At 37.2% G+C, this 72,089-nt stretch overlaps 1 protein-coding gene across 4 annotated transcripts; it reads left to right on the top strand.

Moving 5' to 3' along the window:
* The first annotated feature begins 18,821 nt into the window (after nucleotides 1-18,821).
* Nucleotides 18,822-55,446, top strand: SLC6A15 (solute carrier family 6 member 15). 4 transcript variants are annotated; one of them, XM_015628938.3, is made up of 14 exons: nucleotides 29,591-29,671; nucleotides 31,427-31,643; nucleotides 33,366-34,620; nucleotides 35,786-35,868; nucleotides 38,498-38,655; nucleotides 39,128-39,254; nucleotides 40,835-41,016; nucleotides 42,246-42,356; nucleotides 45,813-46,054; nucleotides 46,160-46,352; nucleotides 47,533-47,725; nucleotides 50,176-50,335; nucleotides 52,448-52,610; nucleotides 54,040-54,463. In XM_015628938.3, the coding sequence occupies exons 3-14, from the start codon at nucleotides 34,538-34,540 to the stop codon at nucleotides 54,409-54,411; spliced, it is 2,067 nt and encodes a 688-aa protein (XP_015484424.1). In that variant the 5' UTR covers nucleotides 29,591-29,671; nucleotides 31,427-31,643; nucleotides 33,366-34,537; the 3' UTR covers nucleotides 54,412-54,463. The 4 variants fall into 4 exon arrangements, with proteins under 4 accessions (XP_015484422.1, XP_033370450.1, XP_015484424.1 ...); XM_033514560.1 differs by having other exon boundaries at nucleotides 31,427-33,575; nucleotides 34,421-34,620; XM_015628936.3 differs by lacking the exons at nucleotides 31,427-31,643; nucleotides 33,366-34,620; nucleotides 35,786-35,868 and adding an exon at nucleotides 18,822-18,988 and having other exon boundaries at nucleotides 29,202-29,671; nucleotides 54,040-55,446.
* The last annotated feature ends 16,643 nt before the right edge of the window (nucleotides 55,447-72,089 follow it).

The raw sequence follows: 72,089 nt of genomic DNA, 5'->3' as shown, positions 1-72,089 counted from the left end.
AAACAGCAGTTGCCCCAGATGTGTCTGCCTCTGCCTGAAGTTCTCACATCCATAACCCAGCATGAAGTGTTTGCTTCCTAATTAAGTTTTTGAAAAGTCAGGTGGCCAAATCGAAGAGCTGACAGACAATCTTCAGTAGAGCAAATCAATCAATAAGCTGCATGGCAGAAGAATAAATCAATGAAGAATCAGTTTGATAAATACAACTGAACCTTTAAATATTGCTTATGAAGCTAAACAAGACTCAATAAATTCTCCACATCCCAGCCTTTACATTGGAATATAAACCTAAAATTTATCTTAAAAAGAAAATTGTCTAGATGTCATTACCATATTAAAATTAATCTTTTTTCTAGGGTGAATAAATATAGAAATATTGCCTTTAAGTTTCCTATTAGCTTTCTATCCTTTGCAAATTTTGCCAAAATTCTTTAAGACAACAAATTACCATGAATCATAATTGTAATGGACATAAATTGCTGACTTCCACTGATGAAAAAATTATGGCAATATGTTAAAAGTCTGGTAAAAGGGTTTCAAATATAACATGCATTTAGCTATTTTAAGCAGAAGTTGCTTAGATTTATGGTAGATGGATGGTACCTTTTAAAATACTTTTTCCTTCCTCTGAAAAGTTAAAGGAAAAAGAAATCTCGCCCTTCTTTACACTTTGATTTGGTTTATATACATCTGTTTCCTGAACTGAAACTAATTTTCAACCTCCTATGGCTGAATCCTGTCCTGTACAGCTCTTGAGTTTGGTGGGATTACACACAGAAAGGCTGTAAGACTGGGAAGTACTTGCTCCTTTGACTTGCCTGTTATTAGAACTACCAGTTTTGTGGACAGTATAGGGCAGCAAAGAGTCACAATGATGTTTACTGCATTTAATTTCCTTTGGAATAATTGGGAGGCCAAAACCTCTTAAGCTTTGTATTCACTTGTATTCATTTCACTAATGTCCCTCAGAGAAGCAACATCTTTTTAACATAATGTTTTACTAAAGTAAGCAGTAACAGGGGAAATGGAATCTCTCAGTCTGTTATCAGTCAGAAACAGATGGGAGAATTGTGGCTGTGATGCAGAATGCATTAAACTGTGGATTGTTGGGAGTTTTTTTTAATACGTTTTCCCTCAGTTTTGTCCAGTTGATTTGATTGTTTCATCTGCTATTTATGTCCTATCCTTCAGACTGAAAGATTTTAGGGACACAGACTTTCTCATCAGTTATGTTCATGCAATGTTTCACACAATGAGACCAAGACTTGATTTTAAGTAGTAACAAAGTCAAAATGACTGGATGATGATGATGATAATAATAATAATAATAATAGTAGTAGTAGTAGTAGTAGCAGTAGTAGTAGTAGTGAAAAACATTGGCTTCTCTGTCTTGAAGAGGCCTTATTTATAGCTGACAAGATGAGATCAGGTGACGTTGCATCCTTCCTATGGAAACCACAGAGGGGAAATGGCAACAGTAAGAGCTGCTCAGTCTCACTTAGACACTAAAGAAAGTGCAGTGGGCAGCAAGGACAGACAGACTTCAACCTTGCCAGATTGTGCTTCAATCTTTGGGACCAGCCAGAGGTGGTGCCACTGAGAAAGTCGCTAACATTCAATAAAAAACTGAGGGACCGAGAGCAAGGTCTGACCTTCAAAACACGGATGGCAGAAAGGGTGTGAAAGCCCCTAATTTCTATTTTCTCCAGTTGAAAGCTGCACATCTAGTTTCACAATGGAATTTCTATTGTGACTTTAACCAAATAAAACTGATCTCAGAAATTCTTAGGTTCTTGTTGATAAAATTAAGTACCTCTAAATTTAGCTTTATGAGCCTATAGGAAAATATATAAATTTTTTAAAGATATGAATCTGTTATTAAGACTATGTGAAATGATAAATAACAAATTTAAAATGTTAAAGTACAAATTTCTTAGAGAGAAAACCACAGAGACATAGTCAAATCTTTACTCTGTCTTGCACCTTAAATATCATCAAGACTACAGCTTGCACTTACTTGGTTTAAGAAATACAAGCTGGCTCATGTGCACTCTGGCTGTGAAATAGTCCAAGAACGAACAGAGAAACCATTGTCTTCCCCTTAGAACATAAGTAATTAGTAGTAATAAAAATATTTTAACAGGACAAGAACCTGCATGATACTGTTATTAAAATAACCCATCTTCTCTTTGCTTGAATGCTTTGAAAGATAGCCCTTTTTCTTCAACCCTGTGTGGAAGGTCACATTAATTTGTACAATTTGATGTCACATTCTGCTGATTAGTATTAATTTTATATGGCTAGAAAGCCATATTTTTTATATGGAAAAAGCCACCTTAGTCTGTGTAGTGAAGATAAACATCTGCTGCCTTTTTATAAAATGTCCTGCAATCTGAGCTCATGCTGCTTCATGCTGTGGAAGAGCATACTGGAAAGGACATATCATGGTCCTTTCCCCACCATGTGTCCCCAGATTTCCATTCCCATTTTATGCAGATGCCACCTTTGCAGCAAACTGGAGAGGAAGCTGTGAACTGAAAAGCACTTTGATAAAAGGATAGCAGGGCTGCTGAGCAAACACATGGATTGTGTTGACTGCCCTTTGTAGTAATGGCTATGAACAAAGGAGAGAAAATACAGGTTAGCCTTCTTCAGATGCCAATGTGGATGTTGTCCTGGACTTTGCAAGATTCAGTACTTTTGCATTCCTGTGGTCCAGATGGACCTGATCAGTAGCATCCTGAAGGAGGTCAAAGACGTGTTTGGAGCTACGTATGGTGCTGTCCTCCCAGCTGCACAGGATCCCCTGTTTGCCAAGCAAACAACATGTAGCAGTGATTTAGTAAAGGAGAAAGTCAAGGAGCATGGACTACACTGAAGAAATCTGCATTAAAAGGTGCTTATTTATCATATCCTGATGTTTGATCAGAAGAATACTAAATCCTGACACAAAATGTGTCTTACTCTAATGTTATTGTAATGCTCAGGCCAGAGTAAGTTTTGGCAGTCACATAAGGAAGCCAAATGAGATTGGAGGAGTGAACAAAGAGGAGGATGACATTAACTTTTAAACAAAGTCAGCACTAGCATAGCTGCTGATCTTCACAGAGGAAAAAAGTGTAAGTTCATCTGTAAGTTACAGACGAATATTTATCTGCATTCAACTGTGGAATAGTTTTAACAATTCAAAAAACAGTCTGCAGTCTTATATGCATATTGAAATAGGCCTCTTTAACCTGTCAGCAAGATTCAGAAATCTCTGTAGCTGACAAGATAAAACACTGAAATATTGAAAGATTCTTCTGTTTCTGTGAGCTTGCCATTTTTTCTGAACACTTACCTTGTTCCACAATCTTTTGTGTTTCCCCTCACAAAAGAAGCTGTAGCAAGCTGCTTCATTAAAAGAGAAGTTTGGATGGTGGATCTGGAGATGAGTTCATGAGCAACAGAGCACAGGGGCACAAAGTTAGTGTCATTGTTTCTGACAAAATTTCTGTCTCAGACTTAAGGTTTTCAGCATGAAATCAAAACTACATTGAAGAGGTAATACTGTCTATGTTTGTATTGAGCTCATTCCTTTCTCTTAGCAACTTTTACCTTGAAAAGCAGAGTTCCAAAAATAAGAATTTCTCAAATCAGGATTTATCTCTGCCTTTCTTGCTATAGTTATTAGGGCACGTGACATAAGCCGTAGCTGCACAACAGAAAAATAGATTCTTTGGAATGTGTCAAACTATTCTCTGAAATCAATGTTGATTTTGACATTTCTACACCCCTTCAAATGATTTTTTTTAATTTAGCTTTTAATTTTTTGGCATGATCAATATCTGTTCACATTTTTCATTTTAGTAATAGGATGCTAATGGAATATTAAATGTTCCAGAAATCACATGATAAAGCCATCTATAATACTCATAGTAGAAAAACTATGGAATTAATTTGAGTTTCTGACTATGTACAGTGAAATACTTCCTTATTTGCATTTTCAGCACAGGAATTTAGAATAGATTATGCTTTGGACAGTGAAACCTTTAGCTCTGATTCTCACACCTAAATTTAGATAAATCTCTCTGATTGTTAGAAACTCATATTTAATTGTTGGAACAATGAAAGAGGTTAACATTGTTGTGACTAAACAAAATAAAACTGTAGAAATGCTTAACATATTTCATGATCAAAATTAGATTACAATTTAGATATTGTATTTAAAATGCTTGACATGCATCTACAGTATAAGTGAGAATGATTTTCCTGTTTAATATACAAGAAAATGTGTGCTTTATTAGTAATTTTTCATCCTTTGTGATCTTTCAGAGCTGCAACTGCATCTACCTTTGATTTGTTCACTTGTTTCTATTGCATCTCTAACACAGGATTGGATAATGAGCAATAATATAAACTTTGTAATCCTACATTCAAAGAAAAGATTAGAAATGATAGTGCTCGTATCAGAAATATAAAAGTAACTTTGAAGACAAGATATTTCAGTTTAAAAGGGTGTTTTTTTTGATGTAGAATTTTATTCATCTTATTCAGGTTAAACCCCCCCAAATCTATGGCTTATATTAATTTAAACTATTAAAGCTGGTGAAGCTTTCAGGGCCTAGCCTTTAATCGCTTTCCAACATTTCCCTAGTCTGAAGAGCTCTTAAATTGAAGGTAAGTTACATTTTCTCACTTAATACTCTTCTAACACCTAACTAATAAGAAGAGAATAAGGCCCTATTAATCTTATATTTCACATGTACCTGAAACTCATAAAATGCTAATTAATTCAAAGGTTTTATTTTTTAGCCTGTATAAAACTTATAATCCTTTCATTCTATGATCTGATGATTATAGCTCCATGACTTCATTTTTTTACCTGCAAGGTAAAGGTTGTATTATAAAGAAAAAATAAATAAATAAATAAATGCACTGTTCCAGGTTCAGAGCCACAAAGTAAAATTTAATTAATGTTGAATGAAGTCTTGTTAAGAAAATATGTCAAGGAAAGCAAAAGAAAAAGCTATGTTATTTCTTAATTTTCCTCTGAGGTTATACTTCAATCGTTTCTCTTCACTGCTAAGCAATATCACTCAGAGTGAGTACTGGCATGTCGTAAATGAGCTAGAAGTAGCAGACTTTAGGTTGTACATTGAGGTTTTTCATATTTACTCTCACCACCTTGGTAGGGAAAGCTCTCTGAGTAAGGAAAGGGGTGCACAAGGGCGTGTGTGTACGAACGTGTGTGCAGAGGAACAGAGCACAGCAGCAAGCTCACTGCTGGAGGCAGGGGAGTCACAGCAGCTGCTCCACCTGCTCTATGTCCATCTGTCTGTCTGCAGACACCGTGCCACAGGTGGCCATGGCCAGGCTGGAGTCACACAGGCGGTGCCCTGAGTGCAACAGCAGAGCAGAGTCACACAGAATGGCAGTGTGCTGACTCTCCACGCTCTCCACGTGCTCTTGTCCACACAAAAGGCAATTTAGGCTATGAGTTTAGCCATACTTTGACCTTACATATCCATCTCCCTTGACAAAAACCTTACAATTCATGAAATTCTGTTAAATGGCAGCAATATTTGAATGTCCTTCAGTGCTTGAAACAGCTTGAAGTAGATGTCTGAACAACATTTTTCTTGATCCCAAAATTCTTTTACTAATGTGAAACTCTAGTTTTCTAGGAGTACTCTATACCTGTGTGTATGTAGCAACTGTTTAGCCAGTTGCTCTCTTTGGTCTCTTATAATGTTTTTTAAAGTGAAATGTAAAAAGTAGAATTTCTATACTGTAAAAGCAGTGTCCAAAATTCAGGGTGACATGGCTTGGTTTTATTTCTAGACCTCAGATCTCTCCCTCTCTATAAATCCCCTAAGCTTACAAAATTTTATTCTAGTAACATTTTGGGAATCATTTCTCAATACACACTTAGTATCACACAGTGAAAGTGCTGTAAGCACTCATTTTGATTTGAACATCAGAGGTTGAACATGAAGATAGGTCTTCAAAAAACAAATTGAGCAATAAGCAGAGAAAAGAGAATGAAAGAGAGGAGGATGAGACGGGAGGAATACACATCCATCTGGTACTGTACCACTACTAATGGAGCTGTAAAACAAACCAGTTTACTCCTGCTACCAAAATGCATAGCACCAGCCAAACATAAACAAACTTTCAATTATGGAAAAGAGGAGCAAGGGCAATTTCCCTTAGCTGGGAGGGAAAAAATGTAGACAGAAAGCTCTTTCAGCCAGGCTAAGACATGCAGAGTAACATGTGATATTGCCCAGAGCTTTGAACATGATGAAATATTCTTAACAAGATGTTAAAGCAGGAAAAAAACCCCAACCAACTAAAACACAAAGCACTTGTGAATTTTCCCATTCTTAACTGATTGTTAAAGACCTGTGATGAGCCAGTGGTGGGTGAGCAAACAGGTGAGGAAGGTGACTACCTTCTTTAGTACCACAAAGGGAGTCCTGTTCTTGCTATTACTGCAAAATGGGTGTAGCCTGCCAGGGTCCTTGCTCAGGATCTTGAACCTGGCAGCTCAAAATTAAGTTCTGGACCTCCTTTCTGGTTATCTTATGTCTAAAGGATGACATCCTTTTTATCCACAAAGTATCCACTTTGTTGGTGCTTTTATATTCCCCCAATACTGTCACTTACAGAAGAAAAACTGGGCTCTGAGTAACTGTTTTAGTGTAGAGTATATGTGAAATCATCAAACTGCTTTGACTATTCTATGCTTCCAAGGTTTCCCAACCTGTTGTGGATTGCCTTATTCATCCCACAGAGTTGTAACCCTAAGACAGTCCCTCACTGCCCATTTTTTCAGCTTGTATTTGTAATATTTTCCATTTCATAGCCCAGTGGTCAACTTAAAAGCAAGAGAGAAGGAAAAAGATTGAATGATATAAAAATAAAATATAGTATATTCAAGCTGACATAAAAAATGTTTCCTACTCCCCATACCCTGAACGCTGAATTAATTTTGGAATTGAATATTACAATAAAAGCAACTTTAGAAGTTTCTGCGGTCAGAAACCTATGTCTGTTTTAAATTATATATGGAACTTGCTTTTAGGTTATTGGACAATTCAGTCATGTAAACAAGATGTTGAGTAATTTCATTTTACTGTTATCAGTGTTTTATCTGAGATGCGACAAAAAGTATATTTTATCCTATGGGTGAGTTGGAATATTCTCTATGCTATCATCTAAATGAAATACCACCCAAAAATGTTGTTTCTCAGATAATAAAGCAAGGAATATGTAGTACCAAAACAAACAAACAAAAAAGACAGGATATAATTTCTTATATGAAGAAATGGTAAAAAGCTAAAAAGCAGTCTGTGTCCATATACTAGGGAGTCTAAGTACATGTCACTAAGGTGAAAGGAAATAAATTTTAAAGTGTAGATATAATTCAGAAGCATGCTTCCATTTTAGGCTGATAAATGTAAAAGTTACTTTGAAGTAACTTACTTATGATTTTAGAAATCATAGCCAGAAGCAAATACCTACTGTCAGGAGAATAGGGTTATATCCTAAGGGAAAGGATTATTATCTTTATACCAAAATATGGCAGAGGAATGTACAACTTTGCTGCTTGTTTCAGATGATTTTATTTCAGATTTTATTTGGCTCTGATCTTCACCCCCAGTAGCTTTCAGAATGACTTCCTTCTACTCCTCAGGAAAAGAAATAGCTGGATAATGAACAATAAATGGTACAGTTTATATTTAGTCTAACAAGATGCAAAAAGTAAATAATTTCTGCATATTTGAAAGTTAGAGCAACATTTTAAATTTGAAATTTGTGTAGCCAGAGGACAAAATTTACAGCTTACAACTGGGAAGCTGGCAGGATATTGTTCTTTTGATGATATGCAACAGACATAATGTCATCCAATATATGGTCTAGAAACTGGTTAGCTTCTGAATTAAGTCAATCAAATAAAATAAGCAAATATATCAATTAAATAGATTTTCTGCATGCTGTTTTACCATCACCCTCCTTTAACCCATTTTAAAGTAATTCCCACAAGAGTTCACGTAAACAGATATGGAAAGCATACAGCATTTCTACCATGCACTACTTTATCCTGATGCCCTTTTTTGGAGGCACAGTCTCTCCAGGATCTCTGTGGATGGAAAGGTGTTCATCCAGAAGACACAGAATTCCAAATTTGATGCCACCTTTAGACTAACTCTCTCCACTGATCACACTTTCAGGCCTGGCTGGTCTCCTGTCACCACTGAGTATCAGCACGTAATTCCTGAAGCAAATGCATTCTGTGCTTACAAACAGTAGCTTGTCAGCGCCAGTGTTCACAAGCAAACAATACTGAGCTGTGGGAGTTGGTGGACCTAGCAGATGGATATGCATCTGTCTCTGCCTCCCCCCTACCCCCTTTCTCTCATTCTCTCTCTCTAATATATGATTTATCCATGGGTCAGTGTATGCATGTATACCCTCCCTCACCACAGATATCCATGTGTATATATCTGAAAATGCACATGTACAGGTGTATATGTGGGTGAACACATTATGAATACATTCTTACAGAGAGAGAATATATGTCAGCTCCAGTAAAAAAATGTGTATTTTTATAAGTACTATCTGATAAGAACACCTGTTGGTCAAAAAGAACTGCATTTTGAAGCTGTTTTCATGTTAGTCCATTATTTGTAGAATGATTGATCTTATACCTGCCAGACTTGTAATAAAAAAGCAAACGGTATGACGATGAGTAATATAAACAGTATCCATCTAAGTAGTGCTAATATAGAGTCACACTCTTCCTTCCTCCATGGTAAAACAAAGTCCTTTTGCTAAATTAAAACACTACACATTTACTAGTTCATTTGCTTTCCTTGAACTTGAATATGAGCCACAGGTGTTTTATTTTATACAGAAGCACTTAGTAGCAACACTTTCCTTCCATTTTTCCCTTTACCTGCTAATCTGTGTAAAAACTGTGGCTAACTTTCCCACCAAACATTCTGCACAAAATAGCTGTCCTCCTTTGGCTGGTGTGAGGTACTGAGACCTCTCTCCTTTTCCTTCCTACAACAAATGCTGTTTCAGTTTGGGTTTCACAGTGGTGTATCCAAATTAATTTACACAATTTTTCCAAGAGACTTAGCAGATTCTGCTTGCTGGGATTTTATGATTTATAATCCTTCTATTTCTCACATCAAAGGAGATGACATAGAAGAGATTCCAGTGTCTTGGCTCAGGTACAAGACAGAAAATTTTAAAGAAACGAAACATAAAATCTGCTAAATCACTGCAAAGCGAAAACAAGAATATCTGTTTATTTGTCTTTAGTTCTTTTAATAAATTAATATGCAAACAAATAAGCAAAGCTAAAATGTCTGAAGTCATCCATTCCCTCCTCCAACCCCAAGTTTCTAATGCCAATCCCTCAAGTATGTACTGTACTGCAACCCTAGCCAAATTCAAACCACATGAACAAGAGAGCTGGCTTAATGAAGTTAAACAACAGATAATTTACTCTTTTAAATACAACCTTAAATTGTCAAATACATATTCTCCTGGTTCAGAAAATAATTAGGCTGAAATAATAACAGCTTTAAATGATCTAAGATTTTTAAAGCTTTGTCTCTAAATTTTTGTTTTTAACAATTCTCTGTTTTCAAAAATGAGCATGCCATTTCTATTGAATAAAAACTGAGCATTTCCCCACTTTTAACTGATCACTAAAGACATGTTATGAGTCAGTAGTGAGGAAACAGGTGAGGAAGGTGACTACCTTCTTTGGTACCACAAAGGGAAACATTGTACTTGCTACCATGCCATGCAGAACGGGTGTACCCTGCCAGAGTCCTTGCTCAGGACCTTGAACCTGGCAGCTGAAAATTAAATTCTGGACCTCCTTTCTGGTCTAAAGGATGATGTATCCACTTTCTTGGTGTTTTTCCCCCAATATTGTCACAGAAGTGAATAAAAGTGGGGTCTGAGTAGTGATCTTATACTTACACAACAATGGAAACATGGAAACATATATTTGAAGAACTTTACTTGCTAATAAGTTTCTGACAACATTTTATATAATTAAAAGAGAATACTAGTTTATTCAATAGAAATATGAATCACCTTCTTCAACATACTCCACTCTTGACTCGTTCACTAAATTCCCAGCTGGACTCTTGTTGCTGCTGCTTCTCCAAATCCATGATTTGTGCTAATCCTCCAGCAAGCACCAGAGCTCTTATGCATATGTGAATCTGGCTGCCAAAATTACACAACACTCAAGTTTCCACCTTGATGTACCCAACCTCATCCTCTCAACTTTTGGCATATTAACGAGCTTATTTGTTTAGCAAGACACTCTGTCCTCTATTAATTTTTTTCCAGATTTTGACAGATTTCTGAAAAGCTTTTGAAAACACGTAATCCTCTGTAAAACAGCTAGAAAAATGCTACTTGAATTTAGTAGCATTTATCTGTTCTATTGGTTAGACATGATTGTAACTCTCTGCCCTCAATATGAATAAGCATTTCTCATAATTAAGATCTAAAGTTTAATTGTTTGTATTCAGTTTACTTTTACAGGTTAAATAATACTACCTGTATGCTTTTTCGCTGGGGTCCCTTAGGAAATCCATTATATATTTTCACCTTTTAAAACAAAATCCACCCTTTTCATTGATTAAACAATGATATCAGAACTATGGACTAGACAAGGCTTGTTTTGCAGGGTCTTGTCCTCATTCATCATGGTTAAATAGGGCCACTGCATTTTAAAGATAAGAGACCAGGAAAATCAGCTTTCTAACCGGTGCTTTCATGAAATGCATCCAGCATTAATTGTCTCTTTGTACATATTTGTAAGAGATTCATTACTTGGAACATACTATTTTTGTGAATAAAACGTGTAAATATGAGGAAGCTTTCTGTCTTTTTAATCATAAACTTCACCTAGTATATGATTATACAGACATCAATCTTGACAAACTTTCTCAAGCAGTTACCACTTGAAATGCTGGTTATGTGCTGACTTCCAAAGAGGTTTTGGCTTAAAGCAAGTCTGGTGCACAAAGCAGCAGAACTTACAAGTACTGTGTCTGTCTGCCCAGAGGCACTCATGGCTGTGGAGCACATTCCTGCCTACTTCTCTTACTCTGGGGAGTTATTTCTTGCTAGTTCATACCTGCAGCAAAGTAAAGCTTTTGTTCATGTGTATTTTAACACTGTCAGTGATTGGGAAACTCTAATTGTTACTCACCGTGGAAATTCTGCCTTTGACTTTACTAAGAATAGGATCAATCCCAGCTGTCATAGGCCTGAACAGTGTAAAACAGACAGTATCATAAGAAAAGCACATGTGCAGAGAATTAAGCTAACAGTTTACTCATCAGTTTGTGATTCCATTTCCACAGTAGAACACCCCATGCTGCTCTCAGGTGCAGAGTAGTGTCCAAGCTCAAGCAACAGCCTGGAAAAAAGAACTAACCTAACTAGGTCTCCACAGACTCCAAACCTTGGTCTGGCACCCCAGTCCCTAAAAATTTCACCATCGCCTCTGAAAATTGCATTTCAGGTTTTCTTTTGACTCACAAGCCCTGTAGAGCTGAATGTCTCTCATTTTGAAAGTTTAAACTACATTGCTAAAATGACCCTTCAAGGCCTAGGTATCATTTCAAAGAAAATTCTTAGCAAAACAACATAAATTCCTTGATACATCATTTGTCTAGCAGTAAGGGGAAACCAAATTTGATTATTCTGTAAAGAAACATCTTACAATATCATCAGTGTAAATATTGCTTATGTTGATTTCTGTGTACAGAAAACAGTGCTTATTTTCAGGAAAATAAGAATTAAAAATTTCCAGCATTTGTAAATGCATATTCAGAAAAATATAATTTGAGAAAGTTTTATGCCCAAATTGAATCATAACAGTCTCTTTCTAATATTCATATTAATATAATACATAGGATGCAAAATAATAGCTAGAATCCAAAGCAAATTTTTCCACAGCTTGTTATTTTTAAACTAGCATTTTTACATAGCCTAGAAGTAAATTGTCATTCAAACACTGTCATTTTCAAACCTTTCTTCATCACAAATTCTAATAATATGGATTCAGTCAAAGTGTACAACTAGTTAGCTTGAATCTTAAACTCATGTCAAAAGATTTCTGTCATAATGAGACCAATTTAACAACTTGGGATTTCATATCTCTACCTATGTAAAATGCCTGGGCGAGAAATGGAACTTTTTCACCTTTCTCAAAATTAGGAGTCTGGTCTAAACTAAGGTTCTTCTTTTCATATGCTGGACAGAACAGGTATTCACAAACTTATCACATCCTCCCAGAGGAAACTAAAGGTAAATAATGTCTGTGAAGTTATTGTGATACACCAATATGTACTTTTGCATTTAGTATAGTAAATCCAACCAACCAACCAGATCTCCTAAAACCAAACCTAACAAAAAACCCCCAAAACAACAGCAGAATTTCATGAGTGAGCTAGTTTGATATTTGAAGGAATTATTAATTTTTCTAGTCCAAACTAAAGACACCATTGCAAATTTGAACTTGGCCTACATAAGCATAGAGGTTAAGTAATTCTATAACTAACATTTTTGTTTTCAGAGAAGCCAAGAGTAAGAACTTAGGAAACTTATTACAGAAGTTTGGGACACACAGTGAGTACAGAGTGTCCTTAACTAAAATATGCAAAATTTTAGAGAGCTTGCTAGAATCTTCAAGCAAAATTGGTGGTGTAACTCCGCTAATGAGAATGATTAAAACTGAGCAATTCTCAACAATAAAACTTCCATTTCTGGAAGTACAGTCGGAGACATTCAAGGGAAGAAAAAGCCAAATGATTTCCATCCCAGAATACCAAGAAATACTACGCATGATAGATTCTAATACATGTTTCTAAGACTTTCCTTAGTAATTTTTGACAATGAAAAAGTTAAGAATTGTAAATATGTCTGGAAATAAGTATATTTAAGAAAAACAGACTACTCATTTGACTTCAATCATATGCTGATTTTTCAATCAAATTGAAAGAGAAGTAAAGAGAAATAAAAATTGGTAAGCCCTGTATGGATTTGCTAAGGATAACTCATGCATATTAGATTCATATTTCTATTGAATAAACTAGTATTCTCTTTTAATTATATAAAATGTTGTCAGAAACTTATTAAACATTTGCTATAATGTCAGAAGTCATACTTGCACTGTTCCTCATGCCTTTCTGTAAACACCTAGCATATCACACTGCTGAAGACAGACCAGGTGGACCTTTATTCTGGTCCCGTATGTAACTGGAAACAACTTGTACTACATGGGCACTGTACTGTGCTATGTTGTACTACACTTGTTGTTTCACACAGATGTAATAGATTAACTCACAAATAACACTTCTTGTCATGATATTGGAGTAAACTATCACACGCCTGCCCCTTTTTAAGACTCAACCTAGTGTCATTTCATGATATGCATGACTAATATGTGCGAGGTTAGTTTTGTATCATCTTTCATTGCTCTAAAAACCCTCAGTTTTATACCCTACTAAAACAAAGGGAGAGAACAACGGAGCTACCCTCCAAAAATGCATAATGATACATAAAATAGAAAGGCAGTAATAAGTTTAACACAAGCAAAAAAGAATGATGAATCGGCTGTGACTGTTCAAAGAGAGTTTCAAACAATCACAGGAGAGAAGTTCTATAGAAACTTCAGCAAGATGAAGTGGTGAAACCTAAGCAGTTTTAAGAATGAACATGTTACATATAGGGACAGGTTTATACAGGCAGGTTAACTTGGATATCACAGAAGTAGATTTGCTAATGCCAGTTGTCCCCTCCAGTCTTTTAGTCCCGTGAATGAAACGCACATCCTGATCCTCATTCTCTGGCCTTAACTGATAGCCAACAATTAAATTCTAATTCTATTAATGTACTATAATTTTATATAACTTATTACTTACATATCCTCACTGCTTTACGACTGCAATATATTAAAATAAAATTATTTCACATTAATTGCTTGTGTCTTTTGATACAAAGGTCAAGTTATGGTTGATTCATAAAGGCTTCAGCTTGATGCATATGGAAGTCCCTTGTACACAGATTTTAAAGAAAATTCCACGCAGGAGAAAAAGTTAATTTTTACCCTTGCCCATCAATAACTAAAAATGACACAGTGTGTGTAAGACATGGGCAGAATCTAACATAGATTTCATATTATTATAGACTAACCCAGTTATTAAGCTGCAAGTAGAGAACGATAGCTTCTGTGGGCAGTGATGACTCACAGGATTGCATACATTAGTGGAGCCTTGCATTTGCCCTTGCCAGTCCTGGGATTAAGAAATATGCTTGGATTTTCTCAGCCCAGAAGCCTGTCATCACAGGACATATGTTAAAATATACTGGCAAACTGGCTTGCTCTGAAATCTCATGAGACACCAGTCAGAGACATTTTGCTACTTTTCGTTAAAGCACTTTTCTTCATGCAATGTACAGATTATCACATCTCCTGTTATCCTAGATCCATGAATTTTAGAATTTATTTTGAGGAGACTAGGATTCCATTCTGGCTCACCTCTTCATGCAATGCTAAAAAAACCCCAAAGCATAGCAAAACTTTATATTAAAAAAAAAAATTACCTAGCTGAGGCATAAGGAACAATTCTGAGTATCATGTGCACTTTTAGGCAGGAACTTAACATGAAGGCCATTCTAAACTGAGACCTCAGTATAATATTTAAAATGTGACACAGTGTTCTACAATTGCCAAAATACACTTTTAGTATCTCCAATGGATGGCTTGCAATTGAACATCCTTTTTATTCCTTGCTGCAACAGTAATCATTAATTAAAGGTGTAAAAGTCTTTTGGGGATTTCTGAAAATAACTGCTCTTCTTTTGTCTTAATATTAGATTCTGTTATTTACATGGTATTCTGAATTGTAGTAATTGAAATAATAGCTCCTACTTGTTTCATCCTATCATAGAAGTATTAATTTATTTAAAAAATACATTCCCAACACTTATCTGGAAAATCATCATCTCAGATAGAACACATCATGAGAGGAAACTATTTTTAACTCATGCAGAGTTTTGAGTTGCTATAATATTTTTCTTCAGTGAATTTTGGGGTTTAGAACTTCCCCTGGGTATGATTTTATTGCTATGACTTTATGGTAAGCACTGGATTTCAAAGGAGAATATAGATTTTTAGGTGCTCAAAATAGATGAACATAACATGGAAGCATTCCTTAGTAAGCAATAGGTTCTGTATTACCTTCAAAACCAAAATTCATACATTTATGGCTACACTTACACTTTACATGATACTCTGTATCTCTGAATATTTTGAATGGTAATTCTTTCTTCTCTAAATAAAATAAGGTAGTTATTTAATTTATTCTGCTAAAGAAATTATGGTCACTATACTATTCCATTAATTACAACTAAACTTTCAATTTAGTGAAAATAAAATTTCAAACACATACCTCAAACCCTAACTAGCCATACCCACAATTGACACTGCTCCTGGAATTGAATATTTTAATATCTGTATTGGCCCAATGCTTGCAATGTACTCTGATTTGCCTCAGTCTATGAAAAATAAGGTGTTTTTCTCAGTGTTTCCAGAACACAAAAACAGGCACTGCAGTCAGGAAATCCATGCTTACTATGCTTGCTATGTCCAAAAGGATAATTTGTGTCTTGAGCAATGAGGCAAAATCTGCTTTAGAATCTTGACCAGATGCCATCTCCTAGAGAACTAAGAGCAGCCAGAATGATGCAGCAATAAGAAGTCACAGTGACTTGTCAGTGCAGACTTGTTCTGCTCAGCTGAAGTTCCTCAACATCTTCATTATAATAAAATCAGTGACAACAGGCAACTTTTATAAAACATCTTCATTCTGATTTTTTAATCAATCCTCGTGCTACTGTTGGAAACAAAGCATATTTTTGTTTTATTGAATAGATTACTACAGTTCTTAACCAAAGAGGCTATATTTCATAAAATAAAAATAAAAAGTTTGTGTTGAAAAGGATCATAAGTGACTTAAAATTACTAGATCATTAAGCTTTTTGAAAAATGTGGAAAAAATAGGAATGGCTGTTTCTTACATGAACTAGTATAGTTAGTAATTACTGATATCACTCAGTTTATATATTCTGGAGTGCAATATCTTAAGGTAAAATTCAATGATGAGCTAACATTAAGACAAAGAGAGAATATTAACAACAGTGACAGATTTAAAGGTGCAAAATGCAATACTAATTCCCCATTTACCCAGCATGTGAAAAAGTGTCACTTCTATGCACTGAGAATATTAATGATACTTGCACGCAAAAGGCCCAAGTGCCAGATTCTGCACCTGGGCTGGGACAACCTTGGATGTATGGACAGACTGGGAAATTAGATACTGGAAAGCAGCACCACAGAAAAGGACCTGGGGGTCCTGGTGGATGGCAAGCTGACCATGAGCCAGCAGTGCCCTGGCAGCCAGGAGGGCCAACCCTGTCCTGGGGACATCAGGCACAGCATGGCCAGCTGGGCAAGGGAGGGGATTGTCCTGCTCTGCTCTGAGGCACAGTGCTCTGTGCAGTTCTGGGCACCACAATATAGGAAAGACATTAAGCTCTCAGAGCAAGGACATGAGGATGGTGAAGGGCCTTGAGGTGAAGCCTTATGAGGAGCAGCTGAGGTCACTTGGTCTGTTCAGCCTGGAGGAGACTGAGGGGAAACCTCACTGCAGGCTGCAACTCCCTCATGAGGGCAAGAGGAGGGGCAGGCACTGTTCTCTGTGGTGCCCAGTGACAGGACCCGAGGGAATGGCCTGGAGCTGTGTCAGGGGAGGTTTAGGTTGGATACAGGAAAAGTTTTTCAGCCAGAGGGTGGCTGGGCACTGGAACAGACTCCCTGGGAAAGTGGTCACAGCACCAGGCTGACAGAGTTTGAGAAGTGTTCAAACAATGCCCTCAGGCACATGGTGTGTGAGGGGCTGTGCAGAGCCAGGACTTTGGACTTCGATGATCCTTGTGGGTCTCTTCCAACTCATGGTAGTTAAAATCTCTACACAAGTTACAAGATAGCAAAACCTAGAAGAAAAATAAAATTGGCATAACTGCTTTTCTTCCAGTCATTTTCTCTCCTTCTGCATTTTTCTCTAAAGGTTTGATGGTGTGGAGCTTTTACACATCAGCATTTGGGCTCTGCTTTTTAGGATAACGATTTTTGTCTTGCTGGTATTTCTTGCTTTCCACTTAGATTTTTTTTCTCTATCCTCAAATCTCCTGAATCACTAGCAGACACTTGGAGAGTCTGACCAGCAAACGAGGCTTTCTCTGTGTCTGTGTGGGTAGCTCCCTACCTCAGATCTAAAGTCATCATTAACGGTACACAGAATTTAAAGGGATCAAGAAATTACCTCTTCCTGTTTCAATTAACTATGCAATCATCTGATAACATTACTGGTTAATTTACTAAATAAAAGTATCACTCGTGATCTGGCAAATGAAAGCACAAATTCTTCCTCTTAGTACTTAGTATAAAAGAAACTGAATTCACAGTTAGAAACTTACTCAACACATTTCTCCCGAGTTGCGAACAATATTCGATCAGCGAGTACAAAATCTATTGTCTACAGGGCTGTTTTGATACATAATTGAAATACATTGTGGAAATTATTAGTTAAGTGAACTAGCACCATTAGCAAGAAATGCACAATGCTGTGATTAATTACTTTTAATAAGGAAGCTGAAACAAAAATAAGTTTGTATCACAGGCTTCCCAGTAAAAGATGAACGCAAATCGTCTAGGCAGACTATCTTCCCTACTCGGAAGAAAAATCTCACGAGGTGTAAAATAAGGTTATGCATGTTAAGTGAAGCTGTTGCAGTAATTATTCACACAGCGAACATCGAAACCATTCTCCATTCGGTCGTGCCTGTGCTCAGCAGAGCCAATGTGCCTCTCCCACCTGGCTGCCGCGCCTTTGAACAGCTCATTTCCTCCTCTTTGCTACAAGTCTTCCTCGCTAGGCAGGATCGGTCTGCTTTTTTCTCTTTTTTTTTTTCCCCAAAGAGAAATGCAAGCGGAGAAAAAACTGACGGAAGGGTAGGGAACACGGACTGACACTTTAGGGGAGGCGCTGAAGAAACATCACCTTCCTGCGACTTAAGCAGCTGTTGGAGTCAGGGCTACAAGACCCGTGCACCATCACTACGGGGCTGCTCGCTGCTGCCTTCCGCTCTTCTCACCGTCTCTCTCCATCCCTTGAGCGCCCGAGCTCTCTCCCAGCCGCTTGCCGGCCTCCAGCGCACAGGTGTACTCGCTGCGGCCGCCCCCCTGCCTCCGACCTCCTTCCTGGGTCCCACACCCCTCATTCCCACAAATCCTTCTTTTCAAAACCTTCGTGTTCCCCAAGGAAGCTCCCACTTGTGTGCCTGTTTCCCGCCTCCAGGCCGCCCCGGAGGTCACCCCCTCCCGCACGCCGCTACCCCGCGGCAGGAAGGCCAGGGCGGGCCGCTCGCAGCCGTGCCCCAGAGACCTGGGCACCGTCACCAGTCTAGGCAAAGAGGCGGCACGGCGTGAAGATGAAGATAGAAATGGTGCCCCCGCAGTGCTTAAGCGTGGCCGCGGGGATTTTGGCACGGTGGCGGGGACGAGGCCCCCTCCCTCCCTCCCTGTTCTCTCGCTGCCGAGTCTGCCTCCCCGCCCGCCTCCGGCAGAGAGATGCTGCTGCAGGCGGGTGGGTGGGCGCTCCCTCCCTGCGTCAGGAGGTGCGGCTCCCCCGGCCCGGCGCTGCCCTCCCCTTTCCTCTCCCCCCGCCGCTTTTATGTCTGTCTTTAAACGCCGCCGCAGTGAGGGTTGGGCACATGTGGCTGCCACCGCCTGCCCGCCGCTGAGCCCCGCGCCCGCACGGCCCCGCTCGCCATCCGCGCCCGCGGGGGCACCCGGCCCCCCCTCTCCGCAGCTGGCGCCCGGCGGGCGGAGGTAAGGCTCGGTACGGCATGGCTCGGCATGGCACGGCTCGGCATGGCATGGCACGGCATGGCTCGGCATGGCACGGTTCGGCTCGGCGCTGCGCCGAGCGTGGGTGCGCGGGGCGGCCCGCGCTTTCCCAGCCCTGCCGTGCGGCTGGGGCCGCGGGGGGAGCGTGGCCGCCTCGCGTGTGTCGCCGAGCGGGAGAGGGCAGCATGTGTTGGGGGTTCCTGTCCGCCCGGTGTCCGCCTTCCTGCGGGTCGGGGTCCCCCCAGCCCACCCTTTCGCCCTGCCGCCAGCCTCTGGCTGGCGGGGAGAGAGCCGGCCCCTCGGGAAACAATAGCGAGCGCCGGTTAGAAGCCGCCCGTGCCTTCTAACTCGGCCGTAGGTTAAAAGGATGTACGGGGCTGTTTTAATCAGCGTTTTAATTATTATTGCTCTTGGTAAGGGCGAGGAACTTAGATCTTTTTCCAAGTGAAAGAAATTTCATTCATCTCCCGCGTGTTGCGTAAAAAATGCCAGATGCATGTGTGGCGCGTGTTCCGGGAGGAGCGGGGGCGCGGGCTGCTTCCCCCCGGGAGCATCCCCGGTGATGTGCCTCGCCGCACGGCCGAGCCCGGGGAGAGCAGGGCGGGCCGGCTGCTGAGGGAGCCGGCTGCTGAGGGAGCCGGCCACCAGCGGCCCGCGGGCTCCATCCGCACCATGTGCCGCGGGGCCAGGGCCGGGCCCGGCCGCTGCATTGTTGCTGCGGAGCGTGGGCGTCGCCCGGCGGGGCCGCTCGGTGCTCCCAGCGCCGCTCGCGTCTTTCGCCCCGCCGGGGGCCGGGGGCTGGGGCGCCCCGGTGTCAGCCATGTTTGGGTGGGTATGGTAATGAGCACCTTCTCCCAACCTCTGTGCCACTTGGGTTTATTTTCTGTGCGGGGTTTTGATGGTTGCAGCCCGCCGTCTGCTACGACGTGTCCTCAGGGTAGATTCATACCTACAATGTTCTCTTATTAATTCTTTTTTCTCTTCGATTTGCTTATTAATCCTTCTAATTTTCTGTGCCCATATTGCCTGGTTTTGTTCTCGTTTTGCTAGTGTTGGAGCGAACTGGAATTTCTTCGCAAGGCATTGCTTTTGTTGTGGAAGTAAATGAGATGATTGTAATATGTCTGCACAGTCACACTGACCTGGCACGCATGAGAGCTGTGATGGATTTCAAACATTTAAGTAAATTACACTTTCTTTTACTTGTTAAAGACCACATTATCATCAACTATTTTATTTTCCCTGTGATACTGCTACGTAACAAGCTTACTGCTGTAGTGTTATTTTCTAAGATAAGCCTAATAATTTTTAAATAGTATGTTACCATCTGTGTGTCACTGTGGCATACCATAGGATATGGACCCAATTTTCTCCCTACAAAGAAAAGCGTAAATATAGTAAAGGTTTTGTTATCTGATGTCATATAAATGTACGCTGGATGTCTTACACAGGCAGCTTTCTCCATCTGTTTAAAAACCGATGGCAACATAATCGGTTTCTTTCTATTTAGTAGTATATTTCCCATTATCAGCATCACATTAGAAAGGAAACTATGAAAAATAATTAGGAAAGATTGCTTAATTTCGTTTTGGCTAATATACAAGTTTTTTGTCTACCCACACCCCATATTAAGATAACCATAGAATCACAGCCTTCATGCAGTGCGTATCAGACACTCCCTTTGGGATCAGCTCTGCACTTCTGATTCAAGAAGAAAAAATCCCATTGGTTTTGACCTGTGCATGAAAGAACCAAACCATTTCATAGCTGTTCAGATGTATCACCAGTACAGAAAACTGGGTGTGTGAAACTGCCAAGGCATCTCAAAACTAGTTTTGTAGCATAATCTTTTTCCTGTTGACCTTTCATGTCTTGTCATTCTTACAGTTGTCTTTTTTCCATACTGCAAAAACCCGTGCGCACAAAAATTTTCACATGCTGAATTAGTCAGAAAATCACGGATTATTCAGAAACACAATCTACTCATGGCAGCTCTTCTTTTTGATTTAGATTACATTGTTAAGGAATAGTCACTGCTCAAGTAGTATGGGATTACCACTTGAAGTATTTGTGTTAGAATCTTTTTGGGAAGATTTTTTTTGGTAATTCTGTAGTGTACCAGAAGTGCACACAACATTAAGGACATTTTTATCTCTTTTCACAACTGCTTTCCATTGTTTTGACCATTTCACTCATCTCCATGAGTAATGTTCTTAATTAAAAGACAAAATACCTGTTGATTTTGGAAGAACAGTTTTTGGTCCCAGATTTTATAGATCAGCATAGCAATGGTAGCTGCTTTTCCATATGACTTTAGGTATCTCTAGATTCTCAGTTGCAGAATAACTTTGACATATCCGCAGGTGGCCAATTAAAACTTCAGCAACTCCATTTGTCCTTGAAAATTGATTCAAAGCAACCTTGCCATTACTCAGGAAACATATTTAAATAATTTAGGAAAAAACATGCCATTGACAAAGAACAACCAAATACTATTGTATTGAAGGGCCAGAAATCCCGTCAAGACAGTAAAAAGTGGTGTGAAAATGCAGTGTTAAGTGCCAGAACAGTTGCATTAAGCAGTGGCAGTAACTGGACTGAGTTTCCCATAAGCCTACACTGAAAAAGAGCTCTGCATTCTTACCCTTCACTCCTAAGGGTAGGGATTCCTTCTTTGTATGGGAGAAAGCAAAGAAAATGTTTGTGGAATGCTGTGGACAACAGTGCCTTGAGTCACGGTGTCAGTAGTGTATTTCCCACTTCGGGAAAAGAGTTTCTTGCTGCTGGCTAATGATATTTATTCATTTCAAGTGTCAGAAATGTGCGCTGCAATATTAATAATTCAGAATGCTCTCCTTAAGCCAAAATGGAGAAGGGATGAAAACTGTAATACCCATTTACATTTACATTTGTTTGATTTTCAGTAGTGGAATTGGTATTAATAGTTACCTTTCTAAAGATATAGGCATTTATTGTAACATAACTTGAAAGCATGATTCATGTAATGAAATCAAATAGTCAAATGCAATGAGAAGTAAGATTTCCGCTAACCCATGTGTCCAGTCTGGCTTTTTGCTTATATATAAAAAACACAGAGGAAGAAGTAATCACATAAATTCTTCCCAAGGACAACATGATTTACTTATTGATCCATTCTAAAGCACAGAGGTCAGAGAATTAGGGTCTTGGGGCAACTATATACCCGGTAATACCTAATTTTCAGCAATTGATTTTTGCAACTTAAATAACTTTTAATACATTATTGAAATATTGAATATACTTTTATAGTCTCTCACTTTTGAGAAGTGTGATAAAATTGTACAATAAACTCAGGCCTCTCTTGTATCTTATATGGTGAGCTTAGAATATGGAGATTTTGTTTCAAGTTGTCTGCAGTTGTACCTTTTGAGTTTGACCAACCAGAGGTAGAGTTTCTTCATAATTGCTGAGATTACTTCACTTGAAGGAGTGGTAACTACTGAATTTGTTCCTTCAAAAAAGTACATATAAGAAAAGACTGCTGAATAAATGATGCATTTTCTCCATTTTAATAGGTTAAAGTTAGCTCGTCCTTTAAGTCTCTGAAGTATTTCACTGAGGTTGATTTGTGAGGAGAAAATACTGAGAAAAAAAATTCACTTCTGTGAAAGCAGAAGTGAGAAACTACGGTAAGGCAAATTAATTCTTTAGAAATTATGTGCAGTGGAAAGAAAAACTGACATTTAAGAGCTCTAGGTTGTAACATTCTGTCTCTAGATGTTTCTGTTGGGCCGGTTATCTGGCAGTAGTCATACAAGCTGTTAAGATCAAGTCTACTGATAATGAACAATCCTGAGAAAGAAACTTGGCGGGTTTTGTCCATTTATTGTGTTTGTTCTATAATAGTAGGAAGTATTCTCCTGTAGCAAAAACTTAAGGAGCAGGGTTTTATTGTAGGATAAAGCCATGAACAAAATTTTGTAGGAATGGAGAACGAATTTCCCAGCGATATTAAAGTGATGCAGTGTCATTGAAGTCTGTATAACTACCTGTGTCTGCAGAAGGTCTGAATTTAGTCTTGCATTTTTAAATAGTTTTGCTGTAGTATAAATGATGCTGTTGTAGACACCAGAATAAAATAATTTTTCTAATGTGTTTTAAGTCTTCCATAGCTCACAGAGCTCTTATTTTTTTAGAGTGTCATTCATGAACATTTTTTTTACATTCTTGTGTGATGTTTTCAGAGACATGCTAATGCAAGTATAATTGTATAGAATATAATTACCTTTAATTGCAATTGAGTTAAGCACCTATTGAATCTATATCTTACTGACAGGCTGTATTAAACTAGGTAGGGAAAATGCTAGATCATGTAGCTCACGCTGAAGAGCAGCGTAATGGTTCCTTCAGTTCATAGATAGAGATGGGCTTGACTAGGCAAAAAGGTTATGGTGTGTATTTCCGCCAAAGAACACAATGCTGCATTGCAGCAGTAATTCAGCCTGTGCAATGAGTACTGTAACACACTGTAACTCTTCCTGAAATAATTATCTGTACACAGATTCCCGCAGCGATAGCCATTCTTCACAGTCACAGTACTCACATGAAGACTGGTCTGCTCCTGCAGTCTTCTTCCTCTCTTTTTCACTCAAGTATGATGGTCACTAGATATTCCCCTCATCCTGTCTGCACAGATTCCATTTTTGCAGAGTTACAGCAGTCCGTTGCTCCTAAAATGTCAGTTTTCATTTTCTGTATTGGTTGTTCCCATCATTCTTCTTCCCAGCTTGTAGACTTGTATTTGAGTTGCATTTTGTACATTTCCTTTCGGTGCAAAAGACTCCTCTTCTTCACTTTTGCATGTGATTTTCCTCCAGTGATTTCATACAGACTGAAACATTTGGCATGAATTTCAATAAAGATCTCTTATGGATGTGTGTCACGGTGAGAATCCTGACTTTTAGTTCCATGGCCTCTGCTTAACCACACTGGTTTCTTCATTGGGAGTCAAAGGGAAGATTTGGTGAGCAGGAACACAGCTTGTGGGACTGGGCTGGTACACTGCACTGGCACAGTCTACTTCCAAAACTGAGATTATAGTGATGTGAACTGGCTGCAGTTTTTTATTGCATTTTGCTGCCCTCACAGCAGCACGTTGGTATGTAGCTGCTTCCTCGGGAAAGAACTCAGTGCTCTGAAGAACAGAACATTGATCTCTTTAATCCCTTCAAAGGCAAACATTGAACCTAAAAGGTATTGAGGATTATTTGTAATGCATTAAAAATGAAATGTAAATAATGTTGTCATATTGCTGTGTTTCCATCAGAAGTCGAAATAAGATTACAAAAGAAAAAAGTACACTGTGTTGCAAAAGAATATTTATTGCTTTCCTTTTCAGAGGGTAGTGCTGGTTTTAGGAAGAAATGCAATGTAAGAATTATTGTGTTCTAATTTATGTTGGTAAAACACAGATACAAGTACGTTAATACTTAGTTATATCAGTCGTTGCAATAGTATTGTGGGATGTTTTAAACATCAAATTGCCTTACAAATGGCTTTTTATAGAGGTTTGTGATGAATTTCCAAGAACATGGGGCAGCTGTACTCATTATACTTTCAAATCCGTTAGTGAGGGGGTTTTTTTGGTGCCTGTTTTTCTCTACACGTTGGGAAAATCTCCAGCCTCGTAACTTGTAATTGTTTATTGGTATTACACTGCTGAGAGTGTAATTCTGCAGTGTTCTTCTAGAAAGTGTTTATATATGGATTGGCATGCAGATCTGGCTGATAGAGGTGCATTGGAAGGAGCCCGACATAAAATTCATTGCCAGTGTAATGGTGAAGAGGAGCAGCAGTGTTGAACAGAAGCAGGACAGCTCCCTTACTAGCCATTCCATACAAAAAAACTGAGAAAAGGACGTGCAGTGAAGTTTTTCAATGTGTTGTTTGGTGCTTTGACTAATGAAGTTCCTTTGGGTCTTACTGCAAACGCTTGCAAGTTTGGTCAGTGGGGGCATTGCAAGTCTTATCTCCCTGTGCCAGCATTTCTGAATGCAGGCCTGAAGCTAAAGTAAAAATTCTATAGCAAGCCTGGATCTCCCAGGGAGCTAATTTAGGTCTGAATTCCCTGTTGCACGGGATTATTATTACTTAATCTGCTAGTAATGTGGAGGTCTAATCAGGTTACTTTACTTCTGCATGCTGGTGCATTGAGTTAATTCTTTTTCCATGGAAAAAAATGACAAAATTCCCACTGTGTTCTGAGAGAGAAAGTTAGGGTCTGCACTAAGCTTGATATCAAAAAAGTCAGAAAAGACTCATGGTTTTATCTTTCAGTATGTGGCAGAAATAGATTTTAGGATATCAAGGACAATGCTAGTAAGACATAATTAAAATCTAGCTCATATATTTGATTTAGTAAGTTTTTTTGCAAAAGTTTGTTTATGCCAACTCAGATTATCGTTTGCTCTTATTTCAGTGACAGAACAATTTTCTAAATGTTCTTTTAACTGAACCGTGCACTGTTCATCAATTTCCATTCTGTTAAATTCCATCAAACAGTACAGACACTTGTCAGGTCAGTTTAAGAATAATTTTAGATTTCTTTATAAATTTTACATATAATTTTACATAAAAAAGAGGGAAACCATTCTTATTTGCTCATTTCAGTCATGGAGAAGTCCAGAAAAATATTATATTTTCCAATAAATGTGATAATAAAAATTTCCTTTCAGTATTTTCATCTGAAAATCATTTACATCATTTGAGTCATGAAAAAGATGAGAAGCTGAGAACTAGATAAATTTATCAAATTCCATGATCTAGATCCAAGACAGAAAAAAAAAAAAATACAACCTATAAACAAACAGATTTAATAAGGTTAAATTGTATTTTTGACATTTTACTTTTAATCCAAGGTACTGGTGGTATCATAGTAACGTTTTAAAATACCTGACAAGGACTTGGAGTCCTGATAAAATGATAGTTTCTCCTAAGTATCATTTAAAAATCTACACAGCAAATCTCCATTTTACTAAGGATTTATAAAATTTATCTGTCTCATCACATAGTGCTGTATTTCTGTACAGTGTAGAAGGTAACAAGTACTGGAACTAACTGAGGACATTTAACAATTTGCTGTGATATTTCCTAGTTTAATGCTGGTGAATACTGGACTACATCCAAATGATACGGGAACATAGAATAGCATTTTATATGGTGAAATGCTCAAGTTCAGTACTCTGATGAGGAAAGAGTAAAAGAAAAGAATGCCTGTTCAGTGGTCCATGTTTAGCTAAATAGTGCTGGTGAGTAACTCTACTCTTTCTCCCTGTTCAGACTTCATGCAGGAGCGTTCATATCTAGACCTAGCTCGAGCTGAGTAGTTTGATATCAGTCTTCTGTGCAGGTTTGTTGTGGATCAAAGAGAGGCTTCTGTGCCTGTCACTGACTGCGTTCTGGGAGTGCCAAGCACACAGCAGTAGACTCCTTGCACAAACCGGCTGGGACCACGCTTCAAACATTTGTACCTGATGGTAGTATCTCTTGAGAGAGGACTCCTTATTTGCTGTAGTACCAGCTCCTTCAATATAGAGAGAAGTTGTGAAATCTGACAGTTGGAGAGTGCCTTGATTTGTGATGTGTCCGGAAGGACTGTCCTCCATCCTTGGTACAGTCTGGCCAGTGATAAGGTACTGAATTAGGAAAGCAGTACTGTTAGAACCATGCACCGGTCTGCTGAGCATGCCTCCCACATTTTCTCAAGCCCTGCAAATATTGCAGGTCTATACAGTGGTAGTTCTGTGGATAACGTTCTGTTTAATGGCAGGTTAACGAATATGATACTGTGCTAGGAGTGAAAGTCTCAAGCCCAGATTATCCTGTAGTGTAGCATTGCAATGTTTAATGCATGACAGGACAGAGTGATGCAATTTTTGTTGGAATTGACTCATCAGTGAGAGCTCCAGATAAATCATAGTGCTTCCCTGCAAGTTACTCTATCTAAAATAATTAAAACAGGTATGACCTTTTAAAACATTTCAGGAAATACTGATGGATGACTTGTGTCTTTTTGACTGAAAATCTTTTTGTTACTACAGTTAGAGAAGGATTTCAGACTTACAGACAAATACTGATGTAGTTTCACATGTGCAGCTGTTTCATTTTAATGTAATCCCTGAACTTATTACTAATTACTGGAACTGAGAAGATGCTCTCTAATTTACATCAGTGGAACAAAGGGAAAAAAAAGTTTGAAATGTGACCAATGTGACTAGAAGTAACGTTTGAAGTACCAGATGCTGTGGCTTACGGTCCCAAAGCTCCATTAGGACTGCCTAAATGCTTCAAGTTAATGTATTAAGTTTGCATTTTGGTTCTACATAGGTATCTCAGTCAGAACTAAGAGCCACTGAATCATGTATGAACTAGAAGAGGGTGTTGTCCTTTGAAGACTGCAGTGCAAAAGACAGAACAGATGAAAAGAGGCCCACACAGACATTCATTTAGCCCAGATATACAGGACAGAACATTAAGATTTCTCTCTTGTATAAACAACTTTTTCCCTATGCTGCTGTTCTCTGTATAGCTCATACACTTAACATTTTTTTATTTTTTTTGAGAATTGGTATCGGTCAAAGCAGAGCCTGGTGCTAATCCTGCTGCATGTCAGAGGGAAGGTTTATAGGAGCCTGAACCCTTCCATGGCAGTGGTGAACATGAAGCAGATCACAAGCTGAGTAGGTTCTACTATACTTAAAAAAATTGGGCTGACTGCCAGAGCTAGAGTAGGCAGTAACAGAAGGGAAAGTGAGAAGACAGTGACCGGAGTCTAGGGAGTCAGTGAAAAGAGGTTACGATGGAGTTCGGTAGGCAACTGGAGTGAAATTCAACTTCCAAATCCTTGGAAATTATTGGAAAAAGTAATTGCCCTTTTGGCTAGGAGGCTGGTACTTGTGGTGGCAGAGGTTTTATTTCTGGTGCTGTGAAGTCTCATCTTGATAAGCTGTGGGCTGTGTTCCAGTGGCGTAAGGTCTTTGCTTTGGGTCTGGCGCGAAGCAGCCGCGAGGTGCTTGGTAAAGACCGTGACTGTGTGAACAGTTCCTTGCAGTTCTCCACTGCGTGGGATTTTGTCAGGACATGATGCAGCCTTCATACTATGGACCAGATGTTGCAGCAAGCCCATAAGCAAAAGCTGTAAGGTCTCATGTTTCTTGAAGTAGTTTCTGATTCTCATCAGTTAGCAGTTCTTGATTAGACTTCTTGTGTATTTGTTACAGAAGCCCTCTTTAGAGCTTTCATGAAGCTTAACACATAATCTAAATCCTTTTTAAGACTCTTAATTGTGCAGATGGCTTTGCACACACTTGTTTTATCCCATGTGATTAGTGAAGAATTTATTGAAAAACATTCCTTCCCAAAATCTTACAGTTATGGTTACCTTTTGTATGGCAGCTGCAAGAAAGTTCGTCTGTCTTTTTAAATGATTGTGTTTAAGAAAAACAAGCATTCAAACACAGGCATTTTTGTTTCTGTACATACACATTTAAAACAGTAGGCTTTTAAAATGGATTTGGCATTTCAAATATTTCTGATAGTTTCTTAGGAAATATCTGAAGTATCAAAGCTTGTAAAGGATGAGTATCTCTCCTTTCAGACTGTGACTGTGGTTATATATTCCAGGATGAAGAATAACAAGAAAATAAGTCACCACTGCTTTTGAACTACTACGTACATCCACTCCATCAAAATTTTAATGGCTGCATGACTTTCTGAAATGGTCTGAAAAACTTAATTTACTTTGGTTAAAATACACTTTTAATAAATTCAAGTAGAGCTATTAAGTCACGAAGTAATGGAGCTGAAGTCCTCCATTTTATGTAAAGAGCATACCCTTTTATGCCTGATGAAAAGAATCTTGTTATGGTATCAAAATAAGAACAATCAGTCTATCAGTCCGTAGGATCTAAACAAAAAAAAAAACCAAACCAACAACCATCAACATGTGAATGAAATGTATTTTATAACATCTTTTGAACCAAATAGTGGGCTTATTCCCTACAACTTGAAAGTGGTTTAACATCCCTTTCTTCTTGTTTTCTCCTCTTGTCAAACCATTGAGATATTCAGAAATGGGTGAAAAAAAAGCCCACCATTTCAAAATTAAGTTTCGTCTGCACAATAATGTAATACCCTTTTAATTTTTTTTTTTCCACAGATACTTTCAGTAGAACAAACGTTGAGAAGCAGAAGTCCTTACTGATTCCCTGATATCAAGGACTCATCAGGCACAATCTTCAGTCTTTTTATTTAGTATTTTTCCCAAGCCGAGGGAGAGTCTGTTTCAGTGTCCATCTGTCTCAGCTGAACGTCATCTTGCTGTTTGTTTCAAATTACAAATGCCTAAGAACAGCAAGGTAGTGAAAAGAGAACTAGATGATGAGGTCATTGAGTCAGTTAAGGACCTGCTGTCTAATGAGGACTCTTCAGATGATGCGTTCAAGAAGAGTGAACTTATGGTTGATGATCAGGAAGAAAAGGATGTAGATGTTGAGGAAGGCTCAGATGTAGAAGATGAAAGACCTGCTTGGAACAGCAAACTCCAGTATATTCTGGCACAAGTTGGATTTTCTGTGGGATTGGGGAATGTGTGGCGATTCCCCTATCTGTGTCAGAAGAATGGTGGAGGTAAGTTTTGTGTTACAGCTAGTTGTACCCAGTCGATGGTGCTAACTCTTCAGGTTTCAAAGTTAGCAGAGAGATCCACAGTCAAACCTGCTCCAACATGTCAGGTTATTCTTTTAGTTTTTGTCAGAACCTATGAGGAAAAGCCCACATTTTCTTCATTTAGAAAAATGCATTTGTTTAAGTAAGTAGCAGATTCTTCTAAGCTGCCATTTCCTAATTTTTTGGGTAGAAAGCTCTTTATACAACCCTAGCTACTGCTCAATTCAGTGGCTACCCATAACACATAATTATGGAGGGCTGCATTGTTTAAGACCTGGTTATTGTGCTTAAGTGTTCTTTTTAGTACAAGGCATTAAAACTACATCCACTTTAAAGACTAAAGCAGCATTTTGTAGTTAGTGTACTAGTAGTACTTAGTATTTAGTGTATTTAGTATTTAGTGGTACTAAGTTTCACACCTTTACTTTCTAATTGCTTTTAGCTCCTGGCCATTTGATCATGATTTTCATGATTTACTTCTGGCAAGAACTTCAGAATACTCTGGGAGGGAAAAAGTTGTGGGTTTTTTTTGTTGTTGTTTGTTTTGTTTTTTCTGTCTTTTTTTTTACTGATGATAAATAATTTAAATCATTACTGATGGTAAATAATTGAAATCATTACATTAAGAGACAGCATCTGGTTTTGTGCTGTTAGAGGGTTTATTATTTCCCTAAATAACAAGGTACCTTTCACTTAAAACAATAACATCAAGCTGTTTGTTAGTTGACCACCTGTGGTCTTGAATGCAGTTTGAAGTGTGAGGCTGGAGACTTTCCTTCCTCTATGAATGCAGAATTAGAATTTCAGCCAATGTTAACCCAAATATACTACAATAATGCACACTCTATTGTAGCTAATTACTAAGCTGAATTCAAAACAAACCTGTCACTTTTTATGATAGAGAAAGTGAATGTATACATAAAATGAAGAATAACATTCCACTCTTGCTGCTTTTTAAAAAAACTGAATGATACAACTGATGTAACTGAGGAGTACAGAAATGAGGCTAGAATATGATAAAAGTGTAATTCTTTATTTGTTTTCTCTCAAATCAAGCACCAAAAAAATTAAGTTTATGCTTTCAAATATTCTATCTTTAGGATAAAGTTATTCTTTTATATTTAGTTACTGATTTATTTTTTTTTACTTTCACTTAAGTTTTGTTTTTTTTTTCTCTTTTATTCTGGAGAGAAGGTCACTACATGATTGATTTAAAGTATGGTGTCAAGATGTAGTCTCAAGGATAATGGACTATAACAGTTTATTTTGTGTAGTTGTGTCCCTTTGAAAGTCTGTGTCTAATGTAGTTAGGAATTTTGCAAGCCACTTGGATTCTCCTTTGAACCAAAGGAAGGGATCCATTGGTGTGCTCCTTGGGCTGTTGGTGTCATGCCCTCAGGTGCTTCCAAAATTACTGTCAGTGATGATAAGTTTAATTCTGGTCAAATATAAATAAATTAAGTTAGTCAGTAATTTCACATTTCATAAAAAACCCCACAAAACAGTAAACCATCCAATCTTCAAGGATTATGACAGTTTTTTCATCAGACTTGAAAAAGTAGCCATGGTGTCTTGAGATTGTAGTTAAGTGTTTTCTCCTGTGCTGTGATTGCAGGAAATTGGATGTATAACATAGTCTGTGGAGATACAATGTTTTCTGCACCTGCTGAGACAAGAGTGTACTTGGCTTTTAACAATAATTTTACACCATTTTAGCAAATGGCAGCCTTCTGAACAACAGAGAAAAGAAATTGATCATTAGAGCTGAAGCTTGCTTGGTTTTCAAGTTAATCCTAATGCAAGATGGAGAAGGTGACGCAAAACTTTGAAATATGTAAAGTACATTGGTGCCTGTATGTGTATGGAGATGGACAGATAATTCTCACAAGTGCATAGAAGAATAGGGGGAGGGAGTGAAAACTTCAAACACATGGTAAGAAAACATACACACATTTTATAGGAGGTTCTGTTTTCTGCTACACATATTTTTTCTAATAAGTATTCTAGGTAAAATTAGAGTAGTTTTGTGTAACCCATGGAAATATCAGTGTCAGAACTGTTCTGTAATCTGCTCATAAAGCTTTACTATAAATACCTATTGATATCTCTTGATGTATCGTAAACTTTCTCTGAATTTCTCACTAGAACTGTTTCAGTGAAGTGTATGACTGGGTCTCTACCTTCCATTTAGACCTTCATTTTCTTCCCTGTGTTTAAGGAACTTGTATCTGGAAAATACCATGTGAGGGGAGGGAAGTATATTAAAAAGTAATAATAAATAATAGTTAAATAAATAATAAATCCAGTTCCAATTTAAACCAAAAAGAAATAAAAAACATAGATACTCAGTAGTTTCCTTCACAGCCTTCATATACTGTATTCTAAAACCACCAGTAAAAGAAAAGGCATATCCTAACTGTGTTGACAAGAACAACAAAATAAACAGAAAAGACACAGCAAGGCTAGCCAAACTATATATATGTAATTTGAGAATTTTGTGGAGAAAAATTTGTGTGTTTCCCATCCTGTTTTCAGTAAGAGATTTAGTTCGTTTATGGTTGTGGCTTGTGGTATAATGACCCTCCTAATGTCAGAGCTCTCTACTGCTTCAGTGAAATACCTGTGATACCATCTTTAAAAGTAACCTGAGTAGCACTATGCTGCAGTGAGAATTTGGATATCTAGATATCCATCTCTTGCCATATCTAGATATCCATATCTTTGCCATCTCTGTTTCTGAGTCTGGTCTGTTCCACCAAACCAACATCCTTCAATTTCTTTCTTGTGATTATTTAACACGTACTCCTGCTGCTTTAATTCATAGCAATTCAAAAATATTTAGAGTAGTATCTGGTATTTTTTATAGTTAACTAACCAGCTAGACAGGGTAGCTTTTTGGTGACTTTCTCACTTACCTTATTCCCAGGAAAATGTTTGTTGGGAGAGGTGAGAGAAAAGGCTGTTATGCAGCTGGAATGTACTTGGATCCACATTGGGGATGTAGCTGTAATGCCAAATGTATTGATGGGAAAAGAGTCTGGTAGGAGACTGAGAGCATTCTAGGGTGCTGGTTTTCTTGACTTGAGAGGGGGGGCACAAAGGAGTTTAAGGCTCTGTGAAAGAGGGGCTGAAGATGTGTCAGCAAAGTTGTGAGGAACTGACTTTCCTCACCACAGACCCTTCTTACCGCTGGCAGGCAATGCCCAGACCTCATCTGGCACTTAAGGCACCTCTTCCACTCTTTGCAGCCTAACAGATAAAAAAGCTGTTTCATCCTTGATTCTTGATAAAGGCGATTTGTGCTGGAGCTGAGTATGCTCAATTTAATTTTTGCACTGTAGGATTTGTTTATTCCTCCTTTACTACATGCAGGTGAATATGTGTGTTTGTTCAGATAAGCACAGTTCCTGTATAACAATTTCATAACCTCTCTTATGGTTCAGAGCTGCCTCGGCCTCCTATGGTTGATAGCCTTAAAAATGAACTGCTCAGGTCTACCCAGTCTTGCCAAGATGCTCATAAATAGTGACAAACTAGATTTATAATTTCCTGCTGCTCATAACTGTCAGCCAGAGGCCGGCTTGCACACCTTTCACTATTTTCAAACAAAGAAAATGCTTAACGTTTATTCTGTTTGCTTGTCATTTCCCTTTAGGATTAGCAGAAGTCTAATGATACTGTTACATAATTAGAAGTAACAAAGGAAAATTAAATGAGCTGAGTGGTACTAGTTAAAATAGGATGAGTGTTACTTTGAAGAGAAGCGAGGAGTCTGCAAGGTGCTACATGCCCAAAGATTCTGTGTTGCATTTTTGTGGGCATTAACTTAATTTTCCCAATTTTTCTTCTTTTTTTTTTTTTAAAGGTAAGTCTTTCTTCATATCTCTGTGATGTAAAAAGTGAAAAGAATTACTATACAATTATAGATAACAGCTGTGAGCAAAATAGGAAAAATTGTAGCAGATGATAGTGTCATTATGTTTTGAAAAGATTGACCTAGGTAGAGTCACATTGAGAGTTTTTACAGTTAAGTAGTCTGAATTTTTTACTGAAATACCAGTTGATTGACATTGAAGTTCTGTGGTCTAATGAAAAAGCACAGCAGTTTTGCTTTTTCCTCTGCATTGCTCTGTTAGAAGCTACAACTAATACAAGAGAAATAGGAGCAAAACAATTATTTCCTAGTATTCCAACACTTGACTATGGATTCAGAGGCTTTATTATGTAGCTTTGGATCAAGAATTTATATTTAATGCCTGGAGTTCACTGATGACTACAGTGTAATTTTCTGAGTTCAGTATTATCAGACTCAAAATTTAGTTGTACTTTAGTGTACTGAAATTTACTGTTTCTATTTTGCAAGTGTAATTCTTCATTGAAGCTAATTGGCTAAGGTGATATTCACCCTTTGAGCACAGTTTTGTAAACAGGCACACCTGCACATACTGAACTAAGACTAGTGACAAGAAGACTATCCTATCAGGATAGAATATAAACCTACAGATAAATCATAAAACAATTTATCAGAGTTCTCCTGAAAAAAACAGTTTCAATTTTGTAGTGGTAAATAATTTTTTTTTTACTGAAGCTTAGTATACTGTTAACAGTGTTTCATTGCTCACTTGTCATAACTTAGAAAATTTTAGCATTTGTCATTGAAAATAAGTTTATCTTCATCTGATTGTCAGCTTCTTGCTTGCATTCATTTAGTAAGCGTCTAGTAAGCAGTAAGAGCTGGGATCCCTCTTCAAGACAGTAGTAAACTTCACCATGATTGAAAAAAAATTAAATCAGACATCAGACAATTAAAATCTAGCACAGCAGCAGATGAAACCAATGTGGAAAGTTAATACGTTTTTCAGGTTACATCAAGAATTGCTAAAGGAAGAAAATTCTTCTGTAGTATCAAGGTGATAATGGTTATATTTCCTTGTTTTACTGCTTTTGAAAATGTTTTCCAACTCTTTAATCACTAATGAATCATGTAATTTTATGTATTTGTTTGAGCATTTATAAGAGCTTAAATCAAAACCAATGTCGTTATTCCACTTCTATCAATAATGTTGTCAAATGCAGTGTGTATGGTAATCTCAAGAAAGTTTACCAGCTATCCCATTCTAATTCTTGATTAAATAAAAAAATTAGGAAATCAAAGCAGTGCTGTGCACAGCACAGTTTTAACTATCATGAAATCTTCATGAAATCTTTTATATCTTTGTCATTCATTGTAATGAAGAAGGGTGAAGGTTTTTTTTTCTTGTTGAGTTTTTAATATGAAAGCCAATGTTTAAGACCAAAATAGGCAAAAGAAAGAAAGCAACTTCACAGCCAAATAATTTTGTAAATGTAGAAAGGAGACCTGGGGATCCTGAACTGCACGGAATTGTAATATTCAGAAGGCATTTTAGCTGATAGGTGTGGCAAACAACTGATTGTAGGATGTTATTCAAGGCCAGTTTATTATTCAAATTCAAATTAGAATGGTCGTTATCTAATGTTGTAACTGCAAGGACCCATGTTTTCATGTACAGGCAAAGAAGAGACATGCTGAGATGTTTCCATAGTGATCCTTTTTTAGGATGAAGTGAGGATAGGATGTCTTAGAGTTCGTCCAAGTATGCCTAGCTTCATGGGAAGACTTCAGCAAAATACTTGCCCAGAGATGCTGTAGTTTCATGGTGACTGTGGGGCACAGAAGCCCATGGCAGTTGTGATACAGTTGTATAATCTAGTCCAGGCTCTCTCTATCACACTGAAACTCACACACACAGTTTTCCATTCCATGTCCGTTTTGGTGACAGGAACAAGATGAGAAGGGAGCTCAGGAGGTTTGAATAATCTGAAGAACTGGCACTTCAGGTGCTTTACACAAACCTAGCAGTATGGAGGTGAACTCTGCTGTCTGGCTACCCACTGAATTACAGGGTTGTCAAGTCTAATGTAATGTGGATTTAACACCACATTTATTTAACTCATTTAGTAGAATCTAACTGATAAATCTTGCAATTTGCATTGATACTGCACCATAAAACACCCACATCAGCCCAGTCTTTAAACATGTGCTTAACTTTGCAGCCTTGTGATTAAGGTTGTGGACTGGGACACTGAAGAGCTGGGTTCAGTTCCTGCTCTAGTACAGTCATCCAGTGGGATACAGGGTAAGTCACTAGGCCCCAATTTTTTGGAGCTGTATAGGTTTGTCTCTGCTCAGCTATGCCACATCTGTCTAATTAAGATCTAAGGTATCATTTACAGTAGCATTATATGATGTAACACCTGTGTACTGTTGGCTTTCAATGAATTGTATGAGCAGATTTTTTAAAGACAGTGATGCCAAAGCTTCTCACTTGCAATGTAAATTCTATCTTGCAGAAATTTTGAGAATCAGTCTGGGATATTTAATGGTTTCTGTGTTACATGTTTTTAAGGTAGTCCACCTCATTTTTGAATGTGGTTGTTGCTCTGTTCCCCTGTTTTCCTCACATTTATTTATTGCTGTTTCTTTTCATAATAGAAGGCAAATCCTTTGCATTCTTTCCATTATGTGCACATAGAAGATGAACTGTGAGAGACACCAAAGTAGTGAATAGGAATGTAGCTGCTACCTTAGTAAAAACAATGCTGTCAGACAGTATCATTGCATAGCATATTAGCAGGTCATGAAAATAAAGCATAGGAGCTACTTCATTGATAACATGGTCTATAGACTGTGAGGTACATGAGATTAATATTCTTTGTCTGGTGTTCCAGTACCTTTTCACAGAATGGTTTGGTTTGGAAGGGACTTTAAAGATCATCTAGTTTAAACTGCCCTGCCATAGGCAAGGAACCTTCCACTAAACCAGGTTACCCAGAATCCCATCCAATTGGCCTTGAACAGTTCTAAGGATGGAGAGTTCAAAACCTTACTGGGCAACCTGTTTCAGTGCCTAATCAACCTTATAGTAAAGAATTTCTTCCTAATACATAATGTAAATGTACCCTCCTTCATCTAATGCCCATTCCCCCTTGTCATGTCACTACATGCCCTTATAAAAGGTCTACTGCTCTCCTGTAGGTCCCCTTTAGGTACTGCTATAAGGTTCTATAAGGTCTCTCCAGAACCCTTTATTCTCCAGACTGAGAAACTGAACTTTGCCAGGTCTGTCTTCCAGTCCTGTGACCAACTTGGTGCCTCTGGACTCACTCCAGAAGGTCAACATCTTGTGTTGGAGCTCCCACTTTTCTCCAATTTTATTCCTTCATTTTGTCCCCCTAGTCTTGAACTCAAGACTGCAATTACTCCATGATTAATGTCTTTTTAAGATCTTTGTAATATCTTTGTAATGGAAGGGGATGGCCAATTAGTGGGTATTTCATGAGGAGTGAAATAACAAGTGGACTTAAACTAATGCTACCAGAATGTCTGATACCTCCTGCACCGCCTAGGAAAGTTTAGCTTTTCTGACAAAAACTGTATTCCATGAGATGAATTTCTCACTAAGGATATGAAAATGCCAGTACATTTTGATAGATTCCTAAAAAAGCCCTAGAAAATTGACATGGATGAGAGAACTTGAAGCAGGACTTAGCGGGAATTGAGGATAAATGCCAAATTGGTTTCTGAACTTCGCTCAGCTTCTCTTTCATCACAGGATGAAGACATTGATTATACAAGTTAACAAATCTGAATCTAAGCTTTTGAGGTCTTTAGGTCTTTGCTTTGTAGCTTGCTTCAACATGCTGCAGTCTGCATCTCTCAAGTGTTTTTCCTTAGCCTTATAATAGTTTCAAACAGGAGTTCTAAGGCCTTTGAGTTAGTTGTCCAGCACTGTGGTCTGTATTGCAGTGTAAGAGCCACACAGAGTCAGGTGCCATGATGCTTATTGCTGATGCCTGCATGGTTTCTTAGCTCTGGTACTAAATACTCCACAACACCAAGGAGGAAGTTAGGCTTGGAACTTCTCAGTGCGCTTAGTGTTTGGATATATTTGCTTGCAATCAAACTTCCTGAAATAAATGGAGATGCATCCTTAAGTTAGAATTGTGTATGATCAGTTCCTGGGAATAAGACCTTAAAAAAGAGGAATTGCTTTTTATATGTATGTTTATGCAAAAGTGAAGTTGCAGTTGCATTTTCAAATATGACTTGAAGAAGAGAGTTGGTGAGTACTGCAAGATGCAGACCTACAATACTTAAATTTGCTTCCACATCATGTTTCTGTTTTCTGTCTGGAGCCTTGTAGCAACAGGCTGATAGTTTTCTTGCTTAGCTGAATAGCATCATTATTATGTACAGCATGAAATCCCCTTTTTGAGCATCTAAGAAATGGAGAAATCAACTTATATCTTCTGAAACTTCTTATGATTGATGCTCACTGAAAATGTTGTGTACAGTGTTTTCTGTATTTCTTTTATATTCAGTCTTGCTGCTCTTGTAACAACAAGTCAGGCCATAAAGTTTTATAAGAAATACTGATTCAGCTCCTGATGATTCCGTATTTCTAAAAAGCTTGATTGAATGTCCAAAATTTCAAACAAATAACTCATTTCAGTAATATCTCACTTGCAGAAAGGCTTGCCTCAAATATGTTACAGTGCTTTATAAATTAGGTGTCTTTGGGTTTTTGATATCCCACAAGACTTATGACCAAGATTCAGCTAAAATTATTCTTGCATGGGATCAGAAGAGCTTTGCAGCGAAGGACACTAATTCAAATTTGAAGCTATTAGAAATTTTCACATTTGTTCTGTCAAGTTCTGACTCTTCTTCCATTTACTCTGATTTATACTTTGTTCCCCTCATAGGTGCCTATCTTGTGCCATACTTAATCTTACTACTGATAATAGGGATTCCACTCTTTTTCTTGGAGCTTGCTGTCGGGCAGAGGATCCGTCGAGGGAGTATTGGTGTGTGGAATTATATCAGCCCCAAGCTTGGAGGAATTGGATTTGCAAGCTGTGTAGTAAGTTTTTTAACATTGTGCCATTTGCTTTCAGGTGTTATGATTTAGACTTCCTGTTTTGCTGCAGGGAAAGGCCATGGATTTATAGATGGGCATCAAGGTCAGTTTACAGTGTTTTCAAAGATCTGAGAACTTGAATTGAACCATTACAACTGTTGGTATATACGTGTCTGTTAAGTCAGACATTTTTGTGATTCTTTTGAAATTAGGAACTGTGGAACAGAGTAGTCTTCTGGAGGAAAAATGCCTGCAAAAGTAGAGGTGTAACATGATGAATATGGAGAAAAGTGAAAATTTAGAAAATGTCAAGTACTTTAATGGGACAAGTTGTTCTCTTTTTTCTTCTGATTTAGTTGAATTAAATTTAGGTTCATTGACTGATGTACAGAAATATGCAGAAGTTCAGCAGGAATTTTTTAAATTTACTTAATAAACATAACTTTTTGGTTGTTTTTTTTTTCCTTTTTACTAGGTATGCTTCTTTGTGGCCCTGTACTACAATGTCATTATTGGGTGGAGCCTGTTTTACTTTTCCCAATCTTTTCAGCATCCGTTACCATGGGACCAATGTCCTTTAGTTAAAAATGCATCTCATACCTGTAAGTCTGTGTTAACATAAGGTTCTTAAAAATTATGTAAAGTATATAAAATTTGAGATTTTGAAGCAAAAAAGGAGAGAAATTCAAGAAGATATTTGTGTGCAATATGTGCAAGTGGTTTTCCATCTAATTAAGATATCACATTATAATGCTTGAAAAGATGCAACAAAAGCTTAATCTAAGACAAATACAGTGTATTTGGAAAGAAATGTCACTGTCAACAGCATTTTAAAGAGTAATTAAATTAGGAGAATGCTATTTAGTGAGTTGCAGAAAAAAAAATCTTATTTCTCTTTTTCTGATGTTGATACTACTTTTTATACTTGATAAAAAAGAAAAGTGAAAGAAGAAATTTTACTTTTCAACTAGTAGAATACTTCCTGGCAAAATGTTGTTGGTTCACTAACAAAGGAGAAAATAGAAAACTGTAAATATCAATGAAATGGAAGCGATAAAAGCACGTTTTTTTTGGTAAATTAATAGAAATGAGATAATCAATCCTTTGAGTTTTGCTGTAATGAGATAATTTTTATTATTATTTCTATTGAAATATGTATTATTTCTTCTTTTAGTTTCCTTTTATTTCAGATCCTAAATTTTCTTTAATTATCTTTTGTGAGTTTATTTACCACTTGAATAAAGAACCAGAGATGTTTGAAAAGTTGTACCTTTTCGTAGAGTCTTTTCCAGAGTTGCTTGCTTCAGTTATTATGCAGAAAGTCAGTACCAGTGCATGCTGACACACAAACTGACTGTATGCCACAAGCTGCTGTGCATTAATTGAGCAGCGCTGGTTGTTTATGTACTCTTACCCTTCCCAAATGCTAAGCTACAGTGTGTCAGCCTAACTTGGGCAGAGGCCCTCTGAACTAAGCTTTCTAAAGAAAACTATTATATTTGATAGCATCTTACTGTTTTTAATAGGTTATTTCAGTGAAGATCTCTCATCTTAGTTAGGTTTCTTAAAAATAGTGTATTTTCCCCTTTTTCCCATTAAAAATCACTTTTGGAACATAGATAGAAACTTTCATTAAATGTATCTGTGTAGGAACCATTTATTTGCTTTCCTCATCACTTTGGTATCCTTATGTTATTATTTTATGGTTTATAATGGTAATTAAGTCCTTGCTAACTTGAGTGTCATATCAAAGCAGACACAATCAACAATTTGTTTTCCATCTTCAAATTCGTGTTCATTGCAGAGAGATACTTTTCATAGTATATAATTCATAGGATCATATACATATAATGTAATTTTATGTGTGATAAATGTAATGTATGTCCTCATATAAACCTGCCTACTATTTAGTTCTGAAGTGAGATATAAATTCTACCTTGGAGTAGGATTAACCATAATGCAGAGGAATTCATTATCCAAAATGGTGTTTTAAGAGATACACCCAGAAGTTTTCACTGATAGGAGTCACTTTTTCTTTTAAACAATGTCTTAAGACTGTTATGTGATTTTGGTTTCCTAATAAGTGATGATGGCACAATTAGAAATTTTGAGAAGTGGGAGAACAGTGTTATGAAATATCTCTCCTGAACCCATTCTTTACTTGCTAACATCTCTTTGACAGTTGTGGAGCCAGAGTGTGAGAAAAGTTCTGCAACCACTTACTACTGGTACAGAGAAGCACTGAATATTTCCAGCTCTCTGTCAGAGAGTGGGGGTTTAAATTGGAAGATGACTATCTGCTTGCTGGCTGCCTGGGTCATGGTATGCTTAGCCATGATCAAAGGCATTCAGTCTTCAGGCAAAGTGAGTATACTGTTTACCTGCATGATATTGTTTTATTTTGAAGCATTTCAGAACATTTCTGTTCACCAAACCCTCTGTTTACTCATGAAATCTGTAGGAGCAGGTTAAGTGCTTTGACTCACCCCTCCATTTGTATAATCTCAAGTAGAGGAATATTAATAGTTAAGCATTAAAATTCCATCAATTTTATTGGAAATGGCAGTAATTTAGAGGGAATTGAGATTTGAAGAAGAATAATTTTGCTTCTCATCCGTATAATTGTTGCATGTAACTGTACCTCAGCTTTATTGTGCAGCATAAGTCTCTGTGTTCTGAGTGTCTAAGGAAGTAAGTTTCCATGTGTACTCACATTTGCATGCTTCTGGCATTAACACAGCTGCTTCCCAGGATTCTGGATTGTTTCTTTTGACTAATGGCTTGCCATCATCCCTTTGCATCTGAGTACTGTTACCTTGTCTTCTTTCCAGCCAGCTGGATTTGCTGGTTAAAGATTTGCTAGTTCTGTTTATCCTGGGGGGTTTTTCAGAGGTAAAATAATTTGTCCCAGTAGCAAAATTCTCTGCTATTAAAAACTTTGGCACTGACATGGCAATTTCTGTGATCTCCTTGGGGTATTTCAGTTAAAGAAATAAGCAGCAAGTTTAACTAGCTCATCATTTTACTAAACTTTACAGAATAAATTTTCTTTTCAATGATGGGTTATGAAAGATCAGATTTGATTACTACTTTTTGTTGTTTTGGCAGTAAGCATTACATAGTGATTGCATTCATTGGTTATGTACTTTCTATTAATTCTTGTCCCCTTTCCTTCCAAAGGCAAAATTAGTTTCTATTCATGCTGCATACCTTTGCCATACACAGTCAGAGAGCTTTTGTGAAGAGAAGCATTTTTGCAACAGTTTACTTTTGTCTTTTATTGTTTTTTTTTGTCTCAATTAATAGTGAATTTCCCTGGGAGTCCAGTGGCTCTTTATCGATTAGTGATAAATACAGTTGGTTGCAGTTGTATTGTTTTTGTACAGTACAGAAATTAAATTATTTTGCAATCCTGTGATTATGCTTTCTTCTGCAGAGGCAAGGGGAATGGGAAGTGTTCTGCATATTTTTAGAGCATATGATCATCAGTACACTCACACATCCACAGGACACTGTGTAGTGAATGAACCTATTGAAAAGAAAGTCCATGTTAAATGTCATGTTACATTTTTTCTTACCTTCTTGTATTTCAGATCATGTATTTTAGTTCCCTTTTCCCATATGTGGTGCTTTTATGCTTTCTGATCAGAGGACTGCTCCTTAATGGGTCAGTGGATGGAATTCGTCACATGTTCACCCCTAAGGTATGTACTTAATTTCTGTTTGCAGGGTATTAAAGTTTCAATTGGCAATTTGACCATTTATGAATGCTCTCATTTAAGCTTATTGTTTTCATAGAACATTTGGCTGTATTTCTGTTTGCTTAAATTGCAAAATTTCTGTTTAACTCAGTGGCACAATACCAAGCCCTAAAGTCCAAAGGCTCTAGGTGTTCCAAGGGTCTGTAGAGTTACCTCTCTTAGGTGAGGGTTCCCAGAGTTATATGCCTCTACAAAGCTAAAGAGATGAGAGTGCAGTTTAAAGGATTCAGGAAGTTTAGAGAGCTCTAAATACTGAAAAGAGGAGTTTGCCATTTACTAAATGTCTAGTAAAAAACAAATTTGTAAAAACAAATGTCTAGTTCTGGGTTTTCAGTGCCTTACTTGGAACTATTGTGGCATACATAATTAACTTGTCCCTTTTGAAAAAGAGCATTTATTTTCCTCCTTTTTAGAAAAAAAGCTTTTTTAGTAGCCCAAAGTACAGGAGACCTGTATTTAACAGTAAAGTAGTGTAAGTACTCGCCACTCAGCATTCCTTATCAATTTTCCAATGACAAGCCAAGACAGCAGCAGTTCTAAGCCTGTACTTTTTACTGCTGATATTTTTGCCAGGAACGTGCCTTACACAGCTTTAGATTGTCTGACTATGGAGGTGATAAGGGATGTTATGAATCATTGTTTAGCTTGAAGATCTAAATTCTGTTCACACCTATCTCAAATGCTTGCAACTATATCTATACTATAGGAACAGCATGTTTGAATAGTCAGCACCCTACTCAGGAATGTAAAAGACTGGGCTTCATATTGTATTGTGAAATGGCCTTTCCTGCAAGTCCACTTCACAATACAGTTGACAAGAACAGGACTATTTTTTCAAAAATGAAAGCTAAATAATAAGATAATCAAAATCAATGCACATAGTGGCTAATGCCAGATGACAGGATGTTGTCAGTTGTTTTGATTCCAGATATTTTGAGTCTGGTGAACTGTCATCCTGTAAAAATGACCTTTGTCAGCTCTCACAGTGATGCAGTCATGTTCCACTTCACTCACTGTCACCACTTTAGAGAGTTTACATTTGTGCAGGAAACTTGCAGGCTGCTAGGCAAATTTGGGAAATCTGAGGAAGAGAGAAATGTAATGCCTATTAACAAAAGTAAGTCTAAAACAGAGGTGGAATACAGACCTCTATGAGATATAATTTGGTTTCTCAACCATGGTGTTAATACTTCCTTTTTTGGCTGGAGAAGTACCACTAGATACTGAGGGAAAATAAAAATAAAAACTCCCCTTGGATACCAACACCTCTTCAGTATTCACTATTTCATGAGTTAGACTTAAATAAGTTGCAGCTGGTGCTTCCTTTACAGTTATGTTATACTTAATTATACAATTGTTTCAACTGTTCATATAAATGATCTCAAAAAAAAATGGTTCTTAATTAATTCTGACTGTTTCCAGTTCTGTATCAAAATTTAAGCTGTGGTTTAAATTTGAAGTAAGGAGGCCTGTATGTCACATGTATTATATGTGAATATAAACCTTACAAAATATTTACATTACAATTTTTTGTACTTGAGCACTGATTTGGACTGTAGGCTCATGAGACTACCTGGAGAAATTAAAGCCCCCACCTGTTGTTTGATTCACTCCGCTGTGCTAACACTTTATTTGTACATCCAGGCTATAAAAAGGAGTGCTAAACCTATCTAGAATGAAAATTATCCAGGTAGATAGATGTGAGAGGGGAGGGAGAAGCATCTTTTCAGCCCAATCAGCTGAGCAAATGACCACATTTTGAGCACAGATGAATTCTGTGCAAACTCCCATCAGTTATGCTAGCATGGTAGAGGACTGGCACACATTGCTGCAGGTGTGAGAGTTCCAGACTAATGTAGAAGGGGAGAATTTCTCTGTTTGGCATGGCTGTTAAACAAAGCAAAAATTCTAAATAAGAAACTTAATTGAAAACGTGAAGAAAGGTATGTGAAAAACCCACTTAAATCAACTACTGCAGTTAAACTATAGGATTATATGAAGTACAGAGACTCCAAAATTTCACAGGCAACACTTAATAGCAAATCAGTCTAGAGTTATTTTGAAACACGCTGCTTTTGGTGGTACCAAAGGATGTATTTTAGGAGGTGAGAAGTGTTCTGATATTTCAGCTGACGGCGAATTTGGTGCAGATAAGAACGTTCCTCACACTCCCTCTGGTGGGATAGTTCTGGCACAACAGTGACACAGAACCTCGTGCAGTAGCCACTTGTGCATTGTAATTATAATCTAAATAACTACATTATAAAACAGGAATATGTTTATCGTCATAAACACTTTTTCTCAATTATACAGTATTTCAGCTATAAATAAGTGAATAAAGAAGCTTTCTGCTGCCTATCTGTAATAAATATAGCTCCATGAGAAACTGACCTTTTATTCAAAATGTTGTAACAATAGCAGATTTATTTCTCCTCAGAGTCAAGACAGTCAGTCTAATAATGCTGGCATCTATGCTGATGCATTTTAGTTTTACTTTTATGAATAAACCTAGGGCTTAAGCTTAAAGAAAATAAGTCACTTGCATAAATGGAGGTTCTGAATCAGCGTAAGCAAATCTGATTTTTTAAATTTGACATGAACTTCTTTACTTCTTTTTTGTGATTCAGTATCTAGAAGAATTTGAGATAGATGATGACTCATAAATTTGTAACAAAGTTATTTTTTTAAGGAGCAGTGCAGTTGATCTCAGTGAGCCATATTGTTAAATTTTTTGATAACAGGCTTAGTTGCCCCTGAAATACCCGACACATTTAACACAGGGTTAAGTTCAAGGCATCTGACTTAGGAGATTTGATTTCTGCACTATACAGCTTGTGGTGGCAAGTGTTCATTTCATGTATTTCATTTTGCTTTACATATTTGCATGTAATAGAATTCCATAATTCCATATAAGCATGCGTATCTCATGTTCATCTTTTTTTTTTGTTGTTTGTTTGAAAAGTAACAAGAAAGCAACTTTAATCATACTCACTGCATTTATTAAGAGGGTGGATCATTCTAAAATACATCTTAAGTCTAACAGAAGCCTACATATACTGTAAATAAAAGACAGTTAATACTGTAAAAAAAAAAGTTCTCTCTTATTTCTCAGTATAACTAGCTGCTGTTTCAGTTACATAGCTCCAATAGTGTCTCATTGCTGGGAACATCCTCTACAGCATGTTTCTCTACAATGTTTAGATAATATAAAATAAACAGAAATTCTGGCCTATAAGTTTGCCAACTTCAGGGGTCGCATTCAGCTTTGATTTTATCGTAGTGAAAATACAGTTGTAGTGGAGTATTAGCATTTTATGATGTAGGGTTTATTCTGTTGTTTTTTTCATATAATAGAAATGCCTTTTATAGCTGACATATATTATATCTAATTTCAAACAGCTTGAAATAATGCTGGAGCCCAAGGTCTGGAGAGAAGCTGCTACTCAGGTGTTCTTTGCCTTAGGGCTTGGATTTGGTGGAGTCATTGCCTTTTCAAGCTACAACAAGAGAGACAACAACTGCCATTTTGATGCTGTACTGGTGTCCTTCATCAATTTTTTCACTTCTGTGCTGGCAACTTTGGTGGTGTTTGCAGTTCTGGGCTTCAAAGCCAATATCATAAATGAAAAATGTGTTACCCAGTATGAAAATCCATTTATTTTTTAAAATTATTTTTACGGTTTATTTAGTTTATGAACTAACACAGACCACTGAGTTTGTTCTCTCTGTTCTATTGTGTTTTACAGAAATTCAGAGAAGATTTTAAAACTTTTGAAAATGGGCAATCTCAGCCAAGATATGATCCCACATCATATCAATTTCTCAAGCATTACAGCAGAAGATTACAATTTAGTTTATGACATTATACAGAAAGTCAAAGAAGAACAGTTTGATTCTCTTGGTCTGAAATCTTGTCAAATTGAAGATGAACTTGACAAGGTGAGATTACATCTTGAGTACAGAGATTATGAACAGATGAACATTTATAAGCCTGAAGTGAGCTGTGAAGTGTACCTGCACAAAGTACCAGTACAGTGTACCTGTGAGTCGTGCACCTGTAAAGACCTGGATGAAAACATGGCTGCATTCCAGCTCACTTGAGGACATTTGGGTCTGACGTCTTAATATGGTCTGCACTGCTTTAGAATATATTTTGATCATGATATCATTCTTCTCAGGAGGTTTTTAAGCTCTATTTTTCAGAAGAATTGAGCTTGAGGGTTTTGCCAAAGACTAAACAGAGATGTTACTTATTCCATGTCGTAGACTGCAAGACTGCAATAATGTTAAGATATAATTATTAGATATAAATACTACTTCACCAAAACTAAAAAAATTATCATCTACTTACTAGGTAGTTGTTTAATGAGTATAATCCTGTTTTGAAATCTCATAGTAAGCCAAATCTGTAACAGAAATTACAGTTTTCTAGCTTTAGAGAGGCAATTGCAGATTGAAACACTGACTTCTTACAGTTGCACCAGCATTTGATGATAAAATATAAAATTGGTGATTTAGATGTTTAAAGTTTCTATAATATGGCTGCTGTTTAAATTTGATTTAAATTTCTAAGTATAGAAATTCAATCCTTTATGTGCTTACTGGAGAAAACAGTGTATTTATATAGTGTTATATTTATATACTAGCTGTCACGCAAAATTATCAGTGAAAGGTAGAAAGAAGTTGTTCTGATTGGACATGAGAGGAAAATTCTCCATAATGAGTGCAATCAGCCATTGGACAAATCTCTCAGTGGAAGTGGTGGGTTCCATATCATTGGACACTTTTACGATTCAGCTGGACAGGGTGCTGGGCCATCTTCTTGAGACTGCTTTTGCCAAGAAAGTTTGGACCAGATGATTCATGAGACACCTTCAAACCAAGTAATCTATGATTGTATGAAAGAATTGTGTTAATGCCCATCAACTTAAAAATTCTTATGTTTCAGTAACTAGTATTAACTGGAAGAATTACATATTAGATAGCAACTTCCCTCTTTGCCTTCAAGGTGTAATCAATGACACTGTATGAACACAAAGTCAGACTTGTCAGGCTGTCACACTACCAAAGAAAAATAAAAATCATGAATAATGATACAATTTTGTTTCCTCACTGACAGGCAGTCCAAGGAACTGGTTTAGCTTTTATTGCATTTACAGAAGCAATGACCCACTTCCCTGCTTCTCCCTTCTGGTCAGTCATGTTCTTTCTCATGTTAGTAAATTTGGGACTTGGAAGTATGTTTGGAACCATTGAAGGCATTATCACGCCCATTGTTGATACCTTCAAGGTCAGGAAAGAAATTCTTACTGGTGAGTTGCACAAACTTTCTTTTCTCCGTAAAGCAGTAAGCTAAAATTTTTTTGAGACTATGAATTTTCTTTTTTGTTTCTTTTGTTTTGTTTTACTCTTTTGTTTTGTGACAGGAAAGTTTACAGAGCATTTTACAGAGCAGTAAATCACTGTATTCCAGAATGTACTTCCCTGCACAGGCACATTAATATCTGCCAGTAAAACCTTTTCCTGAATGTTACAGTAGCATAAACACCCTTAAATTTTAATTTAATGTCTGTTACAAGTTTCTGTATGGTCAGTCCTTTTGGCTTCTTTCAGAATACTTTCCATTCCAGCCTGTGTTGCACATTGGAGAAACAAAGGACAAGGAAAGAGTGAAAATACATTGCAAATTACAACAAATTACTCCTGAGTAGGCCAGATGAAATCATAATTTATGAGGAATTTTTTATTATGCTAAAATCAGTACAATTACTCTCTAGAGAAACATATTTTTCTCTGTTAAATGTTTATAATGTCTTAAACAAGAAGTCTCATTGTTTTGTTTGGGGTTTTTTTATTACTTAAATGCCCAAAGTTGTTTGAGGTGTAGCATGTTCATGTAGCTTTGACTTGTAGGGATTTCTCTTTTTTATATAAAAGACCAGCAGAGGTGTGAAGTTAGATTCCTGAAAACCTTCAGGACAGCTGCAAGGGACTTGGTGTGTTATGCACAAATTCAGCTTTCATATCAATGCCTGGAAAAGGTGGGATAAAAAATAAATTCTAGAAAAAAAGGTGCTTTAACATTATCTAACTCTATGAAGAAAACAATAAAATCTGTGAGAGAAGTAATAATATATTTTATAAAACTTAACCCTTGATGCAGCAGAGCACTGCTTTCTTCCCAACTCCTTTCCTTACTTTACTGAGATAAGTAATATTTAATAGATAAAAAAATCAAATTCTTAAAAAAAGATGAATAAATTGATTTTTCAGAAGTTGAAAGTTATTTTTGATCTGTTTGTTTTCTTGAATTAGATCTTAACTTCATGCTGAATAACCAGTGCAACAATTAGAAATTAGCTGTTCTTCCTAAGTATGTGTGCAAGTACCATGATATAAAGTCATTACACTGGAGTAATGGAGCATTTTACAATATTGGTTAACTCGGTTTGACAAAAAAAAAAATAAAAAAATAAGGAAATGTCCAAGAACTACCATTTTTTTGTAACTTTTTTAAGTGGTGTGCATGCATGATTTTAGCTAAATTCAGTTGTACTCAAAAGATTGCAACTTGATGTGGTGTTTTGTTAATTTACTGAAAAAAATGAAATATATGGATTATTTTTCATGCAGTATTGGTGGCATTTAAGGATTATGTCTGCAATAGATTTCATGCTTACAAGACAAAAGCTTTCAACTTTTACAGAATGGTTAGCACATTTGCAACTCTTGGAGTTCAAGGAAACCAACTCAAATGCTTAAATTCATTTTGCATTCAGCAATGCTGTGCCTCATGCTGAGTGATGGAAAATTCATAAAGTCTTTATTATAATATTTCTAGAAGGTTCAAGAAAGTGATTAGACTTCTAACACAGTGTTTTAAACAGTGTCATTGTCTTACTTTCAGTATCGTAATCAATAATAATTGATTATCTTGCAGTGGCTGTATTCTGTAAAGATATTTTATATTTTGACCCAGATTAATTTCACATAATTTTGGACTGCTTAGATGCATCCTTAGCCTAAGTTCCCTGTGAGAAAAAAGAAGAGCACTTTAAGAATCAGTCTTACTGATGCTCAGCCTACAACTGATGTCATGATTTATTGATATTTAACTTAATTAATAATTAAGCCCTGTTACTGACAATTTTAGTTGGAGAAAATGATATTGAGATCCATTATGCAAGATCAGCCTTTCAAGAAGTATATTTTGGGGTGTCCCTAAGGAAGGGACAGAAATGTTGCTTAATGTACAAATACATTTAGACAGATCCTAACAGAATTTTATGATGTAAATGATCTTTTAGGTAAAGTCTATTCAGCCTTTTCATTTTTTATAATCATAGTCTTTTCAGAATCATAGAAAATTTTTCATATTATTTTTCTTCCCCATATTTTCACTTTGAAGTTCCTTTCACTTCTGAATTTCAAAAAGTGAGCTGGTGACCAATTAACATGATGTATGATGTTTTGCCTACTGGGTGATTTACCTCTGCGTTTACATTATGTTTAGTGAGAAATAATCACTTGATTAATCACTGCTACTTAATCAGGACTGCTGTGATATGGTGATTCTAGTAATTCTAATTTTATAACTTCTCCATTTTTAGGAAAGAGGTATGATTACTAATATTCTTAAAACTGAGACCCCCTGAAACAATAAAATGTTACCGAATTTACTTCTATGAAACGATGCATTACTTCCTCTTTGTTGATGTAACTTTGTTGCAGCTGTGGCTCACATTTCTGTCCTTTATTCCAGTCATCTGCTGCTTGGTAGCATTTTTTATTGGCCTGATATTTGTGCAGCGCTCTGGAAATTATTTTGTGACGATGTTTGATGACTACTCAGCTACTCTGCCGCTGCTTATCGTGGTCATTTTGGAGAATATTGCAGTCATCCGAATTTATGGAATAGACAAGTAAGTGAAGGAAATGTTATCTCCCAACGCCATTCTTTACAATAATTATTACTATTTTAATTATAGTTGTGAGAAAGGAGATGATAGCAAAAACAGGGTCAAAGCTTTTTTGGAAGCAGCACAGTTGATGACAGTAAAGTGACCTGTTGGGGATGGGTGAAGACGAATGACCATAAATCCCTCTTGGTTTTTTTCTTCTTTTTAATTCCTTTAATATGCAAAATCAGCAGAATGTGTTCAGGAAGTGAGATCAATGTGTGCCACACTTAAAGAATAGAAGAGTTTGTATCAAAAAGAACTTGTGCCGTGCACAGGTCAAACAGAGAATGCTGTTGAAGTAATTTAAGTGTCTAATTTTTCATGAAGAAAAAGTGTGACATAGAATGGGTGGAGTTTCATTTGACTTATCACTTGTTTGATATGAGTAATCAGCCAATCCTTTGTCATAAAGAAACAAAACTGTAAGAAGAAAATTTAATTTTAATGGTTTCCAGACATTGTTTCTAGTCTATGCAAGTAGTACTTGGTCTGCTTACTCATTAAGGGAGAATTCCAACTTGGGCCACATGTATAATTCTATAATTGATCATTTAGATATAAAAACACCACGTAGATTATTTTACACATGTAACTAAAAGATAAAACAGATGACCTGGTTATAAGGTTGGTAATGTCCAAGCTCCACTGTGAAAGGAGGTGGACGTGTCAAAAGTCAGCAGCTTACCTGTGAGGAAGTCGATGTTTAGCCATAGCTAAAATATGTTAATCCTTTGCTTATGACTCACAGTGCAGGTGATTCATGTTTTCAGAAGGGGTTCTGATGGGATACAGTGAAAAGTCAACAGCCAAGTTTCTCCTTTGTAATGACCACCTGAGTATTCCTTCTGGAGTATTCTTAGTATTTCTTCTGATGTATATTCCTCCAGAGTATCCTTCAGAAACCTAGCAATTCAGTTTGCAAAAACTGTCAGTGTGATCACTGGCTGTGATTACTACCAAGGGTTCCTTGTAGGTGAAATTCCATATAAATGTCTTATTAGACATAAAGTCTTTGATCAGATAGTAGAAAAGCAAGGCATAGCATACAAAGGGTGCTACAGAAAAAGGGATGATATGTGAATCTCTGTAACCAAGAGGGAAAATCTCCCATGCTGGAATCAGTGCTATGAGGAGCTTGAGGTAAAGGAGATTTTTAGAAGAGGGTAAGTAGGATGGAGACAATGGAAGACTTTAAAATAAAGATAACAGATTCATGTTCAACTGGAAGAAGAACTAGAGATTTCAGGAAGAGAAGGCTATCTACAGAGGGCACAATCCATTTGTAAATTCAGCTTCCTTTTAATGATGTGTTTTATTTCAGTGTAAATAAACAATAGAATGCCTCAAGCTGTGCAGGTAAAATTTTTTTCTGAGCATTTACATGACAGAAGCTTCACATGTGTAACTGCTTGGAAAACATCCTTTTTTGAGATGCACATTTTGAAAGGGAGTGGGACTACAAGGGAGTTAAAACAATTATTGCTTATTCACATTCCAAAATAATTATTTCTAAAAGCATTCTGTGTGTCTACTGGCTCTGGAACCATATACTCCATCATGAGTACAAAAATAGGAGTTTTGTTCATGTCTTAACTTAGAATTTTGAGGAGAAAGGAGGCAGTTTTATAGCTTGGCAAAGGTTTATTTCAGCAGTTTATACAATACAAACCATAGCTTTTGCATAAGGTTGTTTTTTTAGACTGCAGCACATGTGTTGGTTCAAAACTAATATTGCACAATCTGTAAGAAGTGCTGGTAAACAACCTAGTAGACAATACAAGAAAACATAAAAAAAAATGTTATAAAAGAAAAATTACTTTAAATATCTTCTAGCACAGTCCAGCAAGCAGCTAAGTCACTGCACTGTGCAGGGATTCCTTTTGTTCATCTGGTCTGAAGAGATGAACAGTATAAGCTCTATTTTTCAGCCCATCAAGTAATTTAAACTACAGCTATTTCTGTATATGTATTTTTCCCAGTGTGTTGTTTCCCTCAGGTTAGGTGCTATGTATCAATTACAGCTTTCAAAATCTCAGTGCCTACACTAACAATGGCATTTTAATCCCTTCACAGATTTATGGAGGACCTGAAGGATATGCTGGGGTTTTCTCCAAGCCAGTATTATTACTACATGTGGAAGTATGTTTCACCATTTGTACTGTTATGTTTGCTGGTAGCTAGCATTGTCCAAATGGGATTGAGTCCTCCTGGTTACAATGCTTGGATTGAAGATACGGTACGTATATGGCACGTAGGTGTATACGTAGGGTTTGGGTGTTTATGTGATACCGTTATCATCATCATAGTGATCGTGTCAGGAGCGTTTGGGAAACACATGAACAGACAAAAAAATTACAAAATCAGTATAAATAATGACATGATGGTTGCTTTTATCTTAAGTAACTTCAATGTTAAACCAACAGTTTTTTAAATTTTAGGGTAGTTCTGCTTTAAAGCAGATTATATATATATATATATATATATATATAAATATAGCTGATTGACTCAAACCTTTATGCTCTGGGTGACTTTTATTTTGTAATGTATGATGAAGAAACTCTTAATGATGGGAGAGGTTGTTCACATTCATGAAGTCTTATTTTGCTGCAGAAAAGAGGTGACAACTACATAAATCATTTTAGGTAACACATCAGGTATCTTCTGTGGAATTAGTATTAAGATTTAGCCATGTCGTAATTTTTCCTTTTGGGAACACATGACAAGGTAGGTAGCAGCTGCATGTATTAAAACCTGTCTCTGATAAGAACTTTTCAGGGTGAGCAGCAAGACAGTTCTGAGCTTTGACTTCAAAGAGATACTCAGTCAAGGTAACTCTGAAGACTTCAGCTGGTTGTAGGCTCACAAGCCCTGAGCTATTTCTACAGGCTTTTTCTGCAAAATGGAGAGAGAGAAAATGTCAGAAAAATTCATCTAAAGAAACTTTCCCAAATTAGCCAGGGGGGAAGTCACAGCAAAGACAGGTAAAGGATAAATGTAAGAGGTCAGCATTACTATAGCTAGATAGTTTGCCTGCCTCTATCCAACTACATGATTCTCAGAAAAATGTTCTTGTTACTTTTGATTCTTGCCCTCAAAAACTAGAAAGAGAAATACCTTAGACTACCAAACATGCCATGCCTTTTCCTGTACAAAATCAGGCAAGTGGGGGCTGTTGGTGCATGAATCCAGTAGAGGTGTGGGGTGTAGTCAGTGCTCCAGCATTATAGTTTATTGAAAGTTTGTGCAAAGTGCAACAACTGAGATGGCTCCTGTCTAGAACAGCTATTAGCCTACAGAACAAGGGCTAATTTTCCAGGCATAGTTACAGATACCACTGCACACTTGTCTGTTCTGGGCACCCTTTAAAGGATCAGGGAACAACTACAGAGAAATGTAACAGAAAGCCTGAAGTGAAAATCTTGAGTTGTGTGCTGCTGAAGTGCTCTCAGAAACTGTTCAGTGGTGTTTTAGTCCTCCTCACTGGCTGAAAGATAGCAGTCCTACATCTCCATGACTCTACAAACCTGAGATCTGTAGTGGTGCCCACGCTGTGAGTGCAGTGGAGGATGTATAGTTTTCAAAATGACAGACCTCAGTGAGGACTGGGGCATTTTGTTATTTTTCTGGGAAAGATGTATTAATAGTTTCTCTATTGTGTTTCTCAGGCTATGGAAGAGTTCCACAGCTATCCAACATGGGGAATGATTGTCTGTATATCTTTGATGGTGTTGGCCATACTGCCAGTCCCAATAGTCTTCATGGTACGCCGCTGCAACCTTATTGACGACACTTCTGGCAGTTTGGCGTCTGTCTCCTACAAAAGAGGCCGGATAATAAAGGAACCTGTAAATCTGGAGGGAGATAATACGAGTCTGATTCACGGGAAGAGTCCGAGTGAAGTGCCGTCTCCAAATTTCGGCAAAAACATCTATCGAAAACAGACTGGGTCACCGACTCTGGACACGGCTCCAAATGGACGCTATGGTATTGGCTACCTGATGGCAGATATGCCTGACATGCCAGAGTCTGATTTGTGAGCACAGGAAAAGAAGTGCTGTTTGTTTCTCCTCCCACTGACCACGGCCCTGCCATGAGAAGTGGTCAGCGTCACTTACTAGGGTGCGATCTCAGGTGCTCCATAGTGACAGTCTGTAAAATGCCATGACTGTATGTACTGGGTGAGAAAACTCCCTTTGGATTAATTCTGAGTTTTTATTTGCACTGAAGGAAACATTCAGATTCAATGGCAGCCTACAGCTGCCAGCATAGCCAAGAATTTGATTTTTTAATTAAAACTTCTAAATTTAAAGCTTTTTATTTCTGAAGCCCAGCTCTCGCTCAAATGATAAAATATTTCTGAGGTTATATCATTGAAAAACTTTTTTTATTTCTGCTGAATTTCAGGTTAACTCCCAAGTATTAATGGTGAGCTCAGTATTAGTTCACCAAGTCTGTTTGTGTAAACACCTGTATATACCTTATGTAGATATGCTGTACTTATTTTATTAGCACTGATAATTACTTAGGCTATTAGCTGAGTAAAAAACAAACCTGCAAACTATTTTCTTATATAATAGCTGTATAGAGCAATAGTATTAGAAAATCAAGGAGTAGACTTAATAGGAAGGCGATCAAAAATTCCCTGTTCACTGGGGACTGCATAAACTGTGCCTGTATATTTTGTGTAAAATATTTGCTTTTTCAGTGTGAAAACAATGTTAGAGTGAGTCACTCCAAGAATCTTAAGGATTGTGCAGATTCTGCATTTTTTTCTATGCTGTGTGCCTAAAAAAGACCTTGATATTTATTGTGGTTACAAGATTACATATATATTATATTTATATAATATACTTGTAATGTAAATATGTATATTATTCTGTATGTAATCGTTTCAAAAGTTGAAGCAAGATGGCTTTTTTAATTAGTCTCCTTCAGTTTTGCTTCTGTTTTATGCAGATAATTTTTTTCAGTCAGTAATTGTTAAGAACTGTATGGCATTACATTTTAACCTACAAATAAAGAGATTGATAAAGTATTTCTCTGTGATACCCTAATACACTTATTGTAACACAGCCTGCTTTTTCCTCATCTGGACTACCTGAAAGAATGATATTTGCTAGATGAATAAAGATGCTGAAAGAACTTGAACAAAGCAAAAAATCAGTCATCTTAATAAACTATTGTACAGGGCCATTTACTGTGAATACAGGGGGTGATGCAGCATTGTAAACTGGCAGGATACTCTGGAAGCTGGTACATGATCAACTCCTTACCTTAAGTGTTTTAAAATTAGGCATAAAGTCTGACATTTTCTACCTCTAATAAGCAAAGGGCAGAAATTAGTTTGCATTGTCCTGGCATCAAAGAACCAGATTCATTTATTTGATGTAAATGCAGGTCTCTGCAGCTCTGTGTCTTGAGGGTACAGTTTTAACCATGTCAGGATGGAAAAGGTATGTCAAATAAATGGAAAGGAGCAGAATCTTAAGGAGCAAAGCACTTCAGCAACTTGACAAAATTCCTTATGGATAACTGTTTTGTCACAGGAGAATAATCTCAGATAATTTCCCACTTTTAACCTGAGAGCTTTTGAAATAATTTCCAATCATCAGAAAGTTGAACTAGTAGTGTTAGTTGACAAAAAGCTGTATTTAATTATCAGGCTTATATTACATGTGATAGAAACTGTGCACCTCAAAAAGCATTTAAAGAAGTCCTCTAACGCTCATGTACTGGAACTTATGGGGTAAAGCTGGCATAATTTAAGCAGCTTGTTCTTTTATAACTGATGTATTGGCAATATTGGTGTGCATGTAATGGCTCACCATTAGAGACAGAGCAGGCATGTACAAAATATTCCTGATGTGGCAGAGCAACAGCAGATCTCCATCATACATCAGGTTTCTGAAGTGGCTGTTCAGGTAGGTGCCATGCACACCTCTGTGCCCAGTCCACAGAGTGCAGAATTCTGTTCTTACAGATGAGTTACCTGTGCTGACACATGCTTTTACTTAAAAAAAACTATTTTTTTTCAGTGTAGAGTCATGGTCAAATGTTTGCTGCTACAGAAGAGTTGTTAAAATGAGTGTGAGCAAAATCTTGCTATTGAAGTGCAACAGCTACTTCTGTTTAATGCATCACAAAGGGGACTAATGCTGCTTTAGCCAACTGCTGGAGATTATTCTGCTGGGGAATATATATCTGCCCTTTTGCTCTTTACTTCAACACTTTAAGTAAGATTTTCCACTGATTTAAACCACTAGTTCTCAATGGGTTGCTTCCTATTAACTCCAGTTAGCACAACACCTCAGCTTCATGAAATGTTTCAGGCTTGAGAAAACCCAAAATGTATGTCCTGTCTACTGTCAGATGTTCAATTCATAATTTGATAGTAGCTGTGATTGAAAACACTCAAGTGCAGAAGTTCTGTATCCAGATGTGAAGATTTAAAAAATCTAAAAGTAATTGCTATAAGATGTGACATCCAGGTTCTTACATATTAATGAAAGAACTACTGAAGCAAGGAAAGAAATTGTATGTACAATTGCTGTTAAAGCCAAGGGAATTTAGATGGCCTTGGTACTTCAACTTTGGGAGCAAAGTAGTAAAAGAAGAGAGCAGAAGAGAGAGATTTCATATTTACCTGCTTAGAAGCCAGAATGTGTGTCCTGTCAGTCATAGCTACAATTAATCTGGGGGGTAAGGGGGGTGGTTTAAGGAAGAGATCATTGCAAAAGTCAGTCATGCTTAAAATGAAAGAAAATTCTAATTGAGTCTTACACAATTTTGTTCTTAGGAAATGGCCTAAGAGCAAAATCATCTGTGTGAAAAGTGAAAATAGATTTCCAATATCATTATTGCAAAAGTCATAAGGTTCCTTTAACCAGTATTATTTTTGGGATCTGATTTTGCTACAGAAATTTAAAAGAATCAGTCACCATTAATGTGGCACAAATGAAGGCCACATAATTACCTCTAAACTCTTCAGCAGAGGTTCCCAAATTTAGTGATGTGCAGGATAAACATACAGACTCAATACCTATTTTTAGTGGATGTGTTTTGATGGATCAAAGTTTTATTGATATCTTACAGAGTATCATGCAGTGAAGAAAAGATAAAGAATGGGGGAAAGAAAAAAGAAAAGTAAACATGAAAAAGTGGAAAAAAAAGAGTTGAGCAATTGTAACCCTATTCTCAGGAAGCAGCAGATACAGTTTAGTTGGTGAATCCCTATCTTTCCATGAGGGGAACAGTGGTCTTGTCACACAAGGGAGAAATCGGTTATGATTGTGATAATAGAGCAGAGAAAAAAAAAAAAAAAAAAAAAAAAGAAAGATGTGTTTGCAAAGGAATTTTAGATACTCTGAAAATGCCTGTATTAACCACCATGGAACACTCAAATGCTCTGTTTAGGTGACATGCAGAGTATTACAAAAAAGCTTTCTACTTCTACCACATCTCTGAGAAGTTAGCAGACAGACAGTTACATGAATTTTTAAAAAATGCAGGAACTTTAATATAAACATCTAAATGCCTAGTTAGATTCCGTGGTTTGAGATAAAAAGGAGGGTCTGAATACTAGCTGTAATTTACGTGTCTCGCCACTTGATGGTGCTCATATGTCATGTCTTGAGGAAATGAAATGCTCGGGAGTTTTGAAAAGGGCAAAATAATGTATTTTTATTATCTATCAAGACAAGATTTCTGAATGACCATGATGTTGCTGAAGCTCAGAACTTTAATAATGTGTTCCTTCAGCAGCTTTCATATATATTTGGGTTTTTATTTTCAAGACTCACAAATTTTTAATGCTGTCATAAGCAAAACTGAGCTGTCAGTATCCTATTGCCAAGTAATATACTTTTGGGTCTTGACAGCAGGCAGTAGGTTCTTGAGTCAATATTTAGAAACAGTACTTTAACACACTTTATTATTATTATTTATTATTTAGTTATTATTATTATTTTTATAATATATTAGTACTTGCTATTTTTATTTCTTAAATTAGCAAAGTAATTAGTCGACCAGTTAGTGGAATAAGAGAACCTCTGACTCTAATATTACTACTAACACTGATAATGATATTAAAAACTTTAATGCTTCTCACTGCTATCATCAGTAAGTGATTAAAGTTGCCAGGAGGTAGATGAAAGGTGTTGGGGAGGTAGCAAGGAACACTGAGAAGAGGCAGCAGCGGAAGGAGTGACTCTGGCCTGCACCATTGCTTCTGAGGAAAGCAGCTACTGAGGTATCTGGTACCTTTTTAAGAGCAGTACAGCTGGTAAACGTGCCCTGGGCATCTGTTTAACTCTTTTGGTAAGGAAGGTATAAAGTGTTTCTCACTACCTCTGACAAAACCACTGTATCTTCCATTTATACTGTATTCATCATTACTGACAATTAAATGAGTGAAGAAGACTAACCAAGACAACCTTGTCTGAAATCAGCATCAGTACACGTCTTAGTGATTTTTATCCAGCAAAGTACACAGAATTGCAGTGAGAGTTCCCATGACATAGTCTTTAAAATAGGGTGTTAAGATATAGAACACATTCAGTGAAAAAACAGATATAGACATTCTCCCTTTTTTAGGGAGAATGTACATGGGATTTACAAAAAATCCCATGTAATTTTCTGGTTTTGTGATGCTCTCTGAATCTTTCATGTCCAAACCAAATACAACAGGTGAAAAAAGAGAAATATGTTTTCCAAAACTACAAGTTCAAAGATATGAGATACTTTTTTAACTGAAAGGAGTTGAACTGATCAGTGAAAAGAAGAATGCTGTGAAAAGGCAAAATAAATTTCCTTCAAAGCAAGTCTAGTTGATTTTCAGATTTTTGGTTCAAGCGAAAAGGAAACACATACAAAGAAAAAGTCATGCTTGCAGTCCTGCAAGTAAAGAATTAAGAAAGAATTAAGAAACATGTCAAAAGATTTATGAAAGGGGGTGAAACTGAAATGGACCACATTAAAAGAGGAAGGAAAAAGATACTGAGGAAATAAAGACTCATTCAATAAATGACAGTGTAAATTGACAGGTACTAGTTGATCAAAAAAGATAAAGGGGTATGGGGTGAAAAAAAAGGACTTCAGAAGGAAAACAGGTTTTGATGGCTGGTGAAGTGTGGTGTAATCAAACCTTTAGAAGAAATAGTCTGCAGTAAGATACAGCTGTTTAACAGAGGTATGAATCAAAGGCAGATGAAGTTTTGTTAGCATAGGAGGAGAAGGAGAGAGGAGGAATGAATCAGGACAGGAGAACACTGGGCTGGGGAGAAAGTCTTGAGCAGAATTAAGTTCCCTTCAAGTGTCTCTGAAATACCAAAGAGCTTGATTATCTTTCATACTGCATTTTGAGATGTTCTGGGGAAAGATGTTAAGGAAATGCAGCCTTCCAAAATGACTTCATTTTAGCTGTCTGATATGAAGACAAAATTGTCAGGGTAAAATAGCAGTGAAATTTTGCCATGTATTTAAGGTTTAAGGAGAAAAATAATTACTTAAAAACACAGAAACTCAATGTATGAGAATATGAGGTGAAGAAAAATGAGTTTGTGACTAAAAGCTCTGAGTTGGAGACCACTGTGTTACTGTGATTTAAGATTTTAGTAAATCTCTTGGGCATTTGCCTAGCAAAATGAATATGAATGGTTCCAACCATTATTCATAGACTTGAAATTAACCAAAATCTCAAAGCACCTAAAAGATATGCACTTTACTGCCTGGTCCCTGGAATGAAAACCAGATACCCAGCCTCCCATATGCAAAGCATCTGGACAGTGAAGTGCTCCAAAACTATATGCCTATAAATGGGCAACATTTGGTGTGAGACTTAAGTGTGACAGAACCCCTTGTTATCAACAAAAGAATGAACTGAGGCACTCTGGAGAAACTGCCCAACAGATGGGTGAGACATCAATGTCTGTGGGTCACTGCAGAAATTAAATGTTTGGCTTTGTCCAAGTGTAAAATATTTTGAATAAAACTGTGTTTAATTATATGGATATTGCATTTAAGAAAGCTGTCATGAATGTTCTTCTCTCCCGTAGGCAGCAAAATCAGACAAACTGCTTACCTGACATGAAAAAAAAAAAAGCTTTCAAATATGTTGCAAAGATTATATGTACACATTCCCTTTACCTAATGTTTACATGAACATGTATCTAGCTACATTTTGTCTTACTTTCTGAGAGAAGAGAAAGCAGGAGATGCAACACTTGGCACTTAATGGTCTATCTTAACTCTTCAGGAAGGTTTATTTTTGAGTAAGTTTAATATTGCTCCATAAAGAATCTTCAAAGCAGCAAACAGCTAAAAAGTAAGGTACCTAGATAGAGAAAGAGGTTTTGAATCAGATAAATAAGAGGGTTCTTTAGACATATTTTGAAATTTCATAAGAGACTCTAAAAGTTTCCCTAGACCTCAGATCCTTTAGGGTCAACTTAACAAGGCCTCCATAGACCCCATAGATGTCACAATGCAAGGTTAGCCTCTCATACATCTTAATTCACACATTGTTATAAGCTTCCTTTTGATTTTGATTCCTCTCTGCTGCCTTGGGATTTCTCAGATGGTTCCCATTTTCACCACAAACTGCATGAACAGCTGCGCTGGCACAATGGATGTGGTGGTGTGGAGACAGGCAGGAAGGGCTGAGAGCAGAAATTGCTCAAACCTGCACTGCCACCAAAGAAACAAACATGGAATTTTGCCTTCAGCTTTAGAAATATTCAGTACTCTCTATGGAAACTATCTTACGAACAAATAAACAACTGCAAAAGTATCCAGCCTCCTAAGAGTTTTACATAATTTACATTTATCAGGTAGCTAAAAATTAGACAACACATGGAGTACAAATATATGGCCATACAGCCATATAAGAAACACTGGTGGCACTAAATAATGACTTTATAGCAATCATTAAAACCAAAACTGATTCAGAAATCTTAAGCTTCGTTACACAGCCTTTTTCTTCTGTTTTCAGGATTACATTTTGTATCCTTCCATATCAATATATTATATTTTATATTCCTTCCACATCCATATCCTTCCATACCCCTTACAAAATTGGCAATCTTCAGGACTCAACAGTTTGTTGAAGTATCTGGAGTTCACAGAATCAGCATCACACACACAAAAAAAATCATTGTTGAATTATCTATATTTGTTTTCTTAATTGCCTTTGCAGTTTGAATGGAGAGAAGCCGAGCCTGTGCTGCTGTGCTGGACAGAAAACATTTGTGCCAGTATTGTACAGGTCAGAAGGAGTCTTGTCCAGAGCACACCCTGGCTGCATACACATCCTGCCTCTCTTTGTACTGTCTGTGTGAAGGACACAGACATCTAATTCTCATTCTCTGCAACACTTCAAACCACTCTTAGCTGAAGCACCTGTTATGGGATGTGCTGAACAAGCAACTGAACAAATCTAGCAATTTGGTGAAGGGGAGGAGGAAGAGATTCGTTTAATCTTCCTACTCTCACTCCTGCCCACTTTCATATTCATAACACCTTCACGAACAGACCCATTTCATTAGCCCAGAAAACTGTTTTTCCTGTTATTCCAATTATTTTTTTTCCTTAAGTTGTGAATCAAACTGATTAATCACAGGAAGAAATGAGTGCAAGCACAGGTGCATGAGGGAGGAGGCGCTGTACAGTCAGGAAAGGAATAGACTGCTGGAGTGGGATAGGGAATGGACAGCTCTCATGTATTAATAATGAAATTATTGTATCTGCTCAATCATGCAGCATTACACCAAGACAGAGATGTATGACTGGATAGTCTAAATTTTGGCCTAGAAGGAGCAGTTCTCAAATCCCCTGTATCAATAGAAAGCCAATCTTATGTGTACATGAACTTTCATAATATGTGTTAAATTCATAAAGCACATTCTTATTAAAGCACGTTAGTAATGTCTGGAAAAAAACTGTGAGGGGAATATTAGAGCCATATCCTGTCTTCAAAGTGAATATAGTAATTTGCCACTCTTGTAGTTTTTTAACCCTGCTTGCTTGCTACTGCTGAACTAAATCAGGAAGTTTCCCTGTCTTGAAGTGGGACTGAGTGTGCTGTTGACCTTTCATCATCATCGTCACAATACTGAATATCTAATTTTATTTAACAATGTATGGCAAACCATTTATTTAAAGACTGCAAACTTGTCCAAAGTCAGATCTGAGATTTGACTCCTAGCACATTTACAGACATATATGAAGTTTTGAGTGCTGCCCAGGCAAAATATTTCATAAATTCAGCATGTGGTATAACAGATTTTAAGACTGTGCCTAGAAATGAAAAAAACTGGGGTTTGGTTCAGGCAAGGTACTCACAGACACTAGTATAGATAAACATACCCAGTGAGAGATACTTACTCTTCCCTCAAGAGAGTGTTTTACTGAGAAAGGACAAATGAATACTGATCTTTAGAGAGATGTGGATATAATTCTTTAATGCAAATAGAACAAGAGCCAAGCTCAGAGATCTTGACCAGTCTTACAGTTTCCCTTTTGGACAGAAGCAACCTGTGGGGTAGCATCACTGTTTCCCAAGTCTGCATCTCCCTAAACCCAGATTTATTACAATTGTTAAAATGGGGAGAAAAATGCAACAGCAACAAAATGAGACACGAACTGTGATGCTCACATATTCCTCTTCACTTGCCTTTCTTAAAAGAAAAAATAACAAGTAAGCCACTCCAAAACTGAGAAAATAATGCCTCTCTTCATCTTTTTTATTATTTTTTATGTATATGATATTTAGGAGGTGAGGTAGTACATCATAAACTAAAGGGATTAACCCCTGATTTTGCTGACTTCAGGTTTTAAAGGGAAAATATGACATTTCATGTTCTGTATGAGGAAAGTCATGCTACAATCTGGAAAGTCTTGAAAGTGGGACAGAAGATTTAAGCTTTAAAACTCTGCTTTAATGGGTGTCACACAGCTTAACCCTTTGAAGACATCCCTGTGCAACCATCAGGAATGAAGATTTTGATTTTTGAGTATTTCATGTGCTACACATCCTGACTCACATGTCACAAAATTGTGCCAAACTGTGCAGTGTGTGCCAGCATCCTTTTGATTCACAGTGCTCTGGCTTCTAATTTATGTTGACAATCTAGCCTTGAACGAATATAGCTTCATCATCACCAGCATTAGAAAGATCCATCTCTGCTGGCAAATGCTAGTTCCTTTCTACATGAAAGAGACAGTTCTACTCATTGATAGGTGCCATTAAAAATAATTATTTGAGTTGTAAAAAAATCCTTTCCCAAGACAGTATCTTTCATGGGAGGGAAGATTATGCTTGTAGGTGGTTGTGTAACTTGGTGTTTCCCCATCTTTAGCTTTTCATCTCTTTTCATAAAAAATAGAAATAAAATAAATAAAAAAAGGAAAAAAAAGAGAATACGAAGAAGATAAAAATAGAAACAGATTACAGATTTGGGAATTGATTCCAGTGAGATAGGTTAGCTACAAAAGCTGAAAGATTGTCATCTTTGTCATGAATAATGTTTGGTAACCTTGTTAAAACCTCCAAATCACCAAGTGGGAGGATTCTTCTTGTGCAGGTAGAACTGTGTGCAATTTCTATAGGATACTCCCCCTTCCCAGGCACTGGACCACCCCTGGAGAGGGGCAGGTACCAATCTACAGCAGGCTGACAGGATGCTGTCAGCAATTGGGAATGGGCTGGGTTGTCATTGCTGCTCAAAGCAGCAGACAGTGCACGGGGTGTGCACAACATACACAGGAGTTCCCTCTTTGCTGATGTTTCAGTAACACTAATTCTCCAACAGGTCTAAGCCTATGAAAAAGCAAAAATAATTTGGATTATTTTAGCCCCTTCCCATCACTGTGAGATCCATGATGAATGCTTTCTATTTTTTAATTTTTTTTTTTTTTTTTTTTTTTTACTTTAAATCTGTATTTACACAAATATCCCAGGAAATAGAATGTTTGACCTCCACTGTGCAAGGAAGAAAAAAACTCGAAAGGAAACATATAAAGTTTGGGACAGATGTGCTTGAAACAAAGATCACATCACGGTCACTGGAAAGGTGAGAAAGAAGCTGACACTTTCCTTATGAAGACAAAGAAAGAAATGTGTCCCTACTTTAAAATGTATTTTGTGGGATTAGGAGACACTGGATACTGATACAATTTCACATACCTAGTGCAGAGCTGACTAGCCCTATAACCCTTTGGAAACGTGTTTACCGTAGGGGGCTTTATATAGCTTTTCTTCAACTAACAGAGGGAACAGGCAGTCCCCTAGTTTAATTGAGGGGTTGAGCTATCTTTTTCTCCTATTACATTTTTTTTTTAAGGTGGAAAAAAAATTAATTGGGTATTTTTGCTTTAGAAGTAGAAAATTCAAGTGCATGTTGACATTTCCTGATGATGTGTAGTTATATATAGCACATGAGCGTGCTTTGGGACAAAGAGATTGTCTGGCAGCAGGTGCTGTGAAGCTCTGGACAGCACATGTGGAGCTGTGACACAGGGTGCACAAATGGCCAAACAGCTGAGCACAAAAATGTCAGGACAGGGATAAAATGTAAGCTTGAAACATGTTTTGCATATACAACAAGTATCTGACAGGAGAGAATTTAAGGTCCAAGTACAGAGCTATGCATCAGGGAATACCAGTTCTAAACCTAACTTTGACAGAGATTTCTTATCTGATTTAGTTTAATTCATCTCTCTATTACCTGTCATTTTCTGAATAAATTCTGAATATATTGCCACCCTTATCTTTATATTCCCATAATAACAATAACAATAAATTTTTCACTGTTAAGTTAAAGGCAGTCAAAATAGCAGAGTGAGTATTCTTTTTCTAGTTAATAATTATTAATCTATTTTTATATTGAGTTTAATTTAAAGAAGGTAGAAGGAATTCTAGGTACACTCAAGTGAAGGAAAGGTCTATCAGATTAGCAGTGATAAAGTTCTAGGTCTCTTGCAGTCAGTATTAGACTCAACCAGCTCCACTGACAGTGGAGAACCCCTTGACTTTTCCTTTCTGCCAAAAACAATCACCACCATCTAACTTAGCTAAAGCATATATTTTTCATAGCCTGGGATCTCAGGTGAGGTTGCTTGTATCTTAAACCAGATATGCTGGGCCACTTTGAGACATAAATATCTGCTCCCACTTCCTCTGAAGGAAGCTGGCTTAGCACTTTCATAATTAGGTTCGTAAGTAACTTCACTTTCCTTTTTAGTTAGGCTGTGGCTGGTCAGGACAGAAATTGTCTTTGTAAAGGCAAGAGTCACTGATCTACTGATACAATTTTCTACCAGTATATGACTACACTGGGAGTGAAGTAGTAAAACTGTAAATCTGATCATTGTAACAACAATAACAATTACCTGATCTGCAAAATAATAAAACTCTGCCACTCCCAAGGCAGAATGAGATTCAAGTTATTTTTTAGCCTTTCAGTCAAAAGTTTGCCCACAAATTCAAACCAAAATGGTAAAATACCATCTCAGATTAACAGATTGGTAGGCAAATGTAGATTTTAATTTCTTGAGAGTCCTTCAATTTACACTGTAAAAGTGCTTTGGGTCAAAAGACTTGCTGATAAGAACACAGATTTCAATCTGTGCAACATATTTGGAGAAACATTGCATATCTCTTGTGAAATAGATTAATGAAGACAGAAATATGGATTGGTACAGAGATAGATAGATTGGTCGATCCTCATGAAAACCATTATTCTCAATGACAGAAATGCCTGAGAGTTTTCTGTGACACTCTATTATGTTTCCTCCATTATGGCAGTATAGAGCACTATATTCTGGGCAGTGTGTCTACCCATTTCATTTTCAACTGTAGTCTTAAGTGTGCATCCAGCCCATCCGATACAGTGTTGTGCATAATATTTCAGCTTTATGGACAGAGGTTTGAGGTAATCAATTATGAATGGTTTAGACAGCGTGATACGTAAGGCTGCCCCCACACAGAATAGAACTAGAGAAAGCATCCAGCAGGGACATCAGCTGGAGCTCTTCTCAAGAAGTTCAACATCGTAATTTGGCACTCTTAATTCAGTCACACCACATGCAGGGGAATGCAGGCAAGGCTGCAGAGAATTCAGAGAACTGCAGGACAGAAATAATCGTTTATATGCAGATTTCAAGCAAGGTTTGGGATTTTGTTATCATTTTGTGAAGTTGACAAGCTGTAGTTGATAGCTGCTTAGAAATTCTTTGAGGCAGAAAGATGCCTATTTGGTACTGGCATTTCCTTGAAAATACCACATTTCCCCCAGTTATTTCCAGTAAAAAAAAAAATTAAAAAAAATCAAAGAAACAGGGTGAGAACAGCGGATGTTGAAACCTTTTATTAATGCCCGATTTTATTTGTAATGGGAGAATTTTTCAGAAAAACTCTACCATGTGTAGACTGGTACAGGAAGTTTTGGTGGCTTTTGCATGAAGTAAAACACCTCTGTGACTAATGTACATGCAGCTCTTCCTAGAAATGCAGGCCATATGAGACCTGGATTTCTTATTAGGACTGTTGTGTAGTGGGGATCTGCGAGTACTCAGCTCACAAAATCAAAGCAGTTTTTCTCCACAGTGTTGTGGATAATAGTCATATTTAGAAGCTGGCAGGTTATGCAGTCATAAAAATGAGACTATTTTTGGCAGCAGGGATGTTCTGATGCTCATGGGAATGAGGTGTTTTGTTGATAGTTTTCCTCAACCAGCTACAGAGACTGCTGGTGATGAATAGGTCATCCACTTGGAGACATTTGCCAGAGCTGTGGATTTCATGAGGCGAAGTTTAATTTCAAAGAAAGTTTTCACTGTCCTCATAAAATGTGTTTGTTCTTCAGCATGATTTCATTCTAACTGATAGGCTTGGACTTCAAATAAAAGTATCAGTGCGTTAGTAATATCCCTGCAGATCACTTGTCAAGTGACCACCCACACAAAATAAGGGGAGTCAGAAGTCATGGCTCCCATCCATGGTGAACCACAGAAGATATTGTAGGTTGTCATTTCTGCTGCCTGTGCATTTTCATGGTTTCTTTGAATCAGACTTCTGAGCTTTGGAAACATACAGCTCATGGACACAAAAAGACACAGTGCAGCATAGCCATGTAGCTGCTGAAGGTTTACAGTACTGCCAGCCAAATAAACAGAAAAAAATTACATGAGGTGCTGTAGTGTCTCATTCTGTCTAGTAACAACGGACTACAGAAACCCCCCCAAAATTCAGAAAAAGCCAGTTTATCACTAGATCTTCTTTTCTCTACATACAGAAAATAAATTTAATTTTAAAATATGAAGGGAGAATCCTTCCAAAGGTGAAAAACCCCTTGCTTGAGACAGGAAGAAATTTCATTACCTCTGCTACTGAAAAGAAATGCCCACTTACCTTCTAGTCGTATTTTACTATGAGCAAAGCTCAATTTTCCTAAATCCACTGCATGATCTGTTTTACAACTTTTCTAGGGAAATAGCTTTTTTTTTTTTTTTTTTTTTTTTTTTTGTGGATAGACGTGAATTATTTGATATAATAAATGGTCTGGGTTTGTACTTGGAAAGTACTCATTATCCTCATGTAAAACGAAACCAGATAATAGATAGCTTGAAGCAAACCAACTGAATGCATCATAACTTCATAAAACCACACAATGAGAACTGTGGTGTATCTTCTAAAATTTCACAAGTAGTGATACACTTTCCCCCAGTGACTCACACACAGTCAACAACCAGCTATCTGGGTAATCACATGTGGAAGAGATTTCTAACTTTTTTTGAAGGGTAAAAGATAGTAGAAATCAGCTGATATGAATAATATGAATACTAAAAGATTTAATGATGTAGGATTACTGTAAATGTGCTTTACAGGAAAAAACATTGTTTAGAAGCAGTATATAATATTGGAATCTGTCATTGACTGCCACTTCACCTATTGCACAAGGAAAGCACCAGCTCCACTTGTTGAAATTCCTAGATTCTAAGAGATGCAGGGATGGGGTTTTAGCACCAGTTTAGTTAAGAGTTGACCAGTTAGTTAATTAATTAGTTAGGCAGGCAGGTAGGTAGTGAACTGGTGGGCCCCACAAGAAGAGAAAGAATCAAAGGATACTTACCATAAAATTGTTCTAAACTCTGCCTTTGAAATTCCAAACTGTATTTGAATCTACACTGCTGCAGTTTAATACAATGCTTTTCCCGGCAGTCAAGGAGAAAATGAAAAAAAGGTTAAGGCTGCTGCACCCATGCATCTTGGTTTAGTACAGCAAGACATCCTGATCAGTATCCAGCTCTCCCTCTTCTTAAGAGACCATCCAAAATCCATTTAGCAAAGGCTTTAAGAACATTTGAACTGTCATACTCAATTCTGAGAAAGAAGAACTACTCCAGGAAAACTCTGTTTCAGTGTGGAGGTGAAAAATGATCTGCCTGTGAATGCCATCCAGAAAAGGAGAGAACACAGTTGGCTAGACCAGGTAGGCTGCTAAAGCCAGTGGGAAGAATCAAACCAGAAAGGAAAATGGACTTCATAATAAATAACTTTGTCTGTACGTGACTCCCAAATCTGAATAGCCCTCATATGAACTGGAAAAACCCTAATTTCTATTTTTCAGATGAGGAAGTTCATAACAGGATGTCAAACTTCAGACACTGTTTCCCCACAAGACACACTGTTCTTAAAAGAAAAGGGAACTATACTGATCAACTTGGTCTGCCCTCTGACAAACTAGCGATGTGCAGCTCTTGCACAGGTGCTATGTGAAAAGTTTGGCCTTCCTCTGGCAGTTTTCCTTGCTATTCCTACTGTGTAAAAGCAATCTTGGAGGGATGTAGAACAAAGCTGTTGGCAATAAAGCTTGCATTTAAATTGAAGCATAGCAAGAACCACATGGTAAAGTACAGAGCAATGGCAAAACAATCATTAATCACTTTTATTTTCTGAAGCAATGCACTATTGTTAATATAATAAAAACATATGGTTACTCTGATAGAATACACAGGCTGGAAAGCAAAAAAACAAAAAAAACAAAACCAAAACATTTGTATGGTTTCAGCCATAAGAGGTTTTTCACTATTTGCTTAATTTTAAGTTTGCTCCAGGTTTAATGGTAGACAACTTATCCTTGCTGGTTTCTCATTCTGCTGTCAGCAGCTGCATAAAAGTCAGCTTCTTCTTGTCGAAAGCCCAGGGAGAAATGCTATGGTAGTTGTTCCAAGCTGGATAAATTTATGTGGAATTTCTTCTTCATCTTTAAGCATTCTCTAAACACCTCCAAAAAAGAGTGAACGTTTCAGCCTGAATGGAGGCACATGGCTGTAGTCATAAATGATCTGCAACTATATATACAATGCAGTTTGTGATAAGCACCTGGCTTCACCCTATTCTAGAGGTAATTTCAGAAAGATGAGTGTCCTGCACCATGTTCTCTTTGCCATTTGCACCTATTGACTAAAATGTTACAATTCAGACAAAAAATGTACATAATTAAACGCAAATACCACAATAAAAAAGAAACTCTCTCCTACAGAATTGCTGATTTTCTTAAAAATCTCTCCAGTTCATCTTAGAAGATGAAATCCATATTAAGATGCATTAAAATGAAATCACTTGTCACTCATTGAATCCACATATTTTTTTGGATGCAGACCTTTGTGTTTATAAAACAAGTTTGTTACCTCTACATGCACTTCACTAAATTTGTGTCCAAGTTTTATTGTTCTTGGCAATTACTTTTCCAACCTACCACTCACATTTAATGTACTTCTTAAGAATCAACAGATTCCAAGTCTATAAGGAATCATCATAGCTTGATCTGCTTGTAGAAGCTGTAGGCTTTGAACTGGTAATATACCTACTCTGCAACTGCTGAGCTAGAGACATTTTAGAGAAATGATCTAGCTTTTATTTAAAGACTTCAGATGATATATATATATATATAATATATATATATATATATAAAAATATATGATATAATGTTCAGTGCTTCATAGGAAAGCTATTTCAATGGCTAGCTGCTCTGTGTTAAAAAGGAATTCCTCAATATTAGTCTGCATTTGTCTTATATAAGCCTCCAGCCACTGTACACTGTGATTTTTCTGCCTGCTACAGATGTCTGTATTTTAAGAAATTTATTCCACACGTACCTACAGAAAGTTATGCAATCACCTTATTTTTCTCTTGAATAAACAAGATAACAAGATATTCTCTTGAATAAATAGAAGTGGGCATCATCAGAAAATTATTTCACAAATGCCACACAGAGAAAGTCAGTAGGAAATCAACACTTGCATCTCCCAATCCTTATGCTCTACTTACACGTAAGAAATTCACTATTATATTCCCAAAAATTGCACTTAGCAGAAAGCAATTTCAATCAATTATCTTTCATCTGGTTTTCTTGGTACCTTTTTCTTAGTCACTGCTTTTAAAAGTTGCCCTCCAGTTTTGTGTAGCTTATTGACTTTATTTTTAACTGCACAGACTTTGCAGAGAACAGGGATACTGGTAAGAAACTCCCCTTTCATTGTTCAGTACCGCAGTGTGTTGACCTTGGCTGGCTGTCAGGTGCCCACCCAGCCACTTTGCTGCTTCTGCTCTTCAGCAGGACAAGGGAACAATGTAAGATTAAAAACTGATGGGCTGAGTGAGATCTCTCACCAATTACTGTCACAGGCAAAAGAGATTAAAATTGAGGAAGAATAATTTAGTTTATTTCCAATTGGAAACAGAGTAGGATAGTGAGAAGCAAAGGCAAAACTAAACACACCTTCTCACCACTGCCACTTCTTTCCAGGCTCAGATTCTCCTGACTCCTGTACCTCTGCCCCCCGAACTCTTGAGTGGGACATGGGGATAGGGAATGGGGCTGTGGTCAGTTCACAATGCTTCAGGTCTGCTCCTGTTTCCTCCTCATGCCTTTTCCCTGCTCCATTGTGGGGTCCCTCCCATGAGATGCAATACTCCATGAACTTCCTCAACAAGGGTCTTTCCCATGCATTGCAACTCTTCCAGAGCTGCTCCAATGCAGGTCCCCCAGCGGCTGCAGCATCTTTCAGGTTACATCTATTCTGCCTGCACTAGGTAATCTGCCCCCCAGATATTCCCCCCTCACCTCTGCAAAGAACATATTTTAAAATTATCATTAAAATATACATTCATCACACAGTCTACACAAACCTCACATACATTGATGAAGAGTATTATCCACCAAATTTGAACTGGTATCATGACTGCACCAATGCTCGTGGACAACACACGCACACCACATTCTTTGTCCCTGTAACATATTATAACTACAAAACAGTCCTCACAAATATTCCATTTTCTGGTAATATTCAGGATCAAGATTTGCCCATTACCTCTCTTGGTTACTGCCCTTTTCTCAAATTCTCCAGAGCCCACGTGTGGTACCAGAAAAGACTGTGGTGTGTTAAGCTGATCTCATCTCACAGTAGCCACCCCAGCAGCTCCTCTGCTGCCAAACCCTGCCAAATAAATTGAATATAAATACTCTTTCTCTCTGTGTGTCATCTACAAATTTAATGAAAAACAATTTCATGTTTTGTCTCAGTAAACATACTAAAAATCATTAACCACATGCGTATTAATTAGGTTACTTTGTACTCTTTATTCTTGTACTTTAATTGTCCTCTCAACTTTGTGACAAATGCACATTATATTCATATCTGTTCATTCTCTCTAGAT

Source organism: Parus major, chromosome 1A, assembly GCF_001522545.3.
Source record: "Parus major isolate Abel chromosome 1A, Parus_major1.1, whole genome shotgun sequence".
Lineage (NCBI taxonomy): Eukaryota > Metazoa > Chordata > Aves > Passeriformes > Paridae > Parus > Parus major.
Note: the sequence above shows the minus strand (reverse complement) of the source record. Positions and strands in the feature narration are given on the sequence as shown.

Excerpts from the sequence above, each read along its gene's own strand:
- SLC6A15 (XM_015628936.3), top strand. The coding sequence starts at position 29,383 with ATGCCTAAGAACAGCAAGGTAGTGAAAAGAGAACTAGATGATGAGGTC. Across the intron at positions 39,255-40,834 it reads TAAAAATGCATCTCATACCT|TTGTGGAGCCAGAGTGTGAG; the intron begins GTAAGTCTGTGT and ends TCTCTTTGACAG. Across the intron at positions 52,611-54,039 it reads ATGCTTGGATTGAAGATACG|GCTATGGAAGAGTTCCACAG; the intron begins GTACGTATATGG and ends TGTGTTTCTCAG.